Consider the following 62136-nt stretch of genomic DNA (forward strand, 5'->3'; position numbering starts at 1 on the left):
TAAAAATAGTCAAAATCTTTGAATTACAAATAAATAATATATACGTATCTATAAAGAATTTAAAATATAACAATCATAGAAAATAGTTTTATTCTTTTCTTATAAGTGTGTACGTATTATTTGTAAGTAAATTAAGTAAAAGAGCATAACAAAATTTCTTTTAATTGAATTTATTATGACAGTCTATTTTATGGCACAATTTTTTTCTTCTTATTTTATATTATTTTAAGAGTAAGATACACTCTTCTTCTTTTAAGAGATATTTAAATTGGTGTATTATTCTTCACTGTTATTTAAAAGTAATATTTTACTCGGTTTCCCCTTTACACTCCCATATTTGACATCTATTTTTTTATGGCATGCATGCATAGTTTCTTGTTTGTATGTTTTGTTTGAATTAAAAAATTAATTTGAGATGAGTGAATATATGTTGATAATTATGGACCAAATATAATAGGAATAATATTTTTTTAGATTGAATAATTTTTAAATTATATCAATCAAAGTTGTAAACTGATACATTTTAATTTGTAGTTGTCAAAGTAACATTTTTCATTTGAGATGAGTGATGATGTGTTGACAAACGTGTACCAGATTACAATTAAAAAAACATTTTTTGTTAAAATAAAGATAATTTTGAAATTATATTGATCAAATCACAGTTGTAAACTGGTGCATTTCAATTTGCAATTATAAAAATAACATTTTTCAAAATTTATATAAAAGAAATATTTAGGATGTTCTAATCAGAACAAATATGAAATATGTCTATAACCTTATCTGACATAAGCTTATTAATTATGTAATTTGTTTCTTTTATTTCCTAAATTTTCCTATAGCAAGACTTTTTATTTATAGGTTAGAGTACCCTTTATACTATGTTTCTTAATAATAATTTACTTATAATAAAACTAGAACGAAAGTCTAATCGAAGTATCTCGCATAAGTTCAATACAATTTCAATAATTATTTGAGAAAATTGTTTAAGCGTATCATTTCATAAGCGCGTTTATTTTTATTATTAAAATAATAATAATAAACATAGTTTTTATGGGTTAACCTTGTAAGAAATTTAAATTAATTAAATTTCTTCACCTTAATGTAATATCATAATCTAATTTAATAAAATTTATTTAATTTATTATATTATTTACTATTTATAGACTTATCTACTAAAAATAAAATCAATTTATAATATATAAGTTACACGATCTCATCCTCATTTTGTTAAACTTAAACTCATATATTTGCTAAAGTAAACTTAGTTATAAGTAAAAATACCTTTTATAAATTTAACATTTAAAGAAATTAAATGTACTTTTACATTTGATAGATAAATCTGAAAACAAAATAATTTATTTTTACTTTTTAGATTTAATAGTACAGACATTCAACCCTAACATATGAAAAAGTACGTAGTCAAAACCATTCACATAATTTGATATATAATTTTTCATTTTCTTCTTTCGTCTAAAAGAGGAGATTCGATCGAAAGCTAAATGGGACCATTCTAGAAAGACAAAACCCGGCCAAAAATCTGTCACCGAAAAGGTCTCGCTTTCCGAGGAGCTCCATAATCTCATACTTCTATCAGTAATACAGAATTGTTTTCTGCACCAGCTTTTAATGAGAAAAAAATAACTTCATTTGTAAAAGAAAATAATAAAAAAAAATTAACACCGTAAATAGTAGAAAATAACTAATTAACAACTTTTTATAATAATATGATAAAATTTTAAATTAAAAATATAAAATAAATATAATGAAAATATTATTTTATTGAATTGTTAAGTGGATGTTTTCACTGTGTAAATCTATCGTTACTTTAAAGAAAAACACGTTGAATTGATTTGATAATATACTAATATACTTCATTTTTGTCAATTCATAACCTGATTCGAAAGTTTGTATTTGTATGTTTCTATATTTCTATAATTTTTTATGCAAAGTACAGAATAAAATAATTGACTTAATAAAAATAAAATAAATTAGAAAAAGTGTAATTAAAAAAACATTAAATTGTAATTCTTCTTTGTACAACTGAGAGCGACGATTAATTCATATGATACCATGCACTTTTTAATCAAAGTAGTTCTTCTTTTTCCTTTCTTTTTATTTAAGGCACACAATATAAAGTAAAGTAGCATAGCTTACTATATATATTTTGGTGACATCAGAAACGAGGAAAATAAGGAGACATACGTATTATGCAAAATATACAAAGTTTTTTTTTCTTATTTTGTTCTCTTAAAAAGAATTTTACTTCTCCAAATATTAGAAACTATATAAGAATAAATGGATACTTTCTAGTTTGATCAAGATACGTAAAAATTTACAGATAGAAAGTTAGTACCTAAAATGGAAAATCATATAATTTTTTCGGAAAATAATCTTCTTGAGCAGGCGTTTGCAAATTATAGTTTTCTAAAAGCCATTTTGGATTCTGGATTTAAGTTAGATACAAAATTCTATCAAAAGGAAAGTTTTAAATATGAAATAATTCTTATAATTAAGTCTCATTAAAAAGTTTAATAAATTTTTTTAAGTAAGTTTAACTCAATTTTATAAAATTAATTTATAAAATAAGATTTATTATTATATATTTTTATATTTGATGTGTGACCTTTATAATATGAAGAAACTCTAAAATAGATAACCAACTTGTAAGTTGTAAAAGATATAGTAGAGGACACAAATGTGAAAAGATTAACTCCACCAAAGAAAGAAAGAATCTAAGATGGATTTAACAGGGCACAAATTTAGAATAAATAAAACATTTTAGACTGAAAAAGAATTAAATATAAGTATTTTGAATAGAAAAGTGAAAGAAAGGGATGCATTTATTGCATTATTGTACGATATAGATAGAGTTGATTGGATGGGCTAGGAGAGAAAAAAAGTTTAGGCTTAGTTGTTATTTGTACTAATGAGATGAAAAGGAATTGAAAGGAGTGACTACCCACCATCTCATTCTCAATACAAAAGAAAATTGAACTTATTTTGTACTGTTGCCTTGTTCAAAATAGGAAGATATGCTTCAAAAGTTTAATAAAGATAAGAATTGAGCCATTTTAGGAAAAAGATTACAGTACTAGAGATTCTTAGATTTTCAGCAAAACCCTTTCAGATACTTTTCCGAATCCAATACTCATGTTTATAACCACGTGTTTTTTTTTTTCTTTCCTTGTGGCTTTTCAAACCACTTGGAAGGATTATACATATATGCTTCTCACTCCAACTGCCTTTTGCATAAAGACCACTTTTCCATTCAGTTTAGACTCTAATTTTGTTTTTTAAACATTATTTAAATTATAATCTTTGGAGTTACATGTTTATTATTATTATTATTATTATTTATGTCAAATAATTATATGTTATCGGAAATGATTTTTTTTTCTGGAATGACTTTTTTCTATGTTATATTTCTCATCATCAAACTTCTTAAAAATAACAAATTCATTATTCCAAAACATTTATTAAATAAAACAATTTGCTTAAATAAAAAAATATTTAAAGGCTTTATTTATTGATACATGTGTGTTTTTCATATATTTGATAGCAATCAACTCACAAATTTACAGATATTGTCACCTACTTGATTTGTACTTTTTTAGTTTCACTCTAACTTGATTTTGTATTTTTTTCAGATACACGTGGCTAATGTAGTCTCTCTTACACAGTTTTCAAAATATTCATTCCTCTTCCCTATTAGATTTGGTAGATATAGATAATAATTTCATTTCAACATTAAACATTAATAGTTTAAATTTAAATTTCGCTTCCCTACAATCATTTTTTTATATAATTAAAATTTAATTCATTTTCAATATTATTTAAATTTAACTTTATTTTTAATATATTTAAATATTAAAAACTTTATATACATAATATATAATATTATATATATTATATAATTATGTATTCTATATTATTATATTGAAGTATGCCGGTTATAATTCAGTTTAATTGTTATTTTTTAATATTATTAAATGATTATTAATTAATTAATATTAATTAATGTTGTACTTGAAATGAAAGAGACACTGGACAAACCAAAGGTCATAACATTGTGGTGTTTTTTATTATTCACAAACGTACTCTTTTCTATTTAAATCTTCTATAAATATTCTCCTCTACTACTTTCTTTCTAGTGCTCTACTACTTTCTTTCTAGTGTTTTCTCTATTATTCATTTTCTCTCCTACTTACTTCTTGGTGTTTTCTCCATTACTCATTTAATGGCGTCCAATGCTGAAGAAATCATTAGACTTCAAACAAGAGGGGTCTTTTGGTGCATGAACAGTCGTGGTGAAGTATGTATATTTATGTTTTTTTCAAAAATTTCTTCTTTTAAACATTTTCTTCATTTGTTGACATTTTTTTTTTCTTTATTTGAAAATCAATAGCTTGGTTATGTAGATCGGGCTTTCGCCATCAAGTTTCAAAAAGAACTTGGAAAGGAGTGGACCCTGGCTGATTCATAAGGAAACTTCCATATAGTGGAATATAACGAAAATTTATTGTCGTCGGAAATATTGAGTGGATGGTTTAATTTGTTTGATTTTTATGGTTTCATAGATGAGAACTACATTTTATTTTGTTATGTGGGTCACAACGCTTTCCATATAACTGTTTATATGGATGACGTCCCTCAAAGTGGAGTAAATCGTTATTTGGACGAAATTGAAGGGAAGGAACCCTTAAACATTGGTCCCTTCGACCATTTTTCCATAAAGTTGTCTCGATTAAGTATCAAACTCAGTTATCTGGTTAGTATAAAATTGATTTATTTAAAAATGTTTTGTATTATATTCTACTTCATTTCTATTTACTTATTATTTTGATATTGTTGTAGGATCTTCCTGCTCAATTTTCACAATATATTCGACAAGGGAGATTCAATAAGGCTACTCTGCATGGTCTACTAATGGATGTGGAATGCAAGGTCTTGAAAGGGAAGTCTTCTTCTAGACGGATTAAACTTGGCAAAGGGTGGAAGAATTTTTGTAGTCTTCATTCTTTTCGTGAAGGAGACAAGATTATCTTTGAATGTGATACGAGAAATCCTTCTTCTCATATCAGGGTTTTGTTACTTACTTATATTCACAGTTTAAGCTATCCTGCATAATTTCTTTTATTATTCTCATAGGATAATAGTTACAAGTGATTAAGAAAGTTCAGACATATTTATTTGTCTGCTTAGACTTTTTTGGAAACCTAAACAGTTAGGTACTCTTTATGTTTATATTATATTCACTATATGTTTCTGTTTAGTAGTATTCATATTCTATTTGTTCATGCATTTCTTGCAATGTGAATACATAAATTATTACAATTTTGTTTCATTATTTAGTATATTTATAATAGTTTGACATTATTACATATGTTTAACGCTATAACAATTGTCAGTATATTAAAGTCATAAAAATCTTTGATCATATTTTTTATTTTATATATTTTGTGTTAATATTAGAGAATGTTTATATTCATTTTATTCTTTGTATATTGTTTATTATTAATTAGTCATTAAAGTATTAATGGTTGTTGTTTTTATCTAGAAACCTGATGATGTATATATGTTTATTATTGTTGTATGGTTTTTAAGATCTTTAGTTATTTATATAATAGTATTTCATTGTATTTATATTTCATCATGTTTTATTTGTATTATATTACATTACATTTTAATTTAATTTATATCATAAAAGGTGACTTCATAATTTAATATGATTTTGTCTACAATATGTTTCTGGAAGAAACACACATTTACTGATAGTTTTTTGTAATAATTGTACTTGGTATAATCTAATGAATTCTATCTTTTAATTGCAATAATTTTTTGAAGAGTTTTTTTTGCTTAAATTACAGCATGAATATAGCATGAGGTTGGTGAAGAAGACTTCATTTTCACCATAAATACGTAATGGATACATAGGATTAGATAATTGTTTATATAATGTATTTGTTCAAATTATTGCATTGTATTGTTATTTATTTATTATGACAAAAATATATTCATTAATTTTTAATTAGTTATGTTATATTAAATTCATTAATATACTAAAAATATGTAAATTTATACTATTACAATATATTTAATTTCATTTTATCAACTTAATAATTTATATATATCTAAATAAAATTATTATTTCTAATATTAATATTTACATATAAAATATTAAAAACAAATCGTGCATTTCACGGGTCAACGTAATAATCATACATATAAAACACTTCATTCAGTACTAAGGTAGATAGAGGTAAAAATATGCCAATCACCTCATATTATTTACCTATATTCACTAAAAAAATTTAAGAATTTAAGATTTCCTTATTCATAATTATTTATGGATTTAAATTTGTAGTTAAATTAAAATACATATTAAATTTTATATATGTAAAATTGAGTTAAAAATCATATTTTTTTTTAAAATAATAATGAAGTAATTTGACAACAACGATTCGTAAATAATTCTAGAACGTTTGAACATTAGTTTTTTTATGAAGGATATATTATTTGTATACAATAATAATTAGATTGACAAGTAAATAAAGTCATAGATTAGGTAGTTGACATGTTAAAATTTAAAATTAATATTAATAATTATAATTATTCCAGTTAATGAAGATGAATATTTCTTGTATGATGTAGTGTATCAATGGAGCGCACGAAATCGCACGTAATCACAATGGAGAAAGGGAAGTTCTGATGAAGCATAACCCTAATTACAAATGAAAAAGAGACAATCACTCAAGTGTAAAAGAGAAAAAATAAATACAAACGAAATTTTTATTTACTTGTGCATTAGAGAGTAAAATACATGATGTATGTATAAGAAAAAGACTAACAAATAGTTGAAACAGAAAAAGAAAGTTGGGTCAAACAAAAAAAGTCCAATAACTTAAAACAGAAAAACTAAATCTGTTAACACCCTCTCAAGCTGGGGAATAGATATTAGTCAGACCCAACTTGGATTTGAGAGTAGAGAACTGTGCGGAAGCAAGGGGATTGATGAATATGTCAACAACTTGCATGACAGAAATAATGGGCAACAATTTGAAGAGACCAAAGATAAGTTTTTCACGAACTAGGTGACAATCAATTTCGATGTGCTTTGTGTGTTCATGAAAGACTTTATTGGAAGGGCAGATTGGTTGTCACAATACAGGGATGCAGGCTGGGAGAGAGGAATATGTAAATCCTGAAGGAGAAAAATTTGCTTGAAAAAGTAAAGTCCGGGTTACATTTAGTATGTGTTGATGTTTACGTTTTCTACAATGTCATTTTGTTTTGATGTTTCAACACAAGATTTTTTATTTATAATTACCTTTGAAGCATTAAAATTTGACATAGCAAACTCAATACCATTGTCAGTACGAATCTTTTTTATATTAGTTTTGAAATGATTTTTAATGAAAACAGTGAAGTTAATGATGTGCTGACGCACTTCAGATTTGTTATGCAACAGAATAACCCAAGTATAACGGGAGTAATCATCAAAATAGTCAAGAAATAACGAAAACCTTGCATAAAAATTATGGAACAGGGTCCCCAAATTATTACAGTCAATGAAGATGAATATTCCTTATATGATGTGGTGCATCAATGGAGCGCATGTAATCGCAATGGAAAAATGAAAGTTCTGATGAACCCTAATTGCAAATGAAAAAAAGACAATGACTCAAATAGTAAAAGAGAGAAAAACAGAAAAAAGAAAATACAAAAGAAATTCTTATTTACTTGTGTATTAAAGAGTAAAATACATGGTGTATATATAAGAAAAATACTAAGACTTAGTTGAAACAGAAAAGGAAAGTTCGGCTAAACAAACAAAACCCAATAACTTAAAAAAAAAAATTAAATATGTTAACGATAATAATATTAATAATAATAATATTGATAATAATAATAATATTAATATTAATAATGTTAATAATAATAGTAATAATAATAATATTGTTAAGTAATATTAATAATTTTATTAATAATAATAAAAATAAAAATAAAAATATTAATAATAAAATTAAGAGTATTAGTAAGAATATTAATAATAATATTAATATTATTAGTACTAATATTATTAATATTGTTATTAATATTACTACTAGCAATATTAATATTATTACTATCATTAATATTATAAATATTATTATTGATATTAATAATAATAATAATATTAACATTATTAATTATTACTATTAATATTATTATTAATATTATTAATAACATTAATACTAATATTATTAATATTGTTATTAGTGTTATTAATTATTGTTAACATTATAATTATAATTATTAATAACATTATTAATATTATTTAGCATTATTGGATATGACACACTAGTTAAATGGAACAAAATTAAAATGTGAAAGAAAGTTATATAATAATAAGTGTAGCATGAGGGCAGCTTCCCATCCATGGACGGAAGTGGTGATGGATCAACCAATTAAAATGATTGACATAAGATGGATGAGACCTCATTATCCCAAAGTTTACTTTGCAAGATTTCATTTGATTTTTTAGTTCGACTAAAAAGATTTTGGGACTATTATTCTCTTATCCAATAAAAACAATCTTTTATCTTTCATTCATTATTTGAGCTAAATCGTTTTTCTAGTAGTTAGGAATATCTCTATACCTTCTAAAAAAAAACTCTCTAACGAACCACAATTTCTCTCTAAATGTGAGAATCCACATGCTGGTAAAGACAATCTCCAATAAACACAAACACACTAGTAATACAAATATTAAACAACTTTCCTCTCTTAACCAGTACAATAACTTATTTTTCAATACTATATATATATATATATATATATATATATATATAATCATATTTATCTTTAATAAACAAATATTTATCACGCAACTCTTTTTCATGGTCCGGAAATGACATTGGACTCATTTCAAGATATGCAATTTTTTTCCTGCACCTTAATGCTTTGTTCTTGCAACTTCATAGAAGATATGAAATGATAATTTTTTCATTTTCTTTATCTTTTTCATTGACACCTTTTTTCTTCTTCTTTTTTTCTGGATTTTAAAATTTCAAACTATAGAATACAAAAATATATTCTAAATTTTAGAGTTTGAAATATATTTGTTAAAATCTAAAATTTAGAAAAATTATTTCAAATTTTAGAGTTTTGAAGATATTTTTTAGGTTAGAAAATACATTCTAAACTCTATATTATGAATTTTAGAATTTGAAATATATTTTAGAATGCAGAAAATATCTTTAGAACTCTAAAATCTGGAATAAAATTTTTGAATTTTTCTGAATTTTAGACTACAAAGTGTATTTAATAATTCTAACTTTAAAATTTAAAATACAGAATTTTGAAAAAAAAAATCCTACACCTTTTACCCAAGGATAATTTTGAAATTGAAAGATTTAGGGAAAATAGGGAGGTGGAGAAAGAAATTACCTTGAAAATAATAATGAGGCCCAATTGCATGAGTGAACCTTCCAATCACAACCCAACAAAAAATAAAACAAAACACCGACGAGTTCATTTCGTATCTTAAGTTTTAATATTTTTCATGTTTAAATTTCATTTTTACTTGCGTGTTTAGCAGTTTAATAAATCCAACATATTTAACAAAAGACCAGCTTACCATGAATTATTATAGAAAATGTAATTAACCCTGATTCGCTTGAAATTCACTAAATATTTTTTAGTTGGGGAATGGGATAATACATTTCTTTTTTAAAATAGATTTGTTTGTTAAATGATTAAGATATGTTGATCTTTTATTTATAAATAGCATACATAAAATCTCAATTTAATAAATTTAATGAAAGGTAACCTTAATTACTAGCTCGTTTTAGAGAATTTGAATTTTATTTCCCATTTTTAAGATATAATCATAATCACAATAGCTATCACGTGAATGATACTAAAGTTATTTAAAGTTGTTCATACTCTATCTCAAATCTAATTGAACTAAAGATCAGTTTTACAAAATATAAAATATTAACATATATTTTATGTGATTAATTTTGTATGAACCAACATGAATAGACACATATAATCACATGAATCCCTTGTTTTTACTTAAAATTTTAAATTTTGAAGATAATTTAGGAGATGTTATGAACAAGATGAATGTTGACATTTTATAGATCAAAGAGAAAATAATAAATTATATGTTCTAATATATATTTGAAGGCAAGCAAAAGTGAAAGATGCTGAAAATGCCTCCATGTGTAGCATACTTTAGTACTAGTATTAGTTGGAGTATAGTTGGGTACACAAGTTTGAGGTTTTGGACTAACATCAATCAATACCTGTTAAAGTTCTGGCCTTCTTTCACTGCAAGTTGCACCAAGGGATCTTTGGTTCTGGAAAAGTTATATACATATCTGAAACTTCAACCACAAGATTGGCATGTACATGCACCATGCAAGATAATTCAGAATGTTCTCAAGGTTGGACACCTCCAATGGTTTTTTTTATTCCTTAGAATGGAGACTGCCCTTAGAAACCGAAAATACTCGTGGAATTTCTCATTATAGTCTTTTCCTATTCTGTGGTGTAAATTTCAAGTTGTCACAATCAGTTAGTCATGTTACGAGTATTAATGACGATATAACCTTAAAGAAGAACAGTGATTTAGATAGAAACTATTGATGAAGATATTTTGTAACTAGGAACATTTTCCAAAAATAATGATGAAAAATGAGGTTTAATTAAATTAGTTGACTATGTTTCCTATAATATACATGTTAGGTCCAAAGTGTCTTTCAGAGATCACAACACGCTTCGAATAACAACTTCGGAGATAATGGTGTTATCAACATGGTAACTTCTCTTAAGGTCAATCACGAGGATAACAACATGTGTTTTCTCAGATTCTGGATTTTGAAGAAGTTGCCATGCGTTTGCTTTAAATGGAAATAGTTGGTTGGGTCCTGGTGGTTTTAGTGGTACCTTTTACCAAAAGATTTTGAGAGTGTTCAAGGCGGTTAAACAAATTTTTCAGGAAAGTTGGATTCTCCCTCGATTTAGTTCTAACTCTGTCTCTTTGATAACTAAATTTCATGGTGCATGTAAAATTCAAGATTTCACGCCTATTAATTATTGTTAATTTTTTTTTATTAAGAAGTGATTTTTAAGCCTAACTCAACTCCATAAAATTGACTCATAAAGTGAGGTTTACATCCATTTATATACAATGAAAAATTTTGATCTCTAGTCGATGTGAGATCTCCAACACACCCCTCACGCCGAGAGTGACAGTTCGTGCGTGGGATAACATATGATAGGTGGTCCGGCCCAATAGCGGATGGTCTGATAATCCCAACAAATACTCGCTAGGATAGGTTCGAAATGACTCTGATACCATATTACGAAGTGCACTTTAAGTCTAACTCAACCTCATAAAATCGACATGTCATAATCTCTAGTTGAAGTGGTATCTCAAAATTTGGTTTTAAATTATTTCTAAAGTACTTGTTGATCGCTTTGTGTTGCTGTGAAAATTTGTCTCTCCTTATAATATTAGTTTTATTAACTGATGGTATTAGCATAGATTCAGAGGCTATAAACATGCTTGACAAACGTATTTGTGACGGAAATGGGGTCGTTAAATTTAATATTTTCGGATTGACCTCTTATGTTCTCTGTTTTCAAAACTTTTGATTCTGGTGATGTTATTTGTTCTTGGATTGAGGTTGTTCGGACTTCTAGTAAACTATCTTTCTCTATTCATATCTGGTGTGTAAAGGGATGTCAAACAAGATTTTCTATATCTTTGCTCTTATGCTTTGCAGGAGAGGTTCTTAAGAGAGATAATTGGTCTTTGACAGATCATAAGAAAATTCTTTTGGAAAATATGATTTCACACCATTGCTCCACTTTACACCCCACTAAATATTAATATTTTAATTATTTTTAATTTTTTTAATTTTAAAAATTATTTTAACATTTTATATTTTGTCTAATATTTTATTATTGACATTTTCTTATTTTTTAATTTTTTTTATTATAAATATTAATATTTTAGTGTAGGTATAAACTGGAGTGGAATGTAAAAATATAATCACCGAATTCTTTTATGTTTAGTCCAAAACGTGTGTCCAAAAGTATTGAAACTACCACTCATATATTTTATATATGTTGATGAAATCTTTGCATTTTATAAAGTCTTCCATAGTTTGTTTCGTGATTTTATGGGTATCTTCCTAGCTTACAAACAAGTTTCTTTTATCAAATAATTAGTCTTTTTAAATATCGTTTCTACACGGGTTTTTATGATCATGTTAAATAATTGTTTATAAAATTTATTATATATTTATTTTTTATGATGGTTAAAACAATTTTTTCTATGATGATTTTGGACTCTTTATAAATACAAAAACTTTTATGATTGATGGTATAATTGTCATAAAAAATTTACTTTCTATATTAGATAAAAAATATTTTAACCGACATAAAATGTGTTTATTTCTATAATGATTAAAGACAAATCAGTCATATAAAATAAGATTTTTTTATGACAAATTTAATAATAACCATCATAAAAAGTGTTTTTTATTTTGAAAAAATGTGATATATTCATTTGCATTATACTTTTGTGATAATTATATTTCTGGTAAATTCTATTTAAATTTTTAAATTACGCAAATAAAAGAATAGAATCATTCCATACATCATATATAATAAATATAAGTAAATTCATGAACTGATAATGGTAAAAACATTTAGCATGCATTTTATTAGAAAGTTCTAAAATTTCTCAATTTCTTGTTTTTTTCAAAAAAAATTACAAGAATAACAATTTAGTGTTGTTTTTCCTACAATGTTATTAATAAATATTACAAAATAAAACTGTGAAAATAAAGTAAAAAAAAATATAAGATTAATTTCTTGTGTACAATGAACACATAAAGTTATATGATAATTTGTATACCTCTTCGAACTTATATGACACAGTACAACAAAGGTTGTCCTATAACAGTTTATTGTACAGAAGCGGGGCGGGCTAATGCGGGTTAGCGGGTTGAAAAAGTCAGCCCACCCCGTTTTTCCATCCCTACTTTAGATATCAATATTTTTTTAGTTTATAAAATAATCTCTAATTTAGTTAAATAGTAATTAATTATTTTAATTTTTAAAATTAATTTATATTTAATAAGTTTCTTGTAGTGAACGCATTTGTACTTAAAGTCCAAATAATTGTCCCATGAAGCTTGACAAATATCAATAGGTTGACCAAAACCAACACTTTTCATTCTTGACCGAGATTGTTTGGTCTTACTTACGATCAAAATTCGATAGTATTAAAATTATTAAAGTTAATATTAACATTTTTCTAATAAAAAAGAATTTGAAAGAACATCAACTAAATACATAAGAGAATTTGTAAATGCTACACCAAGACAATTTAGTGTTCTATGGTTATAATTATTATTATTAATGATAATAATAATCATAATAATAATAATAATATTATTATTATTAATATTTTTATTATCAATAGTCACAAATAATATATAAATAGTGATAAATATTATATTTATCATTAACCTTTTATCACTAAAACTAACTTTTCTTGTAGTGGTTGTAGAAGTTGAAGTCGAAGACCCTATAATCTCCCTATAAATTGTATAAGTAAAATAACCACTCTCTTGTTTAATTAATTGTTTTAAACTCAAAGCATCCTTAGTTAGAGTCTCTAAATAAATGTTAAAAATTGTGGTTTCTCGCCAAGAATGGTTTGGTAGTGTTAAATATGGTATATAAATGGAGTATATAAAGTTTTTTATGTATATATTTTGTGGAACTATGAATAATTGAAAGCTGGGGAGTGAGTGTTATTTGATAGTGAGAATGGAAGTTGAAGGGATGGAATTAAAGAAGCAAAGCATGTGAAGAGGAATAAAGTTGAGCCATCACATGGGCAGTTGCACAAAGAACCTGCGCATCTGCTTCGTGATAGGCTAGTTTTCTTTGTTTCTGTGTGGGGGTTATGCTTTCTTTCTTACATTTTTTTATATATACACTTTTCTTTTCTTTGCCAGATACCCATTGCATCTTTAATTCTTCAAATGTCTCCTTCTTTCCATCTTCTTTATTATTTTACTATACAAAATATTAAAAGATAAAAAAAAATAAGCACATTAACATAATATATAAAAATAACACTTTATACTACAACTAAATATAAAAGGCCATGTTATTTATCTACATTGTTACTTGTACTGATTAAAAAAGAAAATAAAAATGATATATTATATGTATGGAAACAAAAAAGATGGATGAAGAGCATCCAATGACAAATACAATCAAGATCCAATAATATTATGGAAACCGACTTAAAGTGCCTTGTGCTTAACACATTTTGTAGAGCAACTCTGAGGTTTATCATTTTTCGTTGTAAAATTTATTCTGCAGTTCTTTTTGTAGGGACACATGCACGACAAAAGTAGAAATTCTTGAACCCTTCTTTTCTTCCTATAGAATCTTGTTTATGCAGTGAATTCTGCATTGATGACGACAAGTGAAAGCGTGGTAGAATTGGATCAAGAAAAATCTTCACTGGCGTGTTGGAATTTTCCTTTTAACCAGACATTGTTAGATTTTTTTTCTTACTTTTTTATTATTTTTTCTGTTTTCCTTATAGACACACCACGTACAAAAGTATTGCATGAACACCATAGAAGTTCAACAAAAACATGTTGGGAAATCAATGGCAAAGATTCTATTTCCATTATTTTTATATGATTGTTAGTAATTATAAGTCATTTTTTTTGTCCCACGAGAACCTTAATTGATATGGTCTTTCTGTCGGTCAGCCCATCCCCTCATGCCCCCACATTCAATTCAAACACTTTTTATTTCTCATTTAGGGTCATATAGTTTGAAAGAAAAGTTTAGAGTAAGATTTATAGAGAAAAATAACATTAATAGAAAACTTATTTTAAAAATAAAAAATAATTAGTTGTTATTAATTAAATTAGATACTAAAATAATTATTGATATTTAAATTAATTTTTATTATTGATAAATAGTTTTTAAATTGGTATTTAATTAATTAATTAGATTTAACTATCAATTATATACATCTAAAATATTGGTAACTAATTAGATATTAACTTAAAAATTATTTATCAATAATAAAAATTAATTTAGATATTAATAATTTTTAAATATTTAAAATAATATCTAATTTAGACAATATAGCAACTAATATTTTTTATCTAAAATTTATTTTTATTTAATGATAATAAAGAGAAAATATTTTTCTTATTTAATAAAAAATTCATGTTTTCCTCTACCCACTACAAGAAAATCATGAAATAGAAACCAATTTTAGAGATAAAAAATAGTTGCTATAGTGACTAAAAAAATTTTTTGTTTCTAAATTAGTTTAAATAGTTTCTAAATTGGTATCTAATTAGTTACCAAGGTTTTAACTAGTAATTATTTAGATTCTAACTTTGGTAGCAAAAACTTTGATATTAGATATCAATTTAGAAACTAATTTAGAGACTAAATTTTTTTTAATTTCTAAAGTAGTTTAAAAAGTTTCTAAATTGGTATCTAATTAGCTACCAAGGTTTTAACTAACAATTATTTAGAATTCTAAATCTGGTAGCAAAAACTTTGGTAGCTAATTATATATCAATTTAGAAACCATTTAACAATTATAGAAAATAATTTAGAAACCAACCGTTTTTTAAAATGGTCTCTAATTTAGTCACTATATCAACTAATTATTTTTGTCTCTAAAAGTTTCTATTTCATGATTTTCTTGTAGTGACCAAAGAGAATCTTATCTACTATTCCTTTGAGGAAATAAAACAAATGGGTGGACAATACCACACTCAAGGTCAAATTTTTGAGGCTTTTATTTATTTGTTCTGATGAGGAATCTCTTCTTTGGCAAGGAGGGGAGAAGAATGAAAATCTAGAATGGTCTTGGAAGATTGAATGGAGAAGGAACTTGTTTGGATGGGGAAGGAACCAGGAACAAAAGTTGATGCATCTATTGGGAGAGAAGTATGTAAATGTGGACAAGGAGGATACCTGGTCTGGAAAGATGGTGAGACAAAAGTGCTCACAGTCAAATCTGCATACAAAATTCTTAAAGAAGATGCTCAAGGGGATGAGGGAGAAATTGTATGTGGGTTTTTGGAGGATAAAGGCCCAACCATCATCTCATTTCACAGTATGGAGGGTTTTCGAAGATAAGATAGGGTCTAAAGCGAATTTGGTGAGAAAGGGGATAAGTATGGTTAACAATATTTTAAGATGAGTGTTGTGAATGAAAGTGTTAATAGGATTTGAGGTTGTGTGTGGATAACAGTTGTAGGTGAGTTGTGGAAACATAGGAGTAAGAAGATTTTTAAAAGTGACAGGATAGATCATGTTGAAATTTTCACAATGGTACAATTGAAGGTTTGATCGTGGGTAAATTTCAAAGCCTGCAGTGCAAGTTTTTCGTTTTCTGATTGGTCTCTTGAGCCACTGGTATGTATGAGATCTGTCAAAAAATACTTGGTGGTTTATTTGATGAGCAACATGGTTTTAATGGTTTATCTTTAATGGTTTTTTTTTTATAGTTGATTGTATTAGAATCTCTTATTCATGTGTTTTTGTTTGTATAAGGAGTTTAGAGGAAAAATAGTCTGAGATTGGATTTATGTATAAGAGTTGAGACATCCAAAAAATGTCTTTATTTTTTTTTCGATAAAAAAATAAAAGTTAAAATGTATAGGTGTACACAAATTAAAATGTCACCTTATTCATACCATTATCATTTATTATGATCATAATAATAATAAAATCAAAACTTTCATCATTCTATTTAAACCTCTATCATTAAATCAACTCTAATGTGTATTATAGAGATTATGAATTAAAATAAATGTTAAAAAAATGTATATTTTCGATTTACCTAAATTACACTAACAAACTTGTCTTATTATTTTTTTCGAAGAAGAAAACCTACTATAACCTAGTCATGAATGAATTGAAGGAACAAGAAATTTTAACTTGACCACCTAACATGAATTTAATTAAATTGTACATACACAGGTAAGAAATGTTTATAACTCTAAATCATCCCTCGTTAAACAAAACTTAGTATTTTAACTGATTAAGATTAGTCCAACGTATAAAAATATTTAAATTGTAGTTTTTTCAAGTGGTTATTACGAAATGTTGTGGTGGTGTTACTCACTTGAAAAAAAAAAAAAATACAAGCAAATTCTATGCATCACTATATATTCTTGTCTTCTTCCCTTTTTTTCTCTCCTATATTTTTTCTCTTACATTGTTGAAATAACTTAAATTAATATATTTCTGATCGTAAAAACTGTGAGCAAATAATTAAGAGCACAAGTTATTTTTATATAAATATATAAGTATGTATAAGTTATACTCAATCATATAAGTATTAAAATGAAATGTCCATTAACATCCATAAAGTCCTCATAAATTCACAATTGATGGATATATTATATTTAGAGTGATATTTCAAATATTGAATAAATAATTATTTTTCTATACACCTGGTCATTAGGGATAATAAAAAACATTCCATCTATAAATGTGAGTAAAATTTATGACACATTAAATGAATATCTAAGTCGTAGATATTTGCTATTAGTATTGTTAGTGATGTTTTTAATAAGATTTTTTTTATGAAAATAAAGTTATTGGGGGAAGAGAAACATTAACTATTGAATAATTGTTTACAAAATTTTATATATTTATATTTCTTATTTAAATTTATAAAATTGAAGTCTTTTAAAGAGATCATTCTTTAGAACTTATATTTTAGCGATGCTGAAGTTATTTTGAATTTATTTTTTTAGAAAAAATAAATTTATTTTTACTACTATTTTATTATAAAATTTGATTTGGATTATACTTTATGGTCATATTTGTATTTAAGTCTATATTTTAAATTTTATTTTTAGATAATCCTTTTTAAAACTAAAAAAAAAAAACATTTGTATGTATCATTTATGAATATGTTTTATATGTATTTAATTAATAATAGGAGAGTTTTTTTGACAAGACAAAGAGCGGGTAGATCTACTTGTACTTGATCCATTGTCATTCCTAATAGATAAATACACTTTAAATCTCATTGTGATCCCTAATTATGACTTACAAATAATTTCAATCTTACGTATGCCAATTGATAAAATTAAGTTAGTCGTGTTTTAAATAATAGGTAGGATTACAAGATCATTAAGAAAGAAAAAGTGTCATATTTTACAATAATCTTTAATAATAACTACCCTAAAAAAATCACTTTCTCAATTATAACATATTGATCAATATTTCTATCCTTGAGACAAAAATAATTACATTCCAAAAATGCACCATGTCATAATTGACCAGAGAATCTTCCACTTTGCCATTAGAATTTTTCATTTCAAGATGCACATTGATGAAAGTTCATATTGAAGTCCATTGAGAAAGTTAAATGGAATTTCATTCATTTGTTGCAATGAGTTAACATATAACTTAGGATAATTATATGCTAAACTCAAATCCTCCCTCCACACGTTAACACAATGTTATCGTTGTCACATTCCCAATCTTACAATGCACTATTTTATCAAACAATTTTTCTTTATTGACATTTTTATATATCTTCTTTAAATTTTGCCACCATATTGACTTTTCTCTCATCTTAATTGCTCATAACAAAGCCTCTTCCTACCACCTTACTTGGACTATAGAACCTCTCTACCCATAAGTTCTCTTTAGTTACCATTGAACTTCATCTTTATTTTGCCAACAAAGCATTATTAAAGAGTTGATCTCCGAAACCCTTGAACTTTCTTCTTTTCTATTATCACAAACTCTTTTTCGCCTTACCCATGGTATTTTTCTCCCTCCCTTCATTCCTAAAAAAAAATTCTTTTTGAATTCTCTTTACCTTTATTACAATATCATATGCCATTTTAATGGAAAGAAAAGGAAATAAAGTAAAACTAAGTTAATCAAACAAATCCTACCAATAAAACTAATTTTTGTGTGTTTCCAATAAGAAACATTTTTTGAAAACTTGTTTATAATTTTTTCTCATATATATTTTTTATTAGGTTGGCTCCAAAAGGTATTCCTAAATAGACAAATGGTCGAGTAAAAGTTGATTATGAGAAACATATAACTTTATCAATTTAGATTTTCTTATTAATGTGGTGGGCAGAATCTGGTTGTATTAAAAAATGGAATATTACCATAAAAGATGTTTAATGTATAGTTCAATATTTATCTTGATTAGTGAAAGCCCTATCAAAACCTTTAATATGTATAAAGGACTTAGTAAGATTATTTAACATATTTTCTATTCATCATATTACGAAATGGTTTAAATAAGAGGATTTAAATGATTTAATAAAAAAAATTAAAGAGAAAGAAATTTTATTTTTTTTTAATAGTTTTTGGAAGAAATAAGGTGAAGGACAATTTTTTATGATATGTTAATATACAATTTTTTTTACAATCAAACACCCCTTTTTCTTGGGTGTTTACCTCATCATCAACTATTTGTGACAAAAGTGCTATACAGCATAAACCTTCCTTCTAAGAAGGTACTTTGCCATTAGTCAATCATACCGTACAATAACTTTGTAAAAATACAACCTACTATAACTTTGTAAATACAACCTACTAGTAAGGGTTTTATACTCTTTTTTATTCTTGTAGATTCTTTGTCATTTAAGATAAATAAATCCTAAACCCTAAAGATTACTACTCAATGGAAAGATTCCATTTATCGAAATGGAAATCCTTCAAAAAAAAGTGTAGAACATCCTTAGTCCAAAAAAGTTTTAATAAATTTAAAGTTAAATATATCTCGACTCGGGCTTCTAGAGCTAGCAAAATCTCATATTGCCTCATTTATCTCTTTTTCTTCGAATCTTAACAACTTTTCTCTTTTGTCCTCTTTTATCATCAAATTTTATCCATCCTTGTCACCTCTATTCTTCTTCATGAAATCTCGTTGAGAAGAATTTTATAATTTCCTGGTCAATATAATTTTATAAAACTTTATATTATTTTTCTATCTACTCACGCCACACACACCATCTATAATGAACCCTTGTGGGTATTAAATGTGTTTTCATTTCATGTATTTAACTATTCTCTAGTTAAAAAACTATCGATACTACTTTTTGTCCTTCAACTATTCTCTAGTTAACAAAATGTGTTAAAAATTAAAATAACATAATTGTATATTTGCAAAAAAAATGTAAAATTATTGAAAATAAAGAAGATTAAAAATGTTGAGGAACTATAATTACATTTTTTTATTATACCCATTTTGAACAATTGAGAGTAACGTGCTTTAAAAGTGCATAAGCTATCACATAATATATTTGATGTTGGGATTAAGAAGTGGGGAGAAAGAATGTTATTGAAAATTGGAGTAGAACAAGCAGAAATGGGTGAGGGAACCCCAAAATGTTGCTCAATTGCCCAACATGCCATGCTTACACCCTTCCCAACTTCCACCTCTTACTACAATATATTAAGCATACACTCATCACGATCCAATGGTAAAAAAATTCTAATAAATGTTATGAATTTGTGTCCCAATAATTGCTGATTTTTTTTCTTAATTTGGATGTACTGAGAAAACAGAAAGGAGAAATATGAAAATTGTTAATTCTTCTAGTTATATGAAGAAAAAGGAAATGAGTATGTCAACAGGAGTTTAATTGATAGCATCTTCAACTCAAGGGCTTTTATGTGTATAAAGTTAAGTAATACAGCTTAATAATCTTTCATTGAACCAAATATATTACATTGTATTGCTTGAGTGAGTTGTTTAAACAAGTAATATTGTTTTCACTCACAAAATCTAATATAGCTTAAGTTAAATATTCATTAACAATTTAATTTTGGAGTGATTTTCTTTGGAATCTTAAAATTTAATTACACATCACACCCTCTAAAAATGAGAAAGATAAGTTTTCTGTAACTGTTTACATTAAAGTTAGTATTTTAAACAATTTTTTTTAATATTAATCCTTTAATATAGATATACATTGATTTAAATTTAAATTATTTTTAATTATTTATACTGATTTGTAATATTATCAAAATTAACATGTTAATACTCTTAATTCAAAACTAACAGAAGACTCAAGGTAACATGTTTATTAAATATTAAATATAAAAAATACTAAAATAATTTTGGAGATAACAATTTCATATATATATATATATATATATATATATATATATATATATATATATATGAGATATTAAACTTATTTAATCCAATCAATTAAGTTTCTTTTTAAATGCAGTCAATCTAAAATTTATATATAGTTGAAGATAATTAAACTAATAAATACTAAAATTTGACCTGAATTTTTTATAATGCGTAAACATTTTATACAATATATATAACTTTGTTTATAACATATTTTAAGAGGTTGATTTATTATTAAATTTTAGTATATTAGCATTAAATATAAATACATGAGCGTTTAATTGTTTAATTATGCGCTGTATCAAAAAACTAATCCCATATTTTTTAAAATAAATAAATTAAAATTAAAATATATGTTATGAAATGGACTTTAAGCCTAATTTAACCCCACAAAACCGACTCATAGGATTGAGGTCTGCACCCACTTATATACAATGAAAGGCTCTAATCTCTAGTCATGTGGGATCTCCAACGATCTATTCGATATTTGTTATGCATTCGCTATCTATTACTTAATTTTTATTCAACACATAAACATGTCACATGTTTCTAATATACCAACAAAATCAATATCTTAATTATAAAATCATTAAAATGACACTACCATTTTTTTATTCATAAAAGTAAGCACACTTTGAAAAATATGGTAATTGAATTTTGTAGCTTGGTAAACTTATCGGCATGCAATATATCATACTAATACTTATATATTTTGTTTTATATATTTATTATTTTCATTTTTTTTTATCTATCAAAATTATTTGACAAATTGACCCTTCGGTGTTTGGGTTCTTTACCCTCATTTCATTCCTCTCGACCCCTATTAATGTTAAGGTATTCACCTCTATCTTTTCTAATATTTTTGAGTTTCTCCTCTTCCTTTCCTGTGTTCCATCATTTTATCCCTTTCTTTGTTTTGGTGTTGATCCTATGCATTGAGTATTCGTGTTGTTTTTATTTGTTTATTGAATCTTTCTTCAACATTTTTTCACTTATTCAAGATTGTCTCCTAATTTTTTTTTCTTTTCAACTTTATTATTATTCTTGCACTATTAAATAAGGTTGCATTTTTTGTATTAAGTCTTCAATCTTCTCGGTTATGCGGTCCTTCATCTTTTCGTCTCTTTGATCTCTCAGTGTTTTGGGAGTGAGTAGCTGCAAAGATACTCTGATGCTCAAGTCAGTGATAGATATGTCCAGTTTACAAATATTGTGGTTATAAAATCATTATCTTTATTTTTGGGGTCATCAAACCCATGAATGAAGATTCAATCATCTTCCCAATCAATATGTTGAGTATCACTCGGTACTAAGCAGTACACTTATCATGCTTTATGCATTTCATATTTCAAAGCAAACACCCTGGTAAATAATTAGTTCATACATGTAAAAATTACTAAACTAAATTATGAAAATGCAAACTGTTATTTATTTGGTAGCCCCATTCTTTAACCCTTATGAAAATCGATACATCTTACATAAATCTTACATAATTCTGTATTCGCCAAAATGAGGTCGGTCGAAATTTGGGTGGGCTCCAAGTGGGCTTCCTTCGAGCTCTAGTGATTCAGCCTCCGAGGAAGGAGGAGGCTCCACCTACAGAAAATACTAAAATACTTTGATGCTCACATCAGTAAAAATATCAGATTCTGTGTATATATTGAATATAATGCTAAAATTCGAGTTGAAAGTACTCCATGTGAGTGGACATCTATTTATACGCCTTCATGGACTTGAATCTTTGTCCCTAGTTTCTTCAGATTTTAAAGCTGCATATTACAATATTCTTTCATAAAATTTGAATATTATGTATATAAATCAGAACATTCAAAGAGGTCGAGATATTGTACATTAAAATCATGTTAATTGTGCATTTATAAGATTATAATATATTTATCTAAATTAATGTTATTATATGATTATAATTATGTGGGGGATTTATAATAATAGTCCCAAAATTTATGGTTAATTTCACTTCATCATAGATTTTCTCATGATTTAGGCTGAGATGGAATACATTCAACTTAAACTTTATCGATATATGTGATATTCTCATTCAACTTAAACTTTATCGATATATGTGATATCAAATCCAAGACGGTACAAATTCGTAATCCAATTTTTCTTATTAGTATTTATTTAGAATTTTATATTTTTAAAGGGTAGAAGAAGTAAACAGAAGTTAATGTTAAATGTATTGAATTAAAGACATAATGTATTGAATTAAATACATAATGTTTGTTTACTTATGTATATGAATTAACCTATTAATCATATTCATTCTGAATCATTCTTGTGTAATAAATAAACAAACGGTTATGAAAAGCATGTATTCGATAATATAATGATAAGGGCAAATGTTGTAGAACTGAAATAATTCATTATATTTTATCAATTTATTAGTACATTAATTAGTTGTTATATGTTATAATTTTCCATACAAATATTAGACTTTGAAACACTCAATTACATAAAAAAATACTTGAATGACATATTTACTAACTTTTATAAACCTTTTGGATTTATGACATATTACATTTTTTTCACTTAATTATACAAAATAATTCTAACTTATAATTTGTACTCATCTAAACTTTGAACAAAAATAAATGTATATTTAAATTTTCCTCAATTAAGGAATTGTTTGTAAATTAATACTTATTACATTGATATCTCTATTTCTAAAAATACACTATTAACACTATAAGAAATTTAATAAATAGCAATCAAATTAGAGACAAAAATAATTATTTATTATATTAATTAACTAAATTAAATATTATTTTAAAGATTAAAAATTATTTATATCTAAAATGATTTTTATTATTAATAAAAATTTATAAAATAGTTTCTAAATTAGTTACTTTTAATACTAATATTTTATATTCTAAAGTGGTATCAATTAGTCTTTTAAAGACTAATTTATAAATATTAGTAGTTAAAACTTTGGTACCTAATGGTTAGATACTAATTTAAAAACTATTTTATAATTTTTTATTAATAATAAAAAATACTTTAGATATCAATAATTTTTTAGTCTTTTAAAATAGTTTTTAATTTAGTCTAATAATAATAATCATTTTAATCTCTATCATTAATTGCAATTGGATGATTTTCTTGTAGTGTAAATTATAAACATTGAATTTATTTCACTTCAAGGAAGTTTTAAAGACGAATGTCCTTAAAAATAAAACTTTTTCAAACGGCAACTTTTGTTTTCATTTATGGGTAACATATAATAATGATTATTTTTACACTCACCATTCTATATTGAAAAAAAAAAAACTTATTTAATCGTCATATATGCTACTACCATATTTCATGACTAATGCTAAACTCTTATGTTGTGTTTGTATCCGGGTGATTACTGTTCACCCGGATTGAAAAGGAAATACTCTGATGTTTGTATCTGGGAGTTAGCGGGGATTAGGGGGAGAAAAAAAGCGAAGAAAGGGAAAAAAGCTTCCCTAATAAGATGAGAAGATTTGGAGAGAAACTTTTTCATTTTACCATATTACCCATCCGTTCACTTAACCTATGTGCCATAGCTGCCTATGCCCGTGCCATTCAGCTCCAATATTCCCTCCACGAGATTCTCACGCATGAGATTCCCTGCATAAACACAGCACAAACAGTGATTCGTACATTGTTTGGTGGATAAATTCAAGTGTGTGGGTGATGAATAAATGAGAGGGATGATAAATATGGAAGAGAAGTAGAGGTAAGTTATTTGTTTTGAGTTGAGGGAGTACTTAGCAGCGGTCGGAGGTGCTCGTCGGAGGTGCATGGTGGATATGCGCGGTTGTTGGTGGTCGTTGGACGGTTTTGCTGCTGGTGGTGGGTGGTGGTTCCGCTGGTGGTACTCGGTGGACGGCTGATTCACGGTGGTCGTTGGTGGTTCTGCATCTTTGTTGTCTACGTTTCTAGAGTTTCTGAAGGTAAATTTTAGATAGATTTAGAATTTGGAGAATAAAATCTGAGAATGAAATGTTGAGAAGAAGAAATTTGTAATGTTTAGTTATTTATTTTATTTATGTTAATAGATGTATGCTGCTGACTTTTGATTTTTCAAGTTTAATCATATTGATGAGTATATTAATGAGTATTAATAAAATTTTGAATGAGTTTTCTACTAGTTAAATTTTATTTATTAATATTTAATTTTTTTCTTGTATTTGAAAATACATAGAGTCTATGTATAAAATTTTATTTTTTTTCTAAAAATAAAGTAATTTTTTTTATAAATATTAGTTTAAATTTATAAAATAATTATAAGTATACAAAATATTTAAATATTTAATTTTTTCTAAAATCAAGTAAAAAAATTTATAAATATTATTTTGAACAGGGTTTAAAATAATTATAGATAGTTTACGTATAATATTTATTTTTTTCCTAAATCAACTATAAGACTTTATAAATTTTATTTTGAATTTATAAAATAATTACAAGTATTTAAATATTTTAAAATATTAATTTATAGATAGTCTACATATAAGATTTTATTTTTTCTAAAATCAAGTAAAAGAATTTTATAAATATTATTCTAAATTTATAAAATAATTATAAGTTTACAGAATATTTAAATATTTTAAAATACGTAGTCTACATATAATATTTTATTTTTTCTAAAATCAAGTAAAAGAATTTTATAAACATTATTTTTAATTTATAAAAAAAATTAATTATAACTATACAAAATATCTAAATATTTTAAAATACTACGACAGTCTACGTATAATATTTATTTTTTAATATTTATTTTTTTCTAAAATCAAGTAAAAAAAACCTTATAAATATTATTTTGAATTTGTAATACAATTATGACTATATCAATTTATAAAAGTAAAAAAAATTGAGTACTATTATTTCTGTAAAATATGGTTCTTTAGACCTAATAGTTAAATTTATATGATTGTCAAGGATTTGTGATCATGGATAACGATAACCATTGGTCTATGTATTTCGAAAATGTCGAGATGTCTAGCACGAATGACATGAATCCCGATGTAGTTGGTGTTGATTTCACACTAATTTCACAAATACAAGAGCAAATCAATTTGCGGACACAAGTAGCAGCAATGACAATTCTTTGCATGTGGATATGAATTGAATGTGTTGCATGTGTTAACTGAGACAAATAATGCTATACCAGAGTTTATTCCACAAAAAGAGCGTCGTCAGCAAGAATTGATGTCGTACTTGGTCCATACTGAAAGATGTCGTGACATTATTCGCATGAGTCCGGAAGCATTTATTAATTTATGTCAACGAATAAGAGGAATGGGGATGGTTAAAGATGCATTTCGATCTACAGTTGAAGAACAAGTGACTAATTTTTTACACATCATTGGTCATAACGTCAAGAATCAAAGTGTTTCGTTCTTCTTTCATCGGTCCGGGGAAACAGTGTCTCGTCACTTTCATAATGTTTTGAAGGAAATATTGATGTTGCATGGAGAGTTCTTAATTCAACCAGCTAGGACTGAGGTTGAACCTCATATCTTAAACAACAATCGATTTTTTCCATACTTTAAGGTATGAATATGAGAAACAATAGTTAAATATTTAATTAATGTTGTATGCAATGCAAGTTATTTATAAATGTGAAGTTGTTGTGTATTAAGATTGTTTGGGTGTCATAGATGGCACTCATGTTCGTGTTAAAGTCCCCCGAGCTGATGCTCCTCGTTTTCGTGGAAGAAAAGACTGGCCAACACAAAACGTATTTGCTGCTTGTGATTTTGACATGAAATTCACATATGTTCTTGCTGGGTGGGAAGGAACGGCCTCTGATTCCAGGATGTTGAAGGATGCGTTTGTACGAGAGGATCCATTGGTCATTCCGGAAGGTTAGTTGAGTGTGTTTTCAAGTGCAATAAAAATTCATTTGGTCATATGACTTATAATTAACAATTATTAATGGATGGTTGTAGGCAAATACTACCTTGGAGATGCGGGTTTTATGCTCAAAGCCCAAGTTATAACTCCATATCGTGGAGTTCGATACCATCTAAAAGAGTATTCCCGAAGAGGTCCACAAAATGCCCGTGAGTTGTTTAATCATCATTCCTCACTAAGAAATGTTATCGAAAGAACATTTGGTGTCCTCAAAAAGAGATTTCCAATTATCGCTAGTGGAACAGAGCCTCATTATTCTGTGGACACTATGACCGATATTGTTTTAGCATGTTGTATTCTTCATAACTTTCTTCGCGAGGTGGATAATGATGACTCTTTGTTGGAAGAAGTTGACCGTGAGTTGATGCAAGGAGATATAGATGCGTCACACTCACAAACTCGTGAGGATGACTACAGGCTTGGGTCACATATTAGGGATACTATAGCGAATGAAATGTGGGCAGGTTATTGTAATAATTAATTTTATGTAACATCCGTGAACTTATATTTATACTGTTGTAAGAACAATTTCATGGTTTAATGTTGACATTCCATCTTTATTAATATTTACGTATGAAACTATTTATGTTATTGCAAAAGTTTAACCTTTTTTATTAGGTTTAATCATGGATCACGGGAAGGGTATTGCTTCAGAGTCATCTGCAGCTGTCCGTGAACACAAGAAATGGACTACCGACATGGATTTTCGACTGTTGAATGCCATGATCGATGAGACATCTATGGGTAACCGCATTGATGGTAGTTGGACGACGCAGGGTTACACAAACATCGTTAAATCCTTACATCAGAGTGGATTGGTAGGGATTACAAAAAATAATGTGAAGAACAGGCAGAAAAGCCTTAAGGACAAATGGCGTGAGATCCATGATCTATTTAGTGGACTGAGTGGTTTCGCTTGGAATCCAACCACGAAAATTTTTGAGGCCGAGGATGAAGTGTGGGATATGTTGATAAAGGTAATGTATTCAACTTAGATGTTCACTTATCGCATACATTAACCACTAATTATGATTATGAGTGTATTTCTTTTCATTAATGAACAGGCAAAGCCCTCAGCCGCAAAGTGGCGTGTTAATCCCATCAGGCACTACAAGTTGATGAAAGACTTATGGGGGTTTGATCGTGCTACCGGCCAAGGTGGGAGAACAACATTGCAGTCATCAAGTCGAACTCAGTCTCATCATTTTAATGTAGATCTTAATGATCACAATATGGAGGACATCCTAGAGGGGCCAGGATTGAATGCTACTCAATGTGAAACTCCTCGCTCAGTTGATCCTAATGTTGATTCATACAGCCCTGGCCCTAATATGACACCCCCATTGGTGCCATCCCAACCATCCCAGCCATCAGGTGGTACTTCTTCTTCAAGAGGCTCAAAAAGAAAAGCCCCCATGGTGGACGTCATTGATCTGCAACTGGAAAGACTTAACACAAGGTTTGAAGGATTAACTGATATCCTTGGAAGGGATAGTGATCAGTCAGATAGGTTATGTCATATTGTTGAGCGACAAGCCATTTCATCTGAGATTGTCGCTTTGTCATCACAGCGAGTGGCTAATGCTACGGAAGAAAATTTGCAATATAACAGACGCCATGTTGTTGCAGAAGAAGAACAAAACTCCATATTTCGTGAACACACACGCACACTCTGTCGTACATCGACTTTCCAGTACTCTGAATCTGATATCTGGGAAATGTTAGTGGAGATGAACATACAGGATGAAGATTTGTTGGATAACTGTTACGACTTCTTGTGTGGTCATCCTAATGTGGTAAATCAACTCTTTGGCCTGCCTCTCGAGCGAAGAATGAGAAAGCTAGTCAAGATAATGACTACAAATCCCTAAACTACGTAAAAAAATTGGTAGTATTTTATTATGCATGTGTTTTTCTTTTCGAATCTGTAATCTTATTTATAACACGAATCTCTAAACAAATTAAGGACTTCCATGACTATTTTGAATGATTCATATTTCAATGTATCATTCATATAATTTTCTGAAACATTATTATTATTATTATTATGCACAAAATTTATCAATGAATTTTGCTTTAATAAACTAAAATACTGCATTAATACACATTAATATTTATTTCATAAAATAAATTCTTTATCGAATTATAACTCCAACACATTATCAGAAATAATTTGTTCCATACCGAAAATAATTTTTTAATTGCATACAACTATAATTGAAAAATAAATAATTCACAATTACAACTTTATTCTTAATAAAGTTTATGAATCATAAATATGATCCAAAAATTTTATATAATTTATATTTTTTCGAAGTTAGCTCGAACACGGTATCGAAAATAATGTTTCAATTTTCGAATAAATAATTTTAATTTAAAAACAATTATAATTCACAAATAATCAATCAAATTAATTTTGTATCAATTTTTAAATGTAAGGGCAAATGTGTAAAGTTACAATTTTATCAATTAAAAAAATTACAATTTCAATCACACTCATCACATCACTCACAAACTTTTATAAATTTTCCCTACACTTTCCCCTCTATTTACCTTAATCCAAACATGTTAACTTTCTTTACACTTTCTCTTCAAATCATCTTAAATTCACTTCCTCATTTCCACTCCCTAATCCAAACAAAGCCTTAATGATAATTATTACTCTAATGGTCATTGCTTAAGCTATTTCCGTTATCTATATAATATTGTGTTAAGATTATGTGCTAAACTTGTATTAAATTAGAGTTCTAAAACCATAATTAACATTCTAATCCCATATTGAAAGATCTTACTTAGCATAGAAAATAATAAGAAAAGAAAATGGTTTTTGATTTATGAATTTTTGTGTGTGATGAGAATAGAAATAGAAATATAGTTGTTTGTTATGTTAGAAAGAAAAAAGAGAAGTGAATAACAGTGAAAAATCCCTTTCGTCCTTTAGCTTCGCATCTTATCTGTGGTGTGGGTGTGTATTTGTGAAGTGTGGCTACTCTCTTGTTCCTAAAGCCACAGAGAGAGAGAAGAGCAGGTAGGTAGCAGCCAACACACCGCACGTTGTTCTTCTGCAACCAACCCTAATAACTAAAATATCAGAACCACTTGGTCCACCATTCACCATGCTCAGCTCAAACTAGCTACAACTGTAAGTTCCTTGTCCTCTCTCACCTTCACCGACTTCCCTTCATTCTTTATATTTCCACTTCTCTTCTCATCCTCACCACTTTTCACTTTCAACATGACCAATCACAATCACTGTGTTCCAGATTTCGATATCCAAATGGACGACCACAACCCATACCCCATTCTCACGCCTTCAGGATTTCCTCGCCAAAACAAACCCTCTGTGTATGTAACTTCTCTCGTCGCTCTTCACAATTTTTTTCTTTTGTCCGTTTCTTCTTTTATTGATTAGTTAATTAATTAATTCACCTGGAGTTATGAAAATTCAAACAGTGCAGACGACGACGTCATGGAGCTGCTATGGCATAACGGCCAGGTCGTGATGCAGAGTCAGAACCAGCGTTCTCTCACAAAACCGACGCCGCCATCCAGAAACTCCCACGATGCCTCCGCCGCCGGTCCTTCCACGGCCAGGGAGATTCGACCGCAGCTCGACAATTTCAATCAACATCTCTTCATGCGAGAAGGCGAAATGGCTTCGTGGCTTCACTATCCAATCGACGATGAACCTCCGTTGGATCAGGCTTTCTGCACCGATTTCCTCTACTCGCCGCCCACCGTTAACAACAGCAGCGCCATGCAAACTCTCACTACATCTCAGCTGACGGACCACCGCCCCATGTCTGCACCGCCTCGACCTCCAATTCCGCTGCCGAGGCCGCCGGAACCGAAGACGCCGAACTTCGCGTACTTCGTGAGGCACAACACGAGAGCCGCCGAGCAGAGCGTGAAGGCCGCTGCGAGGGAATCCACAGTTGTGGATTCGTGCGATACGCCGACGGCCACGGCAGCGGTTTCGGAAACTGTGAGGAACGCGGCGGAACCGGAGGAAGGAGGCGCCGGCGCTCCTGTGCCTTCGACAAGTGCCGGTGGCGGAAGGAGCACGATGATGTGCGACGTGACTGCGCCGTCGTCGCCGGGAGGTTCGAGTAGCATTGGCGAGCCGGTTCAGGTGGCGGCGGCGGAGGACCGGAAGCGGAAGGGTCGGGAGGCGGAGGAATGGGAGTCTCAGAGCGAGGTGAGTAATTGAATTGACAGCGTTATCAGATCATAGTTACAGCTTACAAATTCCGTGTACGTTGGCATCCGCTATCGTGCGCAGGGTGAGTGACGTGGGTTTACGTGAGCATTACCCGTCCTGCTGCATTCATTTCGGTGCTGTGGCCGTGTGCTCTTTTGATACCGTCACTTTCACCGTCGCGGCTGCGCACGTTCACGACACGTGTATGGATGACTATGAATACTTTTGTTTCATGGAAATGATGGAAGATATTTTAAAATAGGATTTAATTTAAATAGATTCTCAATACTAATCTTTTTAACAATAATATCTAATCATAAATTTATTTTATTATTAATAATTATTTTTATATTTCTATTTAAAATGATATCTTATTAATGGAATTTTCTATACTAATAATACATAAAAATTACACTCTTTATAATAATTATGACTACATCATACTCTTTTCAATGATTAATTAAAATACCGTTATCAATTTTTTTTACTTTTGATATATTTTAATTAAATTCTTTATCTTAGCTAAGCTTATATGCATATCCTTTTATCAATTTTAAGTCTCTTGTTCTCTTATTAATCTTTCCCTTTTCAATATTTTTGTATTCTTAAACTAGAACCGAGTTCTGATTTCCCAAAAAAGATAGCCTGTTTCAACAAATTGGGTATGAGGCAGGTCAATAGTTCACTAGTAGTTTTTTTCTCTCTAAATTTCACTGTTTGCATCTTGTATATTCTTACTTCATTTTGTCCTGCTGGAAAAAAAGGATGTGGATTTTGATTCGGAAGCAAAAAAACAAGTTCGAGGATCAACATCTACAAAGAGATCACGTGCAGCGGAGGTCCATAATCTCTCTGAGAGGGTCTGTACTTTCATTTCTTTTTCGAGTTCATATCTTTTACGCTTTTCTTTCTCAGAACATAAAAGCTTTCACTTGGCATTTACAGAGGCGTCGTGATCGGATTAATGAAAAGATGAAAGCTCTGCAAGAACTTATACCTCGATGTAATAAGGTAGACGGACTTTTAAAATTCTAACTTCTTAACAATGGGCAGAATTTAGATTTTATATCCTTCATAATTTCTTTCTAATTTTGGTCCCTATTTTGAATTCATAGTCGGACAAAGCTTCAATGTTGGATGAAGCAATTTCGTACTTGAAGTCATTACAGTTACAAGTGCAGGTAGACTTTTCATTTTTTTGTTGATAGAGTTTGTTTTATAATTCATTTCCATGTATACTGTATTCTGTGTGAGAAAAATATCCTTAGACTGATTAATCTATACTCAGTTCATGTATTGCGTTTATGCAACATGTTTTACTTTGAATGCACCATCTTCCAGTGCTAGGATATTACAGAGCAATTCACATACGGATAGTTTATCAGAATCTAAACTTTCGTAACTTATAATCTTCAAAAGGATTTTAGGAGGAAGAGTGAAAGGGACTTGTCAAATCCAAGGATGGAAAGACAACGTAATTAACTGCTGCATTCTTAAAATAAGTTTTCTTTGGAATGAAACTTAAGAGCTTTAATATTATTTATTGTAGTGCACACTAGTATTAGAATGTTCATATTCTATACAGTGTATCAAGTTATTCACCTTCCCTGATTACATACTTTCATTTCTTATGCAGATGATGTCCATGGGATGTGGCATGGTACCTATGATGTTTCCTGGAATACAGCAGTACATGCCAGCAATGGGAATGGGGGTTGGAATGAGTATGGGTATGGAAATGGGAATGAACAGACCTGTAATGCCGTTTCCCAATATGTTACCTGGTTCTGCTTTGCCAGCAGCTGCTCATTTGGGACCAAGGTTTCCAATGCCTCCTTTCCACATGCCGCGTGTTCCTGCAACTAATTCATCGAGAATGCAAGCAGAAAATCAGTCAGATAATCATATGGTTGCAGCTGGTCCACCTGATCCAAACCAGTCTCGTCTCCCAAACTTCACGGATCCTTATCAACAATATCTTGGTCCCCACCCAATGCAGTTTCAAGTAATTCAGGTATTTTGTCCTCTACTGCTCTTTCAGATTTGGATTTTCTTAAATGACGTGTGAAGTAATTTGTTGCACGTGAGGTCCATTAGATTTCCTGCCACCGGGACAAACTATTTTACATTGGTGCATCTTGTAGTGCCCATCTTAGAGATCGCTCCAATAATGCTCTGGTTCTGTGTAAAAAATTATGTTTTATGTTCTTCATAACTTATACCTCAGATACTGAATTCTGATTTTATTTATAACTCCCTCTTAATTGGGAAGAAAAGCTCTCTCAAAGAACTGGAAAGAAAACTCAAGTTTAGCAAAGTTGCTTATATTTTTATTGTTTAATCGAACAGAGAGATGAACGTTTATGATTGAATTGAGGTCTATTTCCGTGTGCAGAATCAGGCAATGAACCAACCAAATGTTGGCAAGCCCAGTAACAATAGGGGCCATGAGAATCAGCAAAACCATTAGTCAGGTGAATTGCTTTATCTTAGTATTCTACTATACTTGCTTCTTTTGGTGGTAACGTAAGTTGGTAAAATGTAAAAACGCTTTCTAATATACTCTTTTGAATAATTTTTTATTATTAACCAAAACTTATTAAAAGATTATCTTTCTCTTAATTATTTAGGTTTTAATAAATTTTAGAAAATGTGAATTTTCTAACATTTTTTTTTCCTGTGAATTTGTCTTGTATTGAAAAGAAAGTGCAGCAGGGAATGTTATTAACACTCTCTGTAAAAAAGTCTAGTTCTTAATGATTTTAATTTTTGCCTACTCTGTTCTTGCGTCATAAGCTTCGGGAGCATGCTAATTCCAGCAGCTTGCTACGTATAAAAATTTATAAATATACAATGCAAATATGGCTAGTTCTAAATATTTCAATTTTTTATGACATCCAGGAGAAAAAAAATGATTCTTATAGTTACAAAGAAGGGGGTGACTATTCAGATGGAGCGGCATAAGTCGTATAGCTTTTGACTAGTAGCACTTACAATGGTAGTGTGAATTGTAAGTCCTGAATATATTGAACAAAACAATGATAACTTTAATTAACAATGGACCGTGTGCATTGCAGGTTAGATTTTCCTCGACACCTAAATTACAGGTACAAAGTTTTGTAGTTTCAGTAGCAAGCTAATCTATATACACAGCTAACACGTAAATTATTGCAACCAAGTTTTCCCTCTTCTTTTATCCTGCTTTCCCTATATTCAGCTTTCACTTTTCGAGAGTCTTTAATATAAGAGGATCCGGATAAATGGCACCATAGGTAAACTACACCTAACGTGGAGGCCCATGTGATAGCTTCGTATGTTTAGTTTTATTTCTGTTTCAGATTCCTCTTCTACTACCATTTTTTCCTGTTAGGTGTTACAGTAGCATGTGAAACTTCGTCACTGTTATTTATGGACTGAAATTCAAGCAGTCTTAAACGATTATTTTGTTAGTATGTACGATCTATTTCTTCTTAAAGAAGAGACATTTGAATAAAAATTTAAAAAGAACTGCATTATAATAATGTATCATGATGCAATTTTAAAAAATTTCTATTTCAACAAAAAATTATTTTACTATCCAGTTATAATGTAGGGCAGGGTTCTCAATACATTAACATTTATTTTAAATTAATGTCATTTCATGAAAAAAAATTGTACACTACATCGTGGAATTAAGAGATTTATATTTATAGAAAATTCAAAATATTTGTTGAAAATATATGTAGATAAGAAATATACAAGTAAATGAAAATTTTAGGCTAGTATCGTCTTTTAGTGTTAAGAGAATTTCAAATTTTATTTAGAAAGTAAAACTGATATTTTTTTTAATTCTTCGTACTCTAAAATTTAAGTATTGTTCACTTTGTACTCTCTTTATCGTTAGGTTTAATTTCGACTTTTGCATTATTAGTTTGATTGAGAAGGAAAGACCATTGGTTTGATGGAGGTTGAGAAATAATTGTGATTATTTTTTACTTCACATTATCGTAGTTATTAATTGTGGATGTAAGTTAATGTCATTTCCTAATTAATATTAGTCAAAAAAAATTGTTAATATAATTTAGTACTATTTTTAGTTTATATTAGTTTAGATGTTTTTTATTCAATGTCTATTATAATTGACATTATTATAAAATCTGAGTGTCTTTATTACTCAAATATAAAACTGATGAAGGTTTAAAAAAGGGTGACTTTGGCAGTTTTATTGTGTTTCTTATAATATTACAGGAAACTGCAAATGAATACAATTAATGTGGTTACAATTTTAGTTGCACAACGGTGACGAACATTCAGTAAATCTTAAGATTGCAGTAAAAAAAGGTTGAGATTCTATTTACTACATTTCTAAAAGAATTCAATCTAAAGAAAATCGTGAAAGAATGTAACGGCATGAAGGGAGTTGACCGAAGATATTTAATAAATGTGTATCTGAGTTACGCAGATGATTAAATACTTGGTTTCAGTATCCGAAATGAGTCCAGAAATGATTGTGCAAGTCCTCATCCTCTCCAACCTGTGCCATCACCAAACATAAACATGAAGTACCCGCTAGACGAAAGGCAATTGGATGGACAAAAGGAAGAGGGAGCAATTGAAATTCGTTCTCTTCAACACTTCTTCTTTCTTTTCGTCACTTTGTGTGATGCTGCTATTCATCACCGCATTTCCATTTGAAAACAAGGTCGTCGTCATGTGTATCTTGGGCTTTTTTAGTCCAAATCATATTTACCATAGAATTCGTAGACTGGACTGTCTATTGGTACTTGGGCTTTCATACTCGAGCTTCTGAATTTGATTCAAGGGAATTTCTTCCTGCAGGCTGCTTCTTCCTGCACCTCCATAAATTTTCATATTTCCAAAACTACTCCTCTATAATATTCCGGATTACATAATCCGAAAGTCATTTATCAAATTTGTAATTAGCTTTCAGATTATACAATTCAGAAGTCTTTTTTCAGATGCATGATTACTTTACGGATTATATAATCTGGAAGTTATTCTATGGGGGTGGCACAAGAAGGATAAAAATGTATTTTCATGTTGTGTATATGTATTTTCATGTTGTGTATGGAGGTGCCAATGTTGTGTATGGAGGTGCCAGAAGAAGATATGGAGGTGCAGGAAGAAACAGTCCTTCCTGCATCCTTACACTTTTCTTCCTACACCCCTACATTCATTGAAATACTGAAATTATTCTTTTACAGTTTTAGGTGATTCTGGAATAGAGGTTTTGTAAACAGAAAGTGTGTTTTTGGAATAGAGATTTCGTAAGCAGAGGTGTTTCTGAAATAGGAAATCCGAAAGACAAAAAAATAATTCTGAAATATCCTTTCTGTAAAAAAAAAAAAAATATGTTACAGAAAATATGTTCCAAAAGAATAATCTGAAAATCATTTTTAAAAGGGATAAAACAATTTTTTTTTCTAAATGATGGGGGTGCAGGAAGAAATAACCTTGATTCAGTTAAGCATAATAGCGTTCTGGGCTAGGTCGCGCTGCAAGAAAACAAATGCTCACTCCAACAACAGCAATTTATTGCTTCATGTACTTCACATCGTATTAAGACAGTTTCTTCCTATATCCTATATTTTTCTTTCTGCACCCCCATAATGTTATGTAAAGACAAATTTATCTCTAATATTTTTAAAAATTTTAAAATGCACACAACACTCACATTCTACTCTTTTTTCTTCCTTTACACAGACTGCATTATTCTCTCAACAGCGGCGCTACTTTATCTCTTGACGCAGGAATACATTTCTCTTGGTGGTGATCGATGGTGTGCGACTTGATGATAATTCAGTAATTTCTCTTGGCGGTTCTATGTTTGGTGAAGAAGGTAAGTAAAAAAAAAAACATTTTCAAACCTATAGTTCCATTTTTATTGCGGATTTTCGTTTTTGCAGTATACAAATGTTGTGATTCCAGACAGCAGTCCGCTAGATTTATGAAACAGGAAATCTGCATTTTGTTTTTATCTTCAGAAATATTGAATCTGCAAAACTCTGAGATTTGTACATCCATAAATCTTCTAGATTGGTGTTCCAAATTTGTAGATTTGTGTTATGTTTCTGGATTTCAGAATTTGTAATGCAAAAAAATGCATTTCAGATTCACAAATCTGTAATTCAAAACATACAGGTACTCTTTTTCAAATAAAAAGTTAAGGTTAGTTTTGAAATTTTAAAAGTTGTTGAGTGCAGAACGAAAAATGTAGGAATACAGGAAGAAAGAACGAAAAATGTAAAAATACAGGAAGAAACTCTCTCGTATTAATGCTTTGAATTAAATTGATACTGTAACATCTTCAATTTCTTGGACCCAAAATAATGCTCTACTAAGTATACTTATTGGGTATTTCTTCCTGCACTTGTCAATTTCTGAAAAGACTATCTTTTCTTCTAAATGGCTTTTAGATTGTCTTTTTGACAAATTCTTCTGAACACCTTTTCTAGAATTCATGTCATGTATTATGAAAAGTGTTTTCACAAAATTTCTAAAAAAACATTTTCTAAAATAGAATTTTCAGATTAATCTCTTTAAATGTATTTTTCAAAATAAGAACCAATTAGATAGAGTATTTGACCTCTTTGACGAGGTACTGAAATTTTTTGATAGGATGCAGAAAGAAGTACCCTATTTTTATGTGTTAGTCTGCTCAGAGCTCGACTCCCTTCACTTTGTACTTTCTAAATACAACTGTTAACGTTTATTTAGCTATGTTCAAATAATGAAGTAATTTCATGGTTTAATTGTAACTGGAAACTGAAAAACTGTACAAGAATAAGATAAACAATAACACCAAATACATATAATTTCTAAATTGTAAAACAATAATAAGAATTTATATATTATATAATTATAAATTATATAAATTAATAATAAAAATTTATATATATAAATATATTTTAATTATTTTTAATAAAAAAATATTTATAATTTATTTTATATTTTTATAATCTTAATAAAAATTTATATAATAAATTTAAATTTTTAAAAAAATTAATATATTATTCTTTTTAAAATTATGTTAAAAATATTAAAAATTTAACAAATACTTTTTAATTTTAAATTGAACACTTTATTTGCGTTGTACAAGTGTCTATATTAGACACATAAATCCAATACAAACAACTATTATAGTAAGATTGAGATTAATAGAAGTAAAAATTAGGATGGATGAAAATATAAGTTCCGGAACAAAAATTATTATAAATGAAGAGAAATTAGATTGAAGAAAAAAACAAAATCATGATTATAAACAAAAATGAGTGAAAATAGGTAAGATACAGTAAATACTAAAATTTTTTAAATCATTTTATTTTTTGTTTTCTCTTACCGTTGAGGATTGCTGCTATAGTAGATTCAAAACCCTAATCACGCCATACATAATTACATAATCCGTCATGAGGATGGCTGTGTTAAAAGTCAAGTGGACAATATCAGAATTGAATTTGTTCATAGCGTGCAATTCCCAATTTAGCAAACCTGATCAGATATCTCCAAGGAAATGAACACGCTACCAGGAGCTTGATCTTGTTACTTGACCGGATTCAGCAATTATTTTACGTAAGCCAGCTTCATCTGTTGCAGAAGCAGCATACTAATAGGAAGGAAAACATACACTAACAAGGAAGAAATGGCAGGAATTTTTCCCATTAGTTTTAAATCAAAGAAACTATACGTGACTATAATTCAGTGAGATCAAATCCCATATAATAATTTCAACCCATAATCGACCGTAATTAAAAAAAAAAATCGTTCACAGCACAAAAGAACATAATAAAGAAGGCCGGGGTATATGATGAAGATGATTCACATATAAAGTCCTTCTGGCACCCCTTCTTTCTTCTTAAACATAACTTTATCCTTAGCCTTCTTAAAGTCTGCATGCGTCACCTGGAGAGCAAGATAAAAAATTGGTCATGAGGGTAAACAAAATTAGGGAAAAAACATAACATATAGAAAACTGAATATAAACATGCAAAAGACCTCAACCTGTAAAGTAGGAAACAATTCAAAATACAGTACAATTAGTTCCAAATGAATGCTCAAGTTACCAATGAAATACGAAGATCGTGCATAAGAACAAGTATGCTCGGAGCCTCAAGAACACAACTAGGATTCACCGAATGATTCAAATCAAAAAGAAAAAGAATTGAGACTTGTCCTAATATCTTGCACTCACTGGCACATTTCTTCTGCTCCAGTATTGAACGTAAATTGACGGATTAAATTCAATGAACCCCTGTTATAGCAAGGAAAACCGAAGAAAATCTTATATGGGTCACCAATTGATTGGTGTTTTCCATAGGTTTTTCTAATGATTAATCCAAACCGAGAAAACAGGAGGAAATATAATATCCAGTCTCCACTCTCAGGGACAGGGAAATTACAGTGATCTCCCCCTCCACCTTGAGAATAAGCAATCTTTCTAAATTACAAGAAACATATTTTTAGGGAAGATTGTTTTCAAGCTCCATTTTCTCAATATTTTCACCTCAACTCCCTCCAACTTTTCCTGCCAATTTCTTCAATGGTGTGTACAGGCTGAGAAAATTGGTTTTGTCTAAACTTAAAATATCCAAGCAACTTATGCCATATTTTCTTATCTTAATATATGAATTTGAGACATCAAATGAGCTTATCCATCCTAATAACTCTGAAATTCCTAACAGCAACAGAGTGCCATCATATATTTCTATAGGATTACATTGTTTTGGCCATAACTATACAAATATAAAGAAGATAATTCTAACCTTCATTCGGCGTTCCCGTAATGCAAGTAAACCAGCTTCAGTACATATTGCTTTTATATCAGCTCCAGAGAACTCATCCTTAGTCATAACAAATTCCTCTAAGTTGACATCATCAGCTAATGTCATCCTTGATGTGTGAATCTAAATTTCACAGGTACAACAACTTTTAGTCATTAAAGTAGAATATGCATATTAAGATATAACAGTGAAAACTGAGTATGTTTTCACAATACTAGTCACACCTACCTGGAAAATGCGTCTTCTTGTTTTGATATCAGGGAGAGGAAATTCAATCTTCCTGTCTATTCGACCAGGTCGCAGCAGGGCTGGATCAAGGCTTTCAATTCTGTTGGTTGCAAGAATGACTTTCACGTCTCCTCTTGAATCAAAACCATCTAACTGGTTCAGCAACTCCAACATAGTCCTCTGAATCTCACGTTCTCCACCCGAGTGGGCATCATACCTGCAAAGAATACACGAGACATACTCAGAATTGTCCATGATAGCACTCCCTGTCCCCAAAACAAAAACAAAAACAAAACAAAAACTAAAGCGAATAGAGAATGGATATTGTAGCAGTATAGTGATTCCTGAAGCTAAAGTTCAACAACTTACCTCTTCGTACCAACAGCATCAATTTCATCAATGAAAACAATAGATGGGGAAAGATCATCAGCAACTCGGAAAAGTTCCCTTACAAGTTTTGGACCATCTCCCAAGTATTTTTGTATTAATTCACTACCAACAACTCGTAAGAAGGTTGCTGATGTCGAGTTTGCCACGGCCTGAAAGTAAAAAGGCTGTGTTAGACCAAACTGATTCGCTTTGTGTAAGCACGCCACACATAATAATAACATCAAAGTTGACACTGATACATGGATTAACAAATGTATCATAATTGCATACTGATAAAACTGTAATTCTAGTAAACATTATGCAAAACATCAAGTACGACTTTTAACAGCTAAAGCATCAAGTATGACTTTTTTTAACAGATAAATTTTACTTCAGGTTTTGTTGATGGTTGTTTCTATATGCAAACAGCAAGCTGCTAGTTATTAACCAACTTTTGATAACGCAACATAGAGTAAACAATTTGGCATAGGACTCTTAAATCCTAACACTATCAAATTTTAATTTTAGCCTAATTAAAAAGCTTTGAAAACAGTAACTATTTTTAAATGAAGAAAACTCTGAACAAAACGTATCTTGTATCTTTTAGGATTAGTTTCCATATTTCCTTATTAGATTTGTCTTATTATTTATTTCCTCATTTACCTACGATTATGAACTAATAATAGTATAAACACATGCCATTGCTTCACATCGTGTAACATAATACCTCAAAATGCTTGGAAAATATTATTCAATCTCTATTCTCTCAATTTTTTTCCCTTAATTCCTATTAACTTTAATTCTATCAAGTTCATCAATCACAGGTAGATAATTAAACATTAAAAAAAAAAGACAATTCTTCTGTAAATTGATTATGAAAAGCTGAAGGTCTAAAACAAGAAATTTACACAATGTCCTCACTATCCGTAAAACCACTGATTAATAACAAATAACAGAATTTAAGAAAACATAGAAAAACAGATAAATAAATTTGGCGGACAGACACTAAAAAAAATTTATAATCCACAAATCATATAAACCAGATAATAATTAAAACCTCTTTTTGAGCACGTAGACATGAACAGAATTTCAAAGCCAGTAATTAGACAGAGAAAATAAGAAATTGAAAAGATATTTAGATCCCTATAAGAAACACCAAAAAATGCACACCTTTGCAAGTAATGTCTTCCCAGTTCCAGGTTCTCCATATAAAATGACTCCTTTAGGAGGCTTGATACCAATGTCTTCATACAGTTCAGGATGTGTCAGCGGAAGCTCAACTGCTTCTTTAATTTCCTGTATCTGGGCATCTAAACCTCCAATGTCAGCATATGATTCCAAAGGTGCCTTCTCAACCTTCATGACAGAGACCATAGGATCAACTTCATCTTGAAGAAGCCCAACGACAGAGAGAACCTGGTAAAGAACCATACATGATACGATCACAAAAAACATTACAATTTGCATCTAATCAAATATCAAATGTGCAAGAAAAGATGACTGATTTGAAACATAAAAACAGTCATGATAACCTCCCATGCCCATATGTTCCTAAAAGACATACAGTCCAACAAAAATACTTTTTCACAACTTTTCTCACCCTCTTTCCAGTTTCCGGTGTCATGGATTACAAAACAACTTCAATGACAAGCATTCCTAGATTATACCAGGCAACAGCAACATATAATATCTCCTCCAACATGTTGTCCACAAGAACAGACATACCTTCAACAGCTCTTAATAGATAGGATGCCCGTTAATCATTTCAGCAAGCACCACTATCTATGACATGTCAGTCCTTTACAATACAATGTTACCGTATCAAAAAGTTATTAAATGTGTTCCATTCCATGTACTCAACATAATCAATTTAAATTTATTTACTGACCAAGTGTATTCATTGATTAATTTAATATATTTTTCAAACAGCTTATAAAGCAAAATCAAAACCTAATTGAAAGGGGGATTTCGCCAAAAAACATAATCAAATTCAAACATACAACTAAACAAATTTTGAGATCAGAGGTGAAATGTAACAGTTCTCTCCCAATTAAAGACGCAATTATATGTTCACATTTCCGAACATCCGAAGCATGTGTACTGAATAGGTATAGAGATTCTTTGAAACAAGACAGCTCTGCCATGAAGAGCAGTTCAAAGATCTTAACCTTTATACAGCACCCAATTCTTCTATTCACCAGACTACAACACACACCATTTCCACGCAACAAACCCCCACTTTGCCAACCAGAAGCACACAATCTAACCACTAAACCCTATCCCCCAAATCCATCACAAAAGAAAGAACATTCAATCAAAACGCTATATAAAATTTAACCAATCAAGAGCAAAACAAAAAAAAAAACCCTATCACACCCTAACCTCACCTTGTTATGCATCAGAATAGCGCATCCAGGCTCGAGCTGATCCTTATCGACAAAAGACAAGATACCAACGTAGTACTCTGGGCCCACCGAGGACGAAACAATGGCATGATTCTCGTCGATGAGTTCCTCGAGGTTACCAACACTCATGGGGGAACCCCTGAGATCATCGACCTTGGATAGGTCTTCCTCCGCCTTCTCCTCCTGCGGCTTCAGCCTCTCCTGGTTTGCCACGAACTCCTCCTCCATCAACAGGTAGTCCTTTATGCGTTCCAGCTTCAGCAGCCGTAGCTTGCACTTCGAAAGCGGCGTCACCGTCGGCAACCGCGCCGCCGCCTCCGGCCCCTTCTGCTTTCGCTGCTTCCGCCCTACGCGAGCTGGCGGGGCCGCTGGTTCAAACTTCTTCTCCTTCTTGTCGCCCCCATCTGGCTTCCGGTCCCCCGGAAGACCCTGCCGGTTCAAACCACCCGGTGTTCCCTGACCCATGTCTTTACGATTTCTCAATACGTGAAAGTGAGAGAAAAAGTTAGAATGAAATATATACGTATACTTGCCTTTGTGCACAAGTTAAAGCCATTGATTGATTGGGCCCAAAGGCCCATTCGTTATTAAAACCCAGAAAATTCATCCTACACCCCCGTGTTTTCCTCCCGCACTCCCATAGGTTGGTGAAAATACCATTTATCCTTAACGAAAAAAATAAATACGCAACATTTTTTTTTATCTTTTCAATCTTTCTCAAGCGCACCTCCTCCCTAGAGCCACACCCCCTCCATAGAGTACTATCCTATGTAACAAAGACACTGACACTGATACAACATTGACACTGATACGACACAACACGGAGATATGTAAAATCTTTAAAATGTAGGACATGAGGACACTGATCTATATATTATATAATTATGAATTATATAAATTGACAATAAAGATTTATGTGCACAAGTATGTTACAGATTATTTTTTGGAGTAGACAAATATTTTTCATGATGGTTCACAAGGATTTGTTTTTTATTTTTATAATCATAATAACAATTTATACAATAAAATTTAAATTTTTATAAAATTAATGTATTTTTCCTTTTTAAAATTGTGTTAAAACCGTATTAGAATTGTCAGAAATCTAACAAATATTTTTTAAATTAGACACTTCACATATACGTGTCCTACAGGTATCATACAAATGTTAGTATCTGATACTCGTATCGGACACCGATACGTAATGTAAGAGGAGTATCTTATCTTCCTAGGTTTCATCCCTTGTCTCTTCTCTTGCTTCGTTTCTGTGTAGGAGAGCATTTCCACGCTTCTTTTTTGAGACCGGATCTCCATTGCTGATAATCTCCAAATTCAAAATTATCTTTTAAATTGTGTAATAATTAGTATATTTAGAAAAAATAATGTATTTTAGATTGTGTAATTCAAATTATATAATTTATAATATAAAATTTGTATTTAAAATCCAAAATTCCAAAAATTATAAATATTAACAAATATTTCATATTTTTATCGGAAAGTCTCCCTTCCAAATTCCAAAATTAAAAAACAAATAAAAAAAATTATAGTTTTTGAAATAAAGGGGTACACAAGAGGAAAGACGGTTTCTTCCTACACCTTCATACCTCCTTCTCTCACCTCCATATATTTTTTAATTTCCAAAAATGTACCTCTATAATATTCCTAATTACGTAATCTGGAAGTCATTTTTCAAATTTACAATTAGCTTCCGAATTATGTAATCTGGAAGCCTTTTTTCAGACGCATTATTACTTTCCAGATTACATAATCTGGAAATCTTATTTAGCTTCCAGATTATGTAATCCATAAGTCTTTTTCAAATGTGTTCCAGATTACATAATCCGGAAACTAGTTTATGGGGATGACAGAAAAGGATAAAAATGTATTTTCATATTGTGTATGGAGGTGGCAGAAGAAGATATGAAGTTGCAGAAAGAAACAGTGAAGAGGAAAACATGAAGATGTCAACAAATCCTATATATTAAGCCCAAGAAGTAAAAGAAAATGGCATGGGCCTAAATGAAATTAAGTATTGGCTGTTTCCCTACACCCAAAGAAATGAATTCCTGCACCTCATCATTCTCAGAAAAAACCATTTTACTCATTTTAAAAATGACTTCATGATTATTCTTTCCGGAATATTTCTGGAAGATACTTTCTTCAGATCATAGTTTATGAATTATGAATTTACCATTGTGTTCCAGAAATAATATTCTTGAATGATTTTTTTGTCTTCTGGATTTCCTATTCCAGAAAAACATTTTGCTTACGAAATCTCTATTTCAAAAATACGCTTATGGAATCCTTATTCCAGAATCATCCAAAATTATCAAGGATAATTCTGGTATTACATAGATTGTATGGGTGCAGGAAGAAAAACGCACGGGTACAGGAAGAAATACCCTTAAGTATTTTATATAACTAATTCTTCCTCAACTGTGATTTGTATCCAACATCTTTTTTAAAATCTCAAACTATCTTTGTCACCTTTATTTTTAAAAAAAACTTGTGGAGAAGCTTGTTTGCTTTGGTGGAGACATTTTGACCGGAGGTGGTGGTAAGGGGTGAGATGTTGTTGTTAGGTGCAATGGACTTGTGTTTCCATCTAAGCATTTTCGTTTTTGTGTGGTGGATGTAGTGGTAATAGTGTAGGTTATTTTTGTTTTCGTTTTTTGGGAAATGGTTACGGACGTAGATATTTAGAAGCATTCAATGTAGATTCTAGATATTTACATCCAGAAGGTAAAAAACGCCTCTAGATCTCAGTGTCCACAAGTTATTGTTAGATGTCTTGATAAGACTACAAAATAATATTCGGATGTTACTTATCAGTTTTATACAAGCAAATTTGAAAATACATTTGTCATATTATGAACATAGATATTCAAAATATTAAAAAGCAAAATAGTCAATTATGCAAGTATCGAGTATCGTGCATGTTTCTTTTCAGAGCCTAATTGCCTGTTTGGATCAGGGGTGCACTGTTCCTGCAAACGGAAGTGAGGGTGCACCCCTTGTTTGGATTAGTTGATTAAGGAGGGTGAAGGAGCGAGGGAGTGGGTTGCTGCAAGGTGGAGGTTTCTTCTCACAAGTGCAGAGAAATAAGAGGGTGAAGAGAGAAAACCACATAGAAATGCAACAATAACATATGTACCTCATTTTTTTTTATAAAATTTCTTATGAATTAATTATACACATTAACTTTTTTTTATCTATTTTTGCATCTATTTTTTTTAACTATCCACTGCACATATATTAAAACATAAAAATGTAATTAAATTATAAAAAATATAATTAAATTATAAAAGTATAAATACAATTATAATAAAATAAAAATATTATATGTATATATTTATAAGAAAAAAATTAATTGTATTAAAATTTTATATATATAATCGATTATGTATGAAAAAACACATAAGACTTAATCAATTATGTCCTAAAAAATAGTTGATAATTGATTCAGCATACAACATAATCGATTAGCCTCTATTTTGAGAATGATGATCGATTATGTGGTGTGTATTAAAACAAACATAATCGACTATGCTAGCCAGATATTCAATATAATCGATTAGGTTATTTTTAAGGGAATACATAGTCGATTATGGTCCTAAAAATAATGGATAATCGAATATATTGCTTTTTTAGGCTAAACATAAACGATTATATTCATAATTTTTTACAGATTTTCCAATTTTTATTTTTTATGATTTTTCCTTTGAGTTTTTAGGTGATTTTTTTTGTTTTCATTCTATTTTAATATTCTGTTTGTATTTATTATTAGAAATATTAAAAAAAATCCTTGCTAATCAGAATTAATAAAATACATTATTTGAAATTATAGGTTATTATTTTAGTAATTTTATTTATATTATATTATTTATAATTCAATTATATATTATAGTAATCTAGATTTATTAATAAAAATAGAAAATTCATTTAAATATTTAAATTCTAAAAATATAAATAATAGAATTCAATTATATATTATAATAATCTAGATTTTTATTTATTAATGAGAATACAAAATCCATTTAAATATTGAAATTCTAAAAATATAAATAATAAAATTCAATTGATATATTATAATAATTCAGATTTGATTTTATTAATAAGAATTTGAATATTTAAATAGAAATAAAAATATAATTATTTTATTAATGTAATTAATATTTTTTTGTTTTATTAATGAGTATTCATTTTAATATTGTAAATTTAGAATAATTATATATATATATATTTATATTATACTATTGAATTGAGATACTGATTTAAATTAAAAATATTTATGTAAATATTTTTTATGAATGAGAATCTATTTTAATGATTCAAATTTAAAAATTATAAATATTTATTGTCATTAACATTTTATTTTTTATATTAGGTCATTTTTAATGTTTAACATTATTAAAATTATTATTTAATATTCAGGTTTTTATGCTACCGATTATTATTTAATATTCCTTTCATATATAATAATATTATTAAATTTTAAGCATACGCAAAAATTTTCCAACCCATATTTTAAATACTCATTTACTTTTTAAAATACATTAACTTGTTCGTAATAATAATAATAAAAAAATCATCATTAATATTAATATTTTTATATGAATAAAATTATATACTTAATATATATATATATAATATAATATAATACAAATTAAATAGTATAATACAAATTTTTTTAATTAACTAAAATGTGATTTAAATTAATTAATATTTTATTTTTCTATTTATTTTACAAGAATAAATTTGTAATCTTACAATTTATACCATTAAAAAATAATTTGAAATACTCTTACAACCATCGCATGAATAACTTATTTTTCATACTTTCTTCTCAAATCCTCACTCTTCCACTCTTTTGCACCATTAATTTTTCACTTCCCAATCCAAACAAAACATAAAAGAATGGTTCGTAAGCATGATCTAAATTACATGACTAATATTAAATATTTTATTTAACTAGTTAGGTAAGTAGCGAAACAACATTGCATTTTGTGGAACTTTTTATTCTTTATTTTTTGAAATATAAAATCTTAATATACAAACCAAACAACTTCTAAATCAAAATCTAGAATTAATTTCACAGTCTAACTTTTCACAAAATTTTGTATAAAAAATTTCACTTTAATTTTGAATTTAATATACAAATTAAATATTAATTAACTTTCTTATTTGTATTATATTTCCGTATTTTATAATTCTATTTTTATATTATTAATTTCATAAAATATATGAATACGCAGGGAGAATAAATTGCATTGATTAAAATATATACCATCTCAATATAATTGTCCCATGTAAGATATCAATATCACTGTGCAAAATATAAATTAGGCACTACTAAATGTATGTTTTTCTTATATTCAATTTCAAAGGAACAAATGTGATCCATTTCTCATCAAGATTAAAAAATAAATAATAATATATGAATAAATAAATAAAACAAAATTGAAATGTTATCCAATTACACATATCGTATTTTGCAAATAAATTTATTAACTACATGCAGTTGTTGGTAATGTGCTCTTTCTTGACACCCAAGAAAGAATATTAATACAGTAAAAATTTTATAGTATTTTTCTGTTATCTATTTTCTATCAGAATTAAAGTTTTCTACGTTCTGACTTTTTTATTTTCGATTAAATTTTATGAGTTAGGAATCATATAGATTAGATTTAATTTGATCATTTTTCTTAAAATAATTTATTTATATTCTTTTAAATTATTAAAGTATTACATTACTAATTTTATTAAAATTTAAAATAATTTTAATATATTAAAATCTTTTAATTAAATATAATAAACAATATTTTATAAAAACCTATTCAACCATTCTTCAATTATATATCTATATAAAATATTCTATAAAAACGTATTTAACCATTATTCAATTATATATATAATGATTATAAAAAGTTATTTTTTTTAGTTATATATAATAAAAGAATAGAAAACGTACATTCAGTCTACGAAACTGATTTCGAAATGGTAAATTAGATATACGATTAATTTCTTCATTTTTAATTTTTATTTATTTATTCAAATTATAATTTAATTTTAACTAAATTCGTATTGGTGGAATAATACGATTTCAAAGGGAACTCGTATATGAGTTCTTCTAATTTTGAAAAATTTGTAATTTCCTTACAATTAAATCAAATCGCTCTCCCTCCATATACAATTTACCTATTTCCAAAAATAAAATAAAAAAATTATCCATTTTTGAGAGAAAATTAACAAATGTTAATGACAATAATCTAGTGTACATCCAATACCTTATATCTGCTATTACAATTTGACACCAACTTGATTAGAAATGTTACTAAATTTATAACATTCAAACACTCATATTAAATGGTATATCTACAGAGTAAATACTCGTACTATACGTATCGGTAAAATATTAAATTTAAAAAAAATATTTGTTGAACTTTTTACAATTCTAACATGATTCTAATATAATTTTAAAAAAATATAAATATATTAATTTTTTACAAACTTAAACTTATTGTATAAATTTTTATAATAATTACAAAAATAAATAATAAATATTTTTAAACCAGTTATGAAAAACATCTTTCCGTTACCAAAAAATATTGAAAGATATTTATGCACCTACATCTTTATTGTCAAATCATATAATTTATAATTACATAATATATAAATTTGTATCATCGTATTCTACATTTTAAAGATTATATGTATATCCGTGTCTTATCCGTGTCCATATCAGTGTATAACATAACCTAAAACATTAATTAGCATGCATTTATATTTTCATAAAAATAAAACCACCTTCATCTGCAAATGGGAAAGGCCGAAAGGATTTTCTCTAGATCAATTTCATTAACATCTATGTCTGCTATGTTCTCTTTCCCAACCCAAGTAAACTTGGTAGAGAAGCCGTAGCAGGGGAAGCAAGTTACATGGTGGAGCAAAGGTAAAAACAGCGTGCAATGAGAGAGTTTAGATGTGGTGAGAATGAGAGATTAGGAGTTTAGAGTTAGGGAAAGTATATAAAATAAAAAATAAATTTATTTACGTAAGTTTGAAAATACCTTGAATATTTTGTTGTTGTTGTTTTAAAGTATATTCCAAAATCTTCAATATTTTATTGAGATTTAATCATTTTTTTTTAATTTAATGAAGATTAAAATTTTCTGTTAATTAAATTAATTATAAGAATTATATTAACTCAATTAGTTATAATTTTTTTTAGTGAATTAATGCACCAAATTTGCACAGCTGAATCAAAGTACACCAGAATTTTGATATGGAGTTTAGTATGAGAGGGAAATGAAGAAAAGAGACAAATGAGAAGAGAGGGTGGGAAAAAAATTAAAATAAATTTAGAGATTTTTTTTGGAATTTCGAAATAAACGAGTGTAACTTAATAAAAATTAAAAAAAACTTCATTATTTTTGTTGAAATTTTAGAATAAATTTTTAAAACTGATTAAACAAAAATCCATTATTTTAGAAAGATGTTAGAATATTTCTAAGATTTTAAAATAAACTTTCAAAACTTAATAAAAATTTTAAAAAAATGTTTAATAAAATCCCATTTCTTTTTTGGTTATTTAATCTCCATTAATTTTTTTTTTAATAGTTCCTATATGAAAACATGAAGACTCACTTGTGACTTTCTATCTTCTTCATCTCACGTATTATTATAATATTACGTCTCCATGCTTTCATGGTATATATATGATGAGTATAATATTATGCATCACTGAACAACCACAGTAATGCAAACATGCTTTTGTTAGATATGGCAAATTGCAATAGAGAAGGTAGGTGATGGACATTTACTAGGGTTGACGAGGCAGCAGGTTCTTCAATTCGATCATTCAATTGACGTGCAACTATTACCAGCAGCAAGCTACCAATGCTGCAACTCGTTTGTACATCTAACATGACCTGGTGCCATCTGCACAGTTTTTAACTGGACCTCTCCAACTTCTTCTTCCATTCAAAACTTCACCAAACTCTGACATTCCTATTTAATATTTAAAGTGTATGTGTTCAAAATCTCTCTTTAATACTTCACCCATCCTTGGAGTATTTACTATTCTCTACCAGATCATTAACATTTGGAATAGTTCCTTTGCAGTATGATTTGAATGATGATTGCAGTGGTTCAGTAGTCTTAACTTCAATACACAATTTCTTAATAAATGTTTATAAGAAAAAGTAAAATAGTTAAACTTTTCATAAGTTAATATCGGTAGGTACTAGAAATTCTCCAATTTAATGTTTTGTTTGCCCCTCTCTTGGTGCCTTCATATACATGGCGATGGACTGAATTATGTTGGACCACCCTATAATATGGCGAGAAACTCCCTGTAGGAAGAAAGACGAGAGAAGAACATTCCCTCTTTCAATTCCAGAAATAGTGATAATTAATCAGTATTTTTTGAACCACGCTTGCAGTGCCTCGATTAATATATATATAGTTTAGGGAACAGTTCAAATGTTTTACCCTAATGTATACTTTCTTTTTGGTCCAACTATTGCTGGCCATGGCATGTACCTATAGATTCATAATTAATAGTAAATCCCTACTGATTCTTGTAGAAAAAATGGCAGATACTACATTCAATAGTCAACACCATTATCTGTTCTCTTTAAAGAACTAAAGGACACCCACAAAACCAGATTTTTTCTTCTTCTGATATATACAATAAAAGCATGTAGCTATAAACCTAATGGCCCCTATTATAACTTTGAGAACTTTGTGCAGGAAAGGATCAGGAAGTTTCGTAGCTATATATAAAGGATATATGAAGTATATTTTGAATAAAGTTTGTTTCAGACTTTAATCGTAAAAAATAATCATTCTACAATAGTTTTTTACTAATAAGTCTTCATTTATTTTTAGACATTTGTTGCTACGGCATGGCATAAGTGTAATTCTTTAGTTGTTTTTTTGTTTTTAATCAAAATAAAGTTTTTTTTAAAGTAATATATATAATAAAGATTTACATTGAAGGTTGAATAGAAACTTCAATTCTAATATAAAAAAAAAATTATAACGAAGAAAATAAAAACTAATTAATAAATTTTATTAAAAATAAAAATTATTATATTTTTTTATTGAATAAATAAAATAATAATGTAATCCAAAAAATATGTGATAATGCCGTGTTATAAGACATCCTACTATTTTCTTATTAAGTGGTGATAAACGATTAATTAACAACAGGCACATAAACCACAATTATCACTTAAGGAAAACCAAAAACTAGGGTTATCCAAAGAAACAGGAAGAAGCTATATATGCATGTGCATGAATGAATATTCATCTGAAGGATGAGCACCACCGACGCCACCGCCAAATCCACTACCCGTACTTTCGGTTCCACCTATCCTGGTCGTGGCACCACCTAGTCCACCGCCACCTGTATTCCAGCACCTATTCCTCCAAAAGGAAACTTCTGGCACTTGTGGCCACAGCCAGAGCAAGAACTAACACCACTTAGCCATGTCTCTCTCTTTGTCTCGCTCCACAGAATGTTTTTTTTATCGGCACACACACCACTAGGAATGTACTCTATGTAATTGCACTCTCCTTTGTTTGGTTACTCTGAGTAACTGTGTCGTGTGTCGAAATTTTGGAGAATGTGTTTTTTATGGAGGGACAATGAACTAACCGGCGATGGGCAGTTGAGAATGGTAAATGAAAATTTAATGTCATTGCAGAGTCTTCCTGCGCTGTGGATTCGATCAAGATCTTCTACAGTTCATTTTTTGGAATCTCAACCATTAATAGAAAAATAAAGAATTAAGAATCTATGGTGGAGATTGAATGAGGTTGTCTGAATTATATCAACTATAAAAATGGAATATAAAAATCTTATTGAGAGATATGGTTAAAGATGAATACAAAAACTTAAAAATTTGTGTGTCAGTGAGTTTTACCACCAGTTAGAAAATTTAATATATGCTTCACGTAAATTTTGAATTATTAGTTATTTTGTGAAAATAAAATATTATGACACTCATATTTTTTGTAATGATTTTTTTTGTTGGGATAATAATTTTTAGTGGAGTTTTATTTTTTACCAGCAAAAATTTCTGAATTTTTTTAGTGGAGTAAGGTGAAACAAAAAGTTTTTTTTATTTAATTACTTTTTTTTTTACAAATTGATTTTTACTTGCATTAAATTTTTTATCATTTCCTTAAATTTTGATATTTTCTTTCCTTTTTTTTTTGTTCATCACTTGCTAATCAAGCACCGGTATTTCCGATCATTCTAAACTTTATTTCCTTAATTAAGGAAATCAAAATTTTGAGTTCGAATAGAAATGATATTTGACACCCTTGTTATTTTATATACAACTAAATATATTATTATTATATTTTAAAAGTTTATTCATATTTATTATTATTATTATTATTTGAATATGATATTTTATTATTCAATTTCAAACTTAAAACTATAATGTTGCAATCATTTTTCAGAAAAAAATATAATGTGATCAGCAAGGAATGATACTTAAAACTAACAGAAAAAAAAATACATAATTTTTAAGTGTGTGTATTTATACTTTCTTTTTCTTTTTCTTGTATTATAATTTCGCTTTTCTTAAGTCATTTACACATATTTGGAAATATAATAGTCAAGTCACTACAATAATATTTCTTTATATAATAAAATTAACCTACTTTTAATCATTAAGAAAATAAATCAATACTGGAGATTAGGAGTTTATAAATATTTTTGAAGTAAATTGATTAATTCCAATATAGATAGATAGATAGATATAAAGAATTTTAAAATGAAATTATTCATTACCACATACCATCTTAAAACATTTGAAAGTTGAACCAGCAAGTGGAGATACAGAGAGAGTCTAGAAAAAGTAAGAAGTTGAACTCATATATTGATTACATCGAAGCTAAAATGAAATGTTCCATGTGTAAAAGAACAACGTATATAGAGTGCTATGGTTGACACAAAACCTAAGCAAATGAAAGATGGAATGACACATTACAAGATACACTACTATTTTTCACTTTCCCAAGACCTGAAACACTACAATGCTTGCGGATTAACACGAACATAAACAACATTATTTCCTGAACGAAAAGACTAGGGTAATCCAAAGAAAGGTGAAGAAGCTACAACCCCTGCATGCATGCATGCACTCTGAATGATCTCAAGGGAAAGGAACAACACCACTGCCTCCACCGATGCCGGTTCCAACGCCGCCACCAACACCACCACCAACTCCTCCACCGGTACCACCGAGTCCTCCTAATCCACCGATGCCAGTAGTGCCGCCGAGGCCACCACCAAGTCCACCGCCAGCGCCAAAACCACCACCTATTCCGGCACCAACTCCTCCAAAAGGTAGTCCATTGCTCCCAATTCCGGAATAGCCACCAACTCCACCATAGGTGAGGAAGTTCTTCTGGTCCTTGAGGCCAGCATCTGTGGGTGCGTTTCTGGCACTTGTGGCCACAGCCAAAGCAAGAACCAAGACCAAGACACACAACTTAGCCATGTCTCTCTCTGTTTGTTTCACTCCCACACACTAGGAATTGACAATGAGTAGTTGCACTCTCTTTTGGTTACTCTGAGTCTGTGTGGCGAAGTATTTGGAGAGATTGTTTTTTTATAGGGGAGAAGTAAACTGACGGGTGAGGGGCAGTTGAGCATGGTAAATGAAACTTTAATGTCTCTGCACAGAGCCATGCTGTCATCAGACACGTGGTCCCAAATACAATTTAAGACCATTTTCCTACCCTTCCACATTCGCTTAGGTCTACACGTATAAATTTTTCTTATGTTAACTTGCATTCCAAATTAAACCACTTTGATATGTGATCTCAGATTATCTTTCTATTCATTCTATTTTAATATTAAAATAAATGGGAAACTTTTACAGAAATGTAACTTTCAAGCGATCCAGCAAGTTCAAACAATATTACACATTTAGATAAGTTGTGCTAATTAAATACTTCATTTCCGAAGTTGTACTGATCTAGTATTACACAAATACGTTGAATTTGTTATTCAACCACACGACTTTTCTTGAAAGTATTTATGAAAAAACCCTACTAGGTAAAGACGATTTTGATTAACAATTTAAATTTAATTAACTTTTGAAAGAAAAAAAAAACATTTAATGCAACAAGGACTATACTGGCTTTAATATATATAAAATAATGAAGATTTTTGTGTATTTTTTTTTTATATTGAAGTTGTGATAAAATAATCAATGTTTCTAAAATATATTGATTAAAAATAGATTATGGGATAAATTAAAAATATTTTTTTATATTATAAATATTAAGGACATGTAGATTTAGAGTTTAGGTTGAGATTTTATATATGATTTGTGGTTTAGAGTTTGTGATTTAGTATTGAGGGTTCAAGATTTGTGGTATACCGTATAATGGTTTAATGTTTAGAATTGAGGGTTTTGTACACTGTTTAGGGCTTGGTTTTGAGTGTTACAACTTTGGGTTTAGGGACTGGAAAAACATTTGTGTTCAAATGAAGTAGGGAAAATAACTCTCATAATAAATCTTGTATTATGAAATAGATTTTAATAAAAAAATATCGATATTATTGCTATAGGTATAGGAGTATTGTTGTAGTCTTAGCTAAAATCAAGTGAACTGTTTCTCTTCTATATGAACTTCGCATATTCTCTCCAACACCCACAATCTATTCTCATAATCTTGACACATTCCTCCTTGCAACCGATCCAATCATCCACATAAAGTCGAAGCATTTTGAGCTTGATCTCTATTTCTTATGTAACCATGAAGAGTAGAAGCTTCCATAGCTTATTGATCTATCGACTCTTTTTCAAACTACAAACACGTTGAGAAAGCCTCTATCCAGCTCTTCCTTTCACTCATTTAAGCATAAACTTATCATTGTATCTTATCTCACCATAAGTTAAGGAGGAATGTTACTTGGTCTTAAAAAAGTGCATGCATGGTTTTTGTGTACGTTTTCTGTTAGGATGATAATAGGTTTCCAAATAGTAAAAATATTCACTTAACAATTAAAAAATTAATATTTTAATTATATTTAATTTATTTTTTAATTTAAAATATTATATTATTATAATAAGTTGTCATATTATTTATTTTTTGGATAGTGATACATTAATAAAACCTTAATTTTTTTATACAACTATATTATAACTTCTAATATTATCATTTTAATATTTTTTTCATATAATTTAATTATAAATTTATTTTTTATTATATATATTTATTTTTTAAAATCGTTATATAAAAGTTGTATATAATTAAGAGTTTTCAAACTGTTGTTTGCGAAAGGAAACTTTTCTTTTTCTATTATAAGCTTATACATTGGGTGCAGTGATTCTCTGTTTGGTGTGTAACAATAATATAATGTTTCTCTTTCCTCTCTTCCTTTCCCTCTGCTCATCTTAGAAATATTGATGTAAAATCATTTTTATATCATTTTAAAATTTAAATTTAGATATTTAATTCATTTCTATAAAGTTGATGCGTAAGATGAAAATTCATTTATTTTTCTTCCCGAAAAACTAAAACTGAAGAGTGAAGAATGGGAAGTACTAGTGACGAGTGTCAATGGTGCATGCAGTGGTGGACTGAGGGAAAGGAAGCAGGGACATAGAAGTGATGTATTACATCACCGACGTTATTTATTTTATTTTTTTGATAAAAAAATCAATATCCATATAATAAGTAGAATTTATTTAACACAGTTTTAATTTTAACATGAATTATGATTAGTGTTAGACTTAGTTCAACTTCAAACAATGCATTATATTCAGTTTTTCTTCTTTTGTCATGAGTGGCAAATATATTTATTTAGCCAGAAACTTGAAAAATTCAGCTGTGGGAAGATTTTTTTTGCATACAGTGACGTGTATACGCGTCAAAAGTTTTTTTTTTCATTTTATTTTAATTCTTCATGACCTCGTTTCATATTTATTTTTTTCTCTTTCCTCTTTTATTTTTTCTTTTCATCCTTATCTTCTTTCAAACTCATTTGCAGACAAAAAATAAGATGTATATTTATCTTCCTCCAAGTAAGAAAAAATATAAATGATAAATATTAAATTTATACCCAAAATAGGTGTCCAAGTAGAGAATAGACAAAAAAAATATAAATTATAAACATAATAAATGATGGAATGAAAAAGAAATTCGAGTACACTTTTCATGAAAATAAGTTAAACATTCATGTTAATATTTTGTGTAGTTTAAGGAGCATTTTAAAGTAAATATCAATTATATTTTTATTCTTTTATATAGATAAATTGATCATATGAGAGGTTATTGTATAAATTTAATTTCTCGAATCTTAATAGAATCGTAAAAATGAGGTTTCGGCCTTAATAGTCATTTTTAAGCGATTCACCGAATACAAATAAAATTTTAACTATTACAATTGTGTGATAGATTGAGGATTCAATTGTACAATTTAAGCACGAGAGACTAAAATTGTACAAATGAAATATTTAGAATACCGATCGTAAAATTAAGATTAAAAAATAAAATTACTTTCCCAGCAAATATAAAAAAATAAATTACTTATGAGAAAATTTATGATTCCGTAAAGTGGAACTTTTTGTATGATATGCTACAGAGATTGGGCTTTCAAAGTAAATGGATCAGGTGGGTTAAAGGGTGTTTCAAGTCAACATCGGCGTCAATTCTGATTAATGGGAGTCCCATAACGGAATTTTATCTTTCCAGAGGGTTAAGGCAAGGAGACTCCCTAACCTCGTTCCTCTTTTTTGTTGTAGCTGAAGACTTAGTATGGTTAGTGAGACAAGCACTAGAGGAGAATCTGCTTAAAGGTGTGAAGGTGGGGAGGAATGAACTTGAATGTTGTATGTTACAATTCATTGATGATACTCTTTTTATGTGCAAAGATTCATACAACAATGTGATTACTATTAAAGTTATACTAAGGTGTTATGAGCTTGCTTCTGGTATGAAAATCAACTTTCACAAATCAAAGTTGGCAGGAATAAATGTTGAGAGGAACTCCCTTGAATGTTATGTGAAATCTCTAAATTGTACTCTCACAAGGTTACCTTTTAAATATCTAAGGCTAGTTGTAGGAGGTAGTGCAAGAAAGAAGCTGTTTTGGGAGCAAATTCTGAATAAAATTAATGATAGACTTAGTGCTTGAAGGGGAGATTCTTATCTCTGGCACGAAGAATATGCTTACTCAAATCAGTTTTCACTACTTTACCCCTCTCTTTTTTTTGTCTTCCTATAAAGCTCCGATATCGGTATGTAATAGTATTATTAGTATCCAAAGAATATTTATTTAGGCATGGGAAAGAGACCGCAAATCTATATCTTGGATAAGTTGGGAGAATGTTTGCAAATCTCTGGAGGCAGGAGGGCAGGGGATCAAAGATATCAGATTGTTTAATAACGCTCTTTTGGCAAAATGGAAATGGCGGTTGGTGAGCAATGAGCAAGGGAAATGGAAAGATATTATTCTCTCAAAATATGGCTCGGTGTCAAGGCGAAGTCATATCCATTCAAAATTTCAATCTTGTTGGTGGAGAGACTTATCTAAAGTATGTGGTGAGGGAGAGCAAGAAGGATGGTTCCAAAAAGCTTTAGTATAGAAAGTTGGAGCTGGGGACAGAGTTAGATTTGGAAGGATGCCTGGATTGGTAGAAGTAATCTCGTCACACTGTATCCTAGGTTGTATTCCTTGTCTATGGATCAAGGGATAACGGTGGGTGAGGTAGGTTTTTGTGAAGAATAACAAGAAGAAGAAATGCTAAGGTTATTATCTCAGGAGGCACTGAATAGGGAGGTCTCAAGCATTCAAGTTTGGGGAGGGGTTACCAATGAGGGATTTTCAGTGAAATCAGCCTATAAGTTCTTGGTTAATCAAGACATAGGTCCTTCTGATGGTGTCTTTAAACAGTTATGGCAAGTTAAAGTGTTGCCTAATGTCTTAACGACTGCTTGGAGATTTCTGCTGGATAGAATGCCAACTCGACTCAACCTTATTAGGAGAGGAGTGGTAGTTAGCTCATCTATTTGTGTGTTATCCAAGCCTTGGAAGAGTCCTCTCAGCACTTGTTCTTAGGATGTTCTGTTGCACAACGTGTATGGGATCTCTGCTTTAGATGGATATGTATCTTATTTGTCCAACATAAGAACTTAAAGTGTCACTTCGAGATTTCTACTTAGCACATATGAGCATCAAGTAGAATCAGGTTTGGAAAGGCAAGTGGGCAGTTGTAGTTAGGGGTTTCTTGAAGCAAAGAAACTCAATTATGTTCAAGCAAAGGGTTCCTGACATTGAAGAAATTTTTCAATTGGCACAACATATATCATGGTTATGGATGAAACACAAGGTACGAACATTCAATTACTCATTCTCGGATTGACATCTTAATCTCGACCTATGCATTAAAAGTTATTGCTAGAAGGAACGATTGTCCTAGCATACTTTGTTGTCTTTTCTTGTTTGCGAAAGGTGGATAGTGGGTATGTACAGGAGATGATTAGTTCATTATACATAGAAGGAGTAGTTCTTTAGGAAGTCCACACCTTGTGGTGTCCTCTGTTCCTTTTTGGGTTATGTTGGTTTTTACATACTTGGTATTACGTTGCTACATATATTATGTTGGTTTTTCGGAGGCATGTCGAAGCACCTATGTTATGGTTTAATAGAAGTTCCAAGTATTGTTAAGGAATAATAGAACCTGCCAAGTGGTTAGACCTTCTTTGAGGATTTGTCATGTGTTTTCCTCTTCCAACATTGATATCATGCGGTGGTCGTGTTTTGGGTTTTGAAGTAGGCTTCTTCCTGTTTTCTATGCACTTAGCCAAACAATGGTTTACTATATTCTTATCAGTAGCTTAAGTTTATATTGTTTTTGTTAAGGTATGGAAGATGGTTGCTGGTGTATAAATCTCAACGTACCAAAAAGGCAGCACATAACATCTACATTGCATAGACTCACTTCTAACAAGTGAAATAGCTGTTATAAGCTGTCAATGACAACTTGGCTGGTGTTGCAAGATTATATGCAGTGGAGGAATATGTGTCACTCCCATGGAAGTTCTTTCGTTCTGTTTTTTAAGCAATTTTATCCCAATTGGGCCAATATTTTTCATCTCTATGCAAGGATCTAAAACCATAGTTGGAAGGGGGAAGGGCAATCATTAAGGACCTGCAATATTGCTTTGTGCATAACTTTTTTTCTATTGGGTTTATTTGTGGAGTGCGGGGTATTTAGTAGTTTAAGTTTTTTTTAACTATATGGGTCACTTAGAATGTATTGAATTGATGAACTTCTAAATTACGAGAGAACATCTATAAGAGTTGAAACACACTTCTTAAATGTCTCTTTCTATTTTATTTATCATTGGAATAAAATAAAAAAACATTTCCAACAAATATAAAAAATAACGGAAAGTTCATTATGCTAATTGGGAATATCACATTTAAAAGAGTACAGAAAAAAAAAATCATTTTTTAAACCAGCTTGTGAATCTTTACGCAATATTTTTAACAAAAATAATATATTTTTACTTTAATCCTTAGTTTATATTTTAGTATGAAGATATTTATTAAATATAACTTATTTATATTGCATAGCAGAATAGTATACTATAAAAAAAAGTTTCATCGAGTAACAGACTGTGAAATGATAATAAACAATGAAAACGTATTTATACTGTGAGGATCCTTTTTGTCAAAATATATAATATTAATGCCTTGGAGTTTAAATAGCAATGAGGGGTGCGAATAACAGTTTTGTTTTTACTTTTGTTTGAAGAAATAACTTATAAAATAGCCCAAAAGAGTGGGCGAAGGTTACCAAATCCCAAGGCCTCAGTTTTAGCCCAACGTCTACTTTCAAAAACAAATTGTAACCAAGACTAGCAAACAAGACCAAGGAATATCAAATTATTGTTATTAACTTTTTTATTTGAATTTCAATAATTAAAATTTGTAAAAGGAATAAATTAAAAATAGCATATTAATCTTGATGTTGAAACAAATTTAAGTTTCAATGGACATTAATTAAATATTAATGGTTTTTATTTTTCCTCTCCAAAAATTAGAGACGTTGTAAAGAATGCTAACAACAGCAGTTATTGTCTTATTAGAAGTATTAAACTGTTAATTTTATTCTAAATGTATGCAATATTTATATAATATTATTATGAATACTTATAATTATTACCATTCTTAAAATCAGTATTTCAAAACTATTTTTTAGATTTTGTTTATTATATTACATGTCTTGTTACAAAATGAATTATCATAAAGTACGATATAAAACTTAATACTACCTAATTATAATATTTTATTTAATTATTTCAAAATTAAAAAAAAAAATCTATTACATCATATTATATCTGAAATATAGAACTTCGTAAAAATGTTTCAAATCTTTCTATTTTCAATCAAAATCTTTAAAAAGTATTATTTTAGGTTTCGAGGTTCTGTACTCAAATAGACTAAGTAAAAAAATTCCATAAATGACGTCATGTTTGGATCAGAGAATAGAAAATAAAAAGGCAAATTATTCAAAGTAAATGGAAGAGAAAAGAAATAAGTAAAAGGATTTATTATTAGTATATTTTTAATTATATTACAATAAATAAAAATAAAAATATTAATAAAATATTATGATTTATGTCACCTTTAAATGTGTCTTTGAGTTGAAAAACGCGACTAAATTGTTTCCAAATTCAGATTTTTTAGCCTCATGGTGAGAGATCTTCACATATTTTGATGTAATATTTCTAAATGAAGAGTAATCATCAATGTGGTAGGTTCTACAACAATTACTTTTACTATTTCACGCAATTAACTACACATGTAACCTTCAACTATTGGCTAAATTAAAACAATTACAATTACCTTATGTATCCTTAAAATTTAATATTAAAAAAGCATAGAAACCTTTTTAGGCCTATGCAATGCAACCTAAGATATGTCATTATACAGTATTGTAAATAGCGAATACTAAATATAATACTAAATCTGCCAAAGTTTCAATAGATGTCCTAACTCCAAAGGTAATTTTCAAA

The 62136-nt window shown here is 29.0% G+C and overlaps 3 protein-coding genes across 9 annotated transcripts; 1 reads left to right on the plus strand and 2 right to left on the minus strand.

Annotated features, from left to right (window-relative positions):
• Positions 1 to 29990: 29990 nt before the first annotated feature.
• On the plus strand, positions 29991 to 34819 carry LOC137814362 (transcription factor PIF1). 7 transcript variants are annotated; one of them, XR_011081636.1, is made up of 10 exons: positions 29991 to 30239; positions 30361 to 30442; positions 30551 to 31295; positions 32063 to 32158; positions 32244 to 32309; positions 32414 to 32479; positions 32935 to 33312; positions 33694 to 33772; positions 34200 to 34296; positions 34376 to 34819. XR_011081636.1 is itself a non-coding variant. In XM_068617060.1 (9 exons), exons 2-8 carry the CDS (start codon positions 30375 to 30377, stop codon positions 33766 to 33768), a joined length of 1494 nt encoding a protein of 497 aa, XP_068473161.1. In that variant the 5' UTR covers positions 30019 to 30239; positions 30361 to 30374; the 3' UTR covers positions 33769 to 33772; positions 34376 to 34494. The 7 variants fall into 7 exon arrangements, 3 of the variants coding, with proteins under 3 accessions (XP_068473161.1, XP_068473162.1, XP_068473159.1); XR_011081637.1 differs by having other exon boundaries at positions 30037 to 30239; positions 30556 to 31295; XM_068617060.1 differs by lacking the exon at positions 34200 to 34296 and having other exon boundaries at positions 30019 to 30239; positions 34376 to 34494.
• A 4112-nt stretch (positions 34820 to 38931) lies between these two features.
• Positions 38932 to 43716, minus strand: LOC137814363 (26S proteasome regulatory subunit 4 homolog A-like). The gene is made up of 6 exons (XM_068617062.1): positions 43060 to 43716; positions 41843 to 42088; positions 40673 to 40842; positions 40304 to 40520; positions 40058 to 40198; positions 38932 to 39197 (listed from the first exon to the last, which is right to left on the minus strand). Exons 1-6 carry the CDS (start codon positions 43540 to 43542, stop codon positions 39114 to 39116), a joined length of 1341 nt encoding a protein of 446 aa, XP_068473163.1. The 5' UTR covers positions 43543 to 43716; the 3' UTR covers positions 38932 to 39113.
• Positions 43717 to 53943: 10227 nt separating this feature from the next.
• Positions 53944 to 54695, minus strand: LOC137814364 (glycine-rich protein 23-like). The gene has a single exon (XM_068617063.1). The coding sequence runs from the start codon at positions 54594 to 54596 to the stop codon at positions 54249 to 54251; it is 348 nt and encodes a 115-aa protein (XP_068473164.1). The 5' UTR covers positions 54597 to 54695; the 3' UTR covers positions 53944 to 54248.
• Between the last annotated feature and the right edge of the window lie 7441 nt (positions 54696 to 62136).

The sequence above is a fragment of the Phaseolus vulgaris genome, chromosome 1, assembly GCF_000499845.2.
Source record: "Phaseolus vulgaris cultivar G19833 chromosome 1, P. vulgaris v2.0, whole genome shotgun sequence".
NCBI lineage: Eukaryota > Viridiplantae > Streptophyta > Magnoliopsida > Fabales > Fabaceae > Phaseolus > Phaseolus vulgaris.

Coding starts and splice junctions, on each gene's coding strand:
- LOC137814362 (XM_068617058.1), top strand. CDS start 30,333: ATGACCAATCACAATCACTGTGTTCCAGATTTCGATATCCAAATGGAC. Junction 31,296..32,062: donor AATGGGAGTCTCAGAGCGAG/GTGAGTAATTGA, acceptor CTGGAAAAAAAG/GATGTGGATTTTGATTCGGA. Junction 32,310..32,413: donor TTATACCTCGATGTAATAAG/GTAGACGGACTT, acceptor TTGAATTCATAG/TCGGACAAAGCTTCAATGTT.
- LOC137814364 (XM_068617063.1), bottom strand. CDS start 54,596: ATGGCTAAGTTGTGTGTCTTGGTCTTGGTTCTTGCTTTGGCTGTGGCC.
- LOC137814363 (XM_068617062.1), bottom strand. CDS start 43,542: ATGGGTCAGGGAACACCGGGTGGTTTGAACCGGCAGGGTCTTCCGGGG. Junction 40,521..40,672: donor GATGCTGTTGGTACGAAGAG/GTAAGTTGTTGA, acceptor TATTCTTTGCAG/GTATGATGCCCACTCGGGTG. Junction 39,198..40,057: donor TACGGGAACGCCGAATGAAG/GTTAGAATTATC, acceptor CTTGCTCTCCAG/GTGACGCATGCAGACTTTAA.